General features: G+C 43.9%; 1 non-coding gene and 1 pseudogene across 1 annotated transcript; both read left to right on the top strand.

The window, feature by feature from the left end:
• Window positions 1-12100: 12100 nt before the first annotated feature.
• On the top strand, window positions 12101-27445 carry LOC100997567. Its single transcript, XR_004183860.1, has 3 exons — window positions 12101-12480; window positions 23843-24013; window positions 27306-27445. It is a non-coding gene; the product is annotated as an uncharacterized LOC100997567 (transcript).
• A 44423-nt stretch (window positions 27446-71868) lies between these two features.
• LOC116275196 overlaps window positions 71869-71908 on the top strand; it is a 72-nt pseudogene continuing 32 nt past the window's right edge.

Genomic DNA, 71908 nt, shown 5'->3' with positions numbered 1-71908 from the left:
ATACAAAAAAAAACTAGCCGGGCGAGGTGGCGGGCGCCTGTAGTTCCCGCTACTCGGGAGGCTGAGGCCGGAGAATGGCGTGAACCCGGGAGGCAGAGCTTGCAGTGAGGTGAGATCCGGCCACTGCACTCCAGCCTGGGCGACAGAGCCAGACTCCGTCTCAAAAAAAAAAAAAAAAGAATTTTCAAGAGCTTATCAATCAGTCAGCCCTTGTTCATCCCTGAGCAGATGTGTGGTGGTATTGTGGTGGACCTTTACTGGGCACTCTGCTGAATAACTGTAGTGGCACTTGTGCTTTAGTCCAAGTGGCTATCCCTTTCACCCTGGCATTTCATCAACCAGAAGAAAAAAATAATAATAAGACATCATAAAGCGAGGGAAGCCCCTTATGGGTCTTTCGACTCTCATGTCATTTAGATGCAACTGGAGTCCCACGAGGAATACCAGATCAATTTAAAGCTTGAAATCAAATAGCTGCAGGATTTGAGTCAATATTTTAGTAGGTGACAGTTAATAAAAATGTAGATTAGATAAACTACATCTATTTACAACCAACAGCAATGAGCTTTTCATGAGTTAAAAGAAAAACTCATGTCGGCCCCAGCCCTGAGACTACCTGACCCGACAAAACTCTTTACACTCTGTGTGTCAGAAAAAGAAAAAATGGCAGTTGGAGTTTTAACCCAGACTGTGGGGTCCTGGCCAAGGCCAGTGGCCTATCTTTCAAAAACAACTAGACAAGGTTTCCAAAGGCTGGCCTAGCAGCAAAGGCCCTGTTAGCACAAGAAGCAGATAAACTAACCCTTAGGCAAAACCTGAATATAAAGACCTCCCTCCCATGCTGTGGTAACTTTAATAAACACCAAAGGACATCATTGGTTAACAAATGCTAGATTAACCAAGTACCAAAGCTTGCTATGTGAAAATTCCCACATAACCACTGAAGTTTGCAACACCCTAAACCCCACCACCTTGCTCCCAGTATCAGAGAGCCCAGTTGAACATAACTGTGTAGAGGGGTTGGGCTCAGTTTATTCTAGCAGGCCCAACCTCCGACACCATCCTTAAACATCAGTAGACTGTGAGCGGTATGTGGACGGGAGCAGCTTCGCCAACCCCTGCAAAGTGACTCTGAAGAAGACGACAAGCCCTGCTTCAGTCACACGCGGAAGCTGACTGGTCCACGCACAGCCAAAGCATGAGGAAACTCATCACAGGTCTCATTTTCCTTAAAATTTGAACTTGTACAGTAAGGACTTCAACTGACCTTCCTCAGACTGAGGGCTGTTCCCTGTGTATATGTCAAGTCACTGAGGGTAGGACAAAAGGTTGCTATGGTCCTATTATTTTACGGTTATAAGTGTACTGGAACTCTAAAAAGAACTTGTTTGTATAATATTATTCTATACAAGGTATGTAACCCAGGAACTGACCAACCTGATGTGTGTTATGACCCATCTGAGCCTCCCATGACCACAGTTTTTAAAATAAGATTAAGAACTGAAGACTGGTAGGGGCTCATAAACGATATGAGTACAGTGTTAGCCAAAACAGGAAAAAAAAAAAAGAGGGGGTGCCCAAACAAGTCACCTGAAAATTTGATGCCTGTGCTGTCATTAATAGTAATAAGTTAGGAATAAGGTGTGGTTCTCTTAATTAGAAAAGAGGCTATATGGCAGAAAATAAGTACATCTGTCATAAATTAGGACTGTGTGGAAATAAATGTAAATACTGGTCTTGTGTCATTTAGGCCACTTGGATTTAAAAAAAAAGATGAAAAGGATCCAGTCCACCTTCAGAAAGGAAAAAAATGACCCTTCCTGTACTAAGGGTCAATGTAACCCCTTAGAGCTAGTAATAACCAATCCCCTTGATCCTCACTGGAAAAAAAAGAGGAGCGTGTGACCTTAGGAATTGACGGGGCCAGACAGGGTCCTCCAGTAAATATCTTGGTTCAAGGAGAAGTTTACAAATGCTCTCTTGAGCCAGTGTTTCAAACTTTCTATGATGAACTAAATGTGCCAGTACCAGAAATTCCAGGAAAAACAAGAAATTTGTTTTTGCAATTAGCCAAGCATGTAGCACAGTCTCTCAATGTCACTTCATGTTATGCATGTGGAGGAACTGTAATAAGAGATCAATGGCCATAGGAAGTCCGAGAATTACTACCTACAGACCCAGTTCCTGATGAATTCCCAGCTCAAAAGAATCACCCTGATAATTTCTGGGTCCTAAAATCCTCAATTATAGGACAATATTGCATAGCTAGAGAAGAAAAAGAATTAACTCACCCTGTAGGATGACTTAGTTGTCCAAGACAGAAACCGTATAATGGTACCACAAAAACAGTCACTTGGTGGAGTTAAAAATCACACAGAGAGAAGTCAATTTAGTAAATTCCCAAAGTTGCAAACCGTGTGGACCCACCCGGAGTCCCATCGAGACTGGATAGTCCCCACTGGATTATACTGGGTCTGTGGGCATAGAGCTCATGCCAAATTACCTGACCAGTGGGCAGGTAGTTGTGTTATTGGCACTATTAAACCATCTTTCTTCCTATTGCCCATAAAAACAGGCAAACTCCTGGGCTTCCCTGTCTAGCTTCCCACAAAAAGAGAAGCATAGCTATAAGAAATTGAAAAAAATAAATAAATAAATGGCCCCCTGAGAGAATCATACAATATTATAGGCCTGCTACTTAGGCACAAGATGGCTCGTGGGGATACTGGACCCCCATTTACATGATTAACTGAATCATACGGTTACAAGCTATCTTAAAAATAATCACTAATAAAACTGGCAGAACCTTGACTATTCTGGTCCAGCAAGAAACTCAGATGAGAAATGCTGTCTATCAAAATAGATTAGCTCTCGACTACTTGCTAGCAGCTGAAGGAGAGATCTGTAGGAAATTTAACCTTACTAATTGCTGCCTACACATAGATAATCAAGGGCAAGTAGTTGAAAACATAGTTAGAGATATGACAAAACTGGCACATGTGCCCATGCAAGTGTGGCATAGATTTGATCCTGAGGCCATGTTTAGAAAATGACTCCCAGCGCTAGGAGGATTTAAAACCCTTATAATAAGAGTTATAATAGTAATAGGAACCTACTTACTGTTCCCTTGTTTGCTACCTGTACTTCTTCGAATGATAAAAAGCTTCATCGCTACCTTAGTTCACTATAATGCACAAGTGTGCTATATGAATCACTATCAATCTGTCTTGCAAGAAGACATGGGTAGTGAAAATGAAAGTGAGAACTCCCACTAATAAAATGAATGAGAGTCTCAAAAGGGAGGATTAAGGGAGGAGACTACCCCTCATATCATCTTATGCCCAATTTCTGCCTCCAAAGAAAGAAGAATTAAAAACCAAAAGGCAGAAATAAAATCCACAGGCAGACAGCCAGGCACTGCACCCTGGGCCTGGTAGTTAAAGATCGACCCCCTGACCTAATTGGTTCTGTTATCTATAGATTACAGACATTGTATAGGAATACACTGTGAAAATCCCTATCTTGTTTTGTTCCCATCTAATTACTGGTGCATGCAGCCCCTAGTCACATACCCCCTGCTTGCTCAATCACAACCCTCTCATGTGCACCCCCTTAGAGTTGTGAGCCCTTAAAAGGGACAGGAATTGCTCACTCGGGAAGCTCGGCTCTTGAGACAGAAGTCTTGCCAATGCCCCCAGCCAAATAAACCCCTTCTTTAACTTGGTGTCTGAGGAGTTTTGTCTGCTGCTCTTCTTGCTACAGGATTACAGGCACGTGCCACCAGGCCCGGCTAATTTTTTTGTATTTTTAGTAGAGACGGGGTTTCACTATGTTGGCCAGGCTGGTCTTGAACTCCTGATCTCAGGTGATCCGCCTGCCTCGACCTTGCAAAGTGCTGAGATTAACAGGTGTGAGCCACCGCGCCCAGCAGCAATTTAAAGATCTAATAAAATTGTGTATATCCCCCAAAACAATAATGTCACTTCTTGGTTGATAGCCATGTTTGGTTACAAAGGCATGTGCCAAGATTTTCACTGCAGGTTTGTCAGCATTGCTGGAATATTTAAAACCCGAACGCTTAATGTTCATCAACTGATAAGATGCTTAACAGTGATATACACGTAATACAGAATGTTATGCAGCATGCCGGATGTGGTGGCTCACGCCTGTAATCCCAGCATTTTGGGAGGCCGAGGTGGGTGGATCACCTGAGGTCAGGAGTTTGCGCGACCAGCCTGAGCAACATGCGAAACCCCATCTCTACAAAAAAAATTCAAAAACTAGCCGGACGTGGTGGTACACGCCTGTGATCCCAGCACTTTGGGAAGCTGAGGTGGGAAAATCACTTGAGCTCAGAAGGCAGAGGTTGCAGCGAGTGGAGATCTGCACTCCAGCTTGGGCACCAAAGTAAGACTGTCTCAAAAAAAGGAAAACGAAAAGAATTTCTTCTTAAAAAAAAATACTCTGCAAACCAAGAGTTACTAATAGTCATTGCAGAATTGTTTGTAGTAGAAAGAGGCAGAAAACAACCGAAATATCTGGCTGTATGATACTGGCTACAGTACTACAAAACAGTATACTTACAGTAGACTGTCATGCAGCCATACAGAAAATGGGGTAGATCTACTTGTATAATTACAGAGCAGTCATCAAGAGATATCAGTAAATGAAGGAAGCAAAGTGCAGAATAATGGGAAGAGTATGCTTGGGTTGGTATAATAAAGGAAGAGGGATAGCATGGGGTGATTATGTCCATTAAGACATACGTATTGCTTTAGTTATCTGCACTACACATTTGTTCCCATATGTTTTTGCTGTTATACATGCACAGGTTATGTCTGGAAGGAGTCACAAGAAAATGTTAATGAATATTAATGATTGCTAAGGGAGACGAACTTTGTCTAGGGCAGCAGAGAGTCTTAGTTTTCTCTGTGTACCCTATAGTACTGTGTGATTTTTTTTTTTTTTTTTTTTTTTTTGAGACAGGGTCTCACTCCATCACGCAGCAGGAGTTCAGTGGCACAATCATAGCTCACTGTGACCCCGAACTGCTGGGCTCAAGCAATTCTCTCGCTTCAGCCTCCCCAGTAGCTACAGGTATGCATCATTGTACACAGCTAATTTTTTTTGTAGAGACAGGGTCTCAGTTTGTTGCCCAGGTTGATGTCAAACTCCTGGCCTCAAGTAGTGCTCCTGCCTCAGCCTCCCAAAGTGCTGGGATTACAGGTGTGAGCCACCATGCCTGGCTGTGTGATTTTTAAAAAAAAAAAAAAAATGCCTGTATTATTATTTTAATTAGTGTTAGGTGTAGATTTTAATAGTGATATGAGGAACTATAATACAGAAATTTTGATCTTTAAAACAAAAGGGATGTAATACATTAGCCGTTGTAGGTAGGTATATGAGAGGGGTGTTTTTGGCAGGGAGGTTCTTGTTTTTGAGACAAGGTCTCGCTCTGTCACCCAGGCTGAAGTGCACTAGCAAGATCACAGCTTACTTCAGTCTCAACCTCCTGGGTGCAAGTGATCCTCCTACCTCAGCTTCCCAAGTAGCCAGGACCACAGGTATGTATCACCAAGCCCAGCTAATTTTTTTAAATTTTTGTAGAGATAAGGTATCACTGTGTTGCCCAGACTGGTCTTAAACTCCTGGGCTCAAGCAATCCTCCCACCTCAACCTCCCAAAGTGCTGGGATTACAGGCGTGAGCCACTTCACCCAGCCTTACAAGAGGTTTTGAAAATGAGGCATCCACGTTTTAATTCACCTCCCCAAAAACTGCTAACCTCTTTGCCTTTTGCTCCTTACCATGCAAAGATCATACAAAGATCCAGGCCAGGTGTGTTGGCTCATGCCTGTAATCCCATCACTTTGGGAGGCTGATGCGGATGGATCACTTGAGGCCAGGAGTTCGAGACCAGCCTGCCCAACATGGTGAAACCCCACCTCTACTAAAAATACAAAAATTAGCCAGGTGCCTGTAATCACAGCTATTCGGGAGGCTGAGGCAGGAGAAGCGCTGAAACCCGGGAGGCAGAGGTTGCAGTGAGCCAAGATCATGCCACTGCACTCCAGCCTGGGTGACAGAGCAAGACTCCGGATCAAAAAAATAAAAAAAAAAAAAGATCATACAGAGATCCAAAGAGGCCCTTTACTGGCTTAGAAAGACATGCCTAATTGCATTCCTCCCTTCTTTGACATTCTATCTTGAAAAGTATCTCACCTCCTCAGACTCTGTGGAGCACTGACCATGCGCCAGGTAACTTGCTAATATTCTTTCCAAGAACGATCTCATTTAATATTCACAACATCCCTATTTCCTGTTTCTCAACTACGAAAACAGGCTCAGAGAGGTAAACAACTTGCCCTTGGTCACATAGCTAGGGCTAGAAGCTAGGACTCTGACTTCAAGTCCATATTCTTTTACCCACTGTCGATACTGCCCAGAGAAGGAAGATACAGTTATGAATACAGAAAACAGGCATAGTCTTCTCAGAAACCCCTGAAAGGCTGGGGCTTTTTCTTCAATACCTCAGGCATGACACCAGATAATGCTGCATAGACAAATTTCCAAGTGATTTGAGAGTTCTGGAGTCCATGGCAAATCCTGATCATCTGCAGCCAGAGCTCTTTGCAAAAGGTTCTTTGCTGCACACTCTGGTACCACATACTAGAAGTCCTCACCTCCTCTGGCTTAGAAGAGGAATAACTAACATAGCATATATATCAAGCACCTATTATGTGACAGTCACAGTGCTAGTTACAGTTTTTCAAGACATCCTTACAAAAACTCTATGAAGTATCAACTCTTTTACAGATGTAGAAACTATGACTCGGAAAGGCTAAATGACTGGCCCATAGCTGGAAAGGGGCAGAGCTCAGAATCAGACTCAGGTTTATATCACTTGAAATTCAAAGCCCAATAAGGAAAAAAGAAACAAGAATAAAATATACATAAGACCTAATCGAAGGCCAGGCCCAGTGGCTCAGGCCTGTAATCCCAGCATTTTGGGAGGCTGAGTTGGGCAGATCACTTGAGGCCAGGAGTTCGACAACAGCCTGTCCAACATGGTAAAACCCCGTCCCTACTAAAAATACAAAAAATAGCCGGATGCAGTGATGCATGCCTGTAATCCCAGCTACTCAGGAGGCTGAGGCAGGAGAATCGCTTGAACCCAAGGGGTGAAAGTTACAGTGAGCTGAGATTGTGCCACTGCACTCCAGCCTGGGTGACAGAGTGAATAAGACTCTGTCTTTAAAAAATACCACACAAACAAAAACAAAAACAAAAAAACTCATCTCATCTTCAAACGGCTCATTTCAACAGATAGGGATACCTCTGAGCTGAATATTTTGAGTGTTGTCTTATTGCTCACCACAGCACAATGAGCTACATCTAATTATTATCTTTATTTTACAAGAGAAGAGACAGGGTCAGAGAGATTAAATGCCTGAAACAGCGAGGAACTGAACACAGGTTTGTCTGGGTTGTCTCATTAAACACATCTTTAGAAACCTGAAGCCCCAGGGGTACAGAGAACAAAGGAGGAAGAGGACAGCATGGCAAATGTTCCCTGACCATTGGCTACTATTTTGGGAGTCCATAAAGAGTGCTGGGGACTATGATGGCTTCTATAATGATCACTGTCCCCTCACATGGCAGAAGGGCAAAAAGGGCTTACAGTACTCCGTTCAACATCTTTTATAAATTCTCTAATCCCATCCATGAGGGTTCTTCCCCCATTACTTAATCACTTCCAAAAGGCCCCACTTCTTAATACTATCACATGGGCAGTTAGGTTTCAACATATGAATTTTGGCGGGACACTTTCAGATCAGTGCCATTCTATACGGTGACTCTCTCTCAAACCAGGTCCTTGAGCAAAAGCAGTTTGCACAGAGCCACTCCTCCAACTTCAACCCACTCAGCCAGTTATGGGCGTATCACATGAGAAATAAATCTTTGTTGTTTTAAGCCATTGAGGTTTTGGGATTGTTTGTTACTACACTATTACTTGGCCTATCCTGCCAGTTATAGACATGTTTCCAGATCTTTCAGTTTTTCAGGAGATATTAAAAATCTAGGTTATGTGACTCAGTGTTCTTTTTTAAAAAATATTTACTAATAGTACAAAAACTTTTTGGTCTCACTTAAAAAATACAATGTAAATATTCTGAGGACTTTAGTTGAATAGGTTTCACCCTTTTTATTAATATCATTATTATTGAGATGGAGTCTCCCTCTGTTGCCCAGGCTTGAATGCAGTGGTGCGATCTCAGCTCACTGCAACCTCCACCTCCAGGGTTTAAGTGATTCTCCTGCCTCAGCCTCCCAAGTAGCTGGGATTACAGGTGCCCACCACAACTCCCAGCTAATTTTTGTACTTTTACTAGAGACGGGGTTTTGCCATGTTGGCCAGGCTGGTCTTGAACTCCTGACCTCAAGTGATCTGCCTGCCTCTGCCTCTCAAAGTCCTGGGATTACAGGTGTGAGCCACCCACCGCACCTGGCCATCACCCTTTTTAAAAACTTCTTTAGGCCAGGTGCAGTGGCTCACGCCTGTAATCCCAACACTTAAGGAAGGCCAAGGCAGGAGGATTGCTTATGAGACCAACCTGGTCAACATGCCAAGACCCCCCATCTCTACAAAATACAAAAAAAAAAAAAAAAAAAAAAAAATTAGCTGGGTGTGGTGGCATGCACCTGTGGTCCCAGCTACTCAGGAGGCTGAGGTCGGGGGATCGCTTGAGCCTAGGAGGTCACAGCTGCAGTGTGCCATGTTCACGCTACCACACTCCAGCCTAGGTGACAGAGCAAGACCCTGTCTCAAAAAATAAAGATTAAAAACTAGAATTTTTATTTTTAAAAATGCTTTTCCTAGGCTTGTAATAAGAAAGCAACTAATTTTACATGTCAGTCTAGAAGTAAATTTATTTTTATATTGAGACAGGGTCTTGCTCTGTTGCATAGACTAGAGTATAGTGGCATGATCACAGCTCAGTGCAGCCTTGACCTCCTGGGCTCAAGTGATCCTCCCACCTCAGCCTCCCAAGTAGCTGGGACTACAGGCACACAACACCATGTCCAGCTAAATTTTAAATTTTTCGTGGAGATGGAGTCTCACCATGCTGCCGGGCTGCTCTTGAACCCCTGGACTCAAGCAATTCTCCTGCCTGGGACTCTCAAAGTGTTGGGATTACAAGCGTGAGCCACCATGCCCTATTAGTTTTTTGGGTTTTTTTAGTAGAGATGGGGTTTCATCGTGTTAGCCAGGATGGTCTTGATCTCCTGACCTTGTGATCCGCCCGTCTCGGCCTCCCAAAGTGCTGGGATTACAGGCTTGAGCCACCGCGCCCGGCCCCTATTTTTTAATTGTGGTAAAACATACAGAACATAAAATTCCTCTATAATTCAGTGGCATTAAGTATATTCACAATGTTGTACAAGCATACTCAGGGTTCTTAACTGTTGTCAACTAATCAAAAAATACTTTGAATACTTTAGGAACTGAATGAAATGTGTCTGTAGACCCAGTTCTGCCAGCATGCGGCTCTGCAGGACACCATGCTGCCTCTCCCAAGCCTGCAGTCCATGCTCCCTCAGCTTCCACTTCATAGCCCTTCTCTTCTCATGCATGACTTGGCTGCTCTGAGGGCCCTTTCAGCTCAGAATCTTTGGTCCTAGATAAAGGGGTTCCTTGATGGATAAAGCAGTGAGGCAAATAGTGTATATCTGCGTTATCATACAACAAACACACACTTGGTTTCCTGCGGTGGGGATAGCAGGGAGCAGACAAGCAGCTATAAAACCTTTCTTTGCAAAGAATTAAACTCCCCAGCATCTGTCAAAGAAAGAGTCATCCCAGGAGGCTGGGTCTAGAGGTAGATGATACCAGGAGGAACCCACCATCTATACATGCCTACAGTGCATACATTCCTATCCTCACAACAACACTGTCAGCCAGAAAGGGCAGGGATTCTATACGCCCATTTCCCAGGCTCACTGGCTTGGAGATGGCTCATTGCCTATAATCCCAGCACTTTGGGAGGCCAAGGTGGGCGGATCACAAGGTCTGGCCAACAAGGTCAGGCTGGTTTGAGACCAGCCTGGCCAACATGGTGAAACCTTGTCTCTACTAAAAATACAAAAATTAGCTGGGCAGGGTGGTACACACCTATCATCCCAGCTACTTGGGAGGCTGAAGCAGGAGAATTGCTTGAACCCAGGAGGCAGACGTTTCAGTGAGCAAAGATTGTGTCACTGCACTCCAGCCTGGGCGACAGAACAAGACTCCATCTCGAAGAGGAAAAAAAAAAAAAGGAAAGAAAGAAAAGGATTGATATGTACTATTAAGGAATAATCTTTTTTTTTCTTTTTCTTTTCTTTTCTTTTTTTAAAATACAGGGTCACATTCTGTCACCCAGGCTGGAGTGCAGTGGTGTAATTATAGCTCAGTGCAGCCTTGACCTCCTAAGCTCAAGTGATGCTCCCACCTCAGTCTCCTGAGTAGCTGGGACCACAGGCATATGCCACCACACCTGGCTAATTTTTGTGTTTTTTGTAGAGCTGGGGTTTCACCATGTTGCTAGTCTGGTCTTAAACTCCTGGGGTTAAGTGGTCCTCCCACCTGGGCCTCTTAAAGCAATGGGATTAGAAGTATGAGCCACTGACCTGGCCCAGGAATAACCTCTAAGATATTTTATAAAGTGAGAAAAGCAGGGTGCAAAACTGCATATAGTATGCCTTTTGTTTAAGAAGGAGAGGTCAGGGTAGGAGGGAGACCTACTTTTCACTGTATGCTACTTTGTGTTATTTGAAAATTAAACAGTAGGTACATTGGGATTCCACCTGCAAATCCTACTTATCCAAGATAACTTCTAGTAACATTGGCTGTAGTTGATTTCAGGCTTATTTTTATGTAAATACACGGAATGTACGTATATATTTATGCAGGAACTACAGTCTGGCATATTTTCTTCTCTTTAATAGGCCTTTATTTGCGATCTTTAACAGATCTTCATAAAGCTGTCTTCTCTTTAAATTGCTGTCTCTAGGCTTAGCCATACCCCCAACTCCTACCCCTAATTCTCTAAAACATGCCGTGGGTGGCTCGCCCTGTGCACTGTTGCCTTTGGGAAGGATTTCGTTCCCTCATGGCCACCCTCCACCTTCCCTTATGGCAATCTAGCTATCCCTAGCCCCAGTGCAAAGTTGCACCCAGGACTACCAAGATGCTAAGCCTTGCCTCTACAGGACCTAATGTGCCAGCACCCTCCTTCCCTCTCCTCTTCGCCCCCTTCCCTTCCATCTTTAGGGAATTCCTGGCAGGTTGGGTAGGGGATGAATGGTTAAGGGGTATTTTGTGAGCAGGGGAAGACCCAGTGCCAGGGAGGCCAACCGAGGGCCTAGCAATTAGAGAATACTTATATATTTTGGTGCCTACCATGTGCCAAGCAATGTGCTTAGAAGTCTGCATACATTACATGTATTCCAACAATACCACAAAGTAGGTTTCCTGGAGGGAACCATGTGTCCTTGTTTGCCTGAAACAGTCATGGTGTTTGCCTGTTGTCCTGGCAAAATTATTAATAGCATCTCCTTTCTCTAGCAAAAGGTTTAGATAAAAAACTGTATAGTCACCTTAACTGTCCCCATCTTATACGTGAGGATATTGAGGCTTAGAGAGGTAAGTTCATCTGCCCAGGGTCACACGGCTGGTAAATGATAGAGCTGAGATTAAAACTCTAGTCAGTATGGCTCTGTTAGGGACTGAACTCTGACATGGACATGAATGGTGTCCCCCAAAATTCCTATGTTGATACCCTAACCCCCAATGCGACTGCATTTAGAGACAGAGCCTGTAATAGGGCGATAAAGGCTAACTGAGGTCCAGATTATTGCCTCCTCCCCAGGCCGCCTCTCTTCCACAACCACCCCCACCCCACTCCAGTCAGGGCCCTTCCTCCTCTGCCACGACAGCTCTGCTAACCCGGCACTATCACTGCTTGCGTCCTTCGCAGCCTCCTGCTACATCTTTTCCACCGCTGCGTCCTCGTTGGCTGGCGCTCAATAGACATTGACTCGGTGAATAAATGAGTGAAACTGTCCTTTTAGGGATGGATGAATCTGTCCTATTCAAGGCGGTGCCCTTTTCTGGTATTCCCTAACACAAGCTTGACCCGAAGTAGGCGTTCTGAAAAAGGCCGACAGTCGATGGAGGCCAACGCAGCGCTCCTCTCACCTCCTCTCTCCGTCCAGGCCGGGTGACCATAAGCGCGGTCAGCGGAAAGGAGGCGGTGCGGCCCGCAGGGTTGAGGCCCGGAGGGGGCGGGGCCTCCCTCGCGACCTGGCCCGGAGAGGGTGGGGCTTCCGGGAAGGGGCCTCTAGCGCGCACTCTCGGAAGCGCAGCCGAACCAGCCCTCCGAGCCCAGAGAGGCGCTGCTGCCACCGCCGCCCCGCCGCCGCTGCCTTAGTTATGCCGGTGAGTGGTTGCGCCGTCCCCGCCACGCACACTTGCAGTCCCCGGGTTCCTCCTTGGCTGCACAACAGCTTGACCGGATGCTTCTCTTGAAGGGCTCAGCTTACCCCACCCAGCCCCCAGCTTTTGCGACCCTTCAGAAAATGGGATCCGAAGGGAGTTTAATCTAGGAGCCAGGCTTCAAAACGTCGGAGCTGGAAGGCCTCCAGGGGCGACAAGCCCACACCTTTCCTGCGTACACGGAGAAACAGACCCAGAGAGGGGGCAGGGGGTCGCTCAGCAGGACGCGGGGAGTTGGTGGCCAGCGGGAACTGAGACGCCTAGTCCCTGAGCCTTCCTCTTGGCTGCCCCGCCCGCTTAGCTGGCCTGAAGGAGGGCGGTGGGGAGGCTCTGGGCATGGGGATGGACCCGGTTATTCCGTCACGGACCGGGCAGGTTTTCAGAGGTTCATGATTTTTTCTTAATTTTCCTGCCCACTATGGCTTACTTTTCAAATCAGCTCTGGGCGACTCTGAATGGAGACACTTTGTCAGCCTGAACCCATAAGCCCCAGAGAGGTTCAGGAACCCCCCCTCAAAGTCACCAGTTGCTCAGTGGCAGAGTCTGGGAAGTCAGTCTGAGCCTGCCTTTGCAGATCACTCAGTATATTGTTGCTCGTGGCCTCGTTTTTTATATAAAAAAGAATTGAGGGCTTTGACAGATAAAAATATAAAAAACCCAGTAACTTATTCCAGGTCGTGTTGAAGTTGGCAGAGCCAGGATTCAGCTCCTTATCCTTAGGCTCCCCATCTCTCCAGGCCTGACCACATCGGAGGTGCCTGGCAAAAGCAGTCATACCGGCTTGGGAAGATGCTCTGATCTCAGTTGCATCTTGGTTAGGGTCATGTGGTGTTTAGCATTTTCTTCGAGGTGCGTAATTCATGGCTCTGGGCCAGGTGGATATCAAGAAGTATCCCACAGATGCCATGTGTCTTAGCAGCCTGTCCTTTGGGAGCTGACAGGTGAGCCTGACGCCCCCTGGGCAGAGCCACTAACATCTCAGGTGTCATTTCCCTTGGACCTTGCCAGGTGCCTTGAGACAAATCCTCCAACAACAAAGTATGGATAAGGAATCTGACAGAATCAGCCCTACCAGTTGAGCAAGTCAGCCTGTGGCAATGGTAGAAGACAGTATTAATCTCCCTGGGACTTAGAGAGTGAAGGTTACCAGGATTTTTTGTGGGGGGTAGCAGTGAGGAAAAGGCCAGCTTGATCATCAGTGTATTCTGTATCTTCTGGGGATTTTGACAAAAGACCCTCTGGAGCAAATGATGGGAATGAGGAGGGCGCTTGGCACCATGTACCACAAGATGAGCAGCTGAAGGAAGGAGGATGTTAGTCAAGGGACTGCCTTAAAACTGGAAAGGGAAGAAAAAAACATATATATATGTTAATATATATATATACTGGGAGACAATGCGAGACTCCGTCTCAAAAAAAGAAAAAAAAATCGTCCCACTTACTTCGCCCAGGCTGGAGTGCAGTGGCCTGATCTTGGCTCACTGCAAGCTCCGCCTCCCGGGTTCACATCATGCTGCCTCAGCCTCCTGAGTAGCTGGGACTACAGGCACCCGCCACCACGCCCAGCTAATTTTTTTTTGTATTTTTGGTACAGACAGGTTTCACCATGTTAGCCAGGATGGTCTTGATCTCCTGACCTTGTGATCTGCCTGCCTCGGCCTCCCAAGATGCTGGGATTACAGGCATGAGCCACTGTGCCTGGCCCCCACTTACTGACTTTTAAAACCTACTTTAAAATCTACCCATTTTATAAGTCTTTATGAAAGACCCCAGAGGCCATGAGGAACCAGAACTACCCAGTTATGCATCCTGTGGTAGAGCCAATCTTGAGCTTCTCCTATAAAGAAGTGATTACTCTGTCCATGAAATAGTTTTTCCATCACCCTCAAATTTATTTTTGCCCCTCAGAGGTGGAGGAGGAGAGCACTGAACTGTACTGTTTATACCCAGAAGCTGATTTCTGACTTCTGACCTTTATACTGTAGGGGATGGGACCTACTCCCTATAATCAGCAACTGAAAGTTTCAGGTATTTGTTGACTTCAGGTCCTTGGGCAGCAAAAAACTGTGCTCCCTAAAAATGTATTTCTAGTTTCGGAGCTTCTGCTGAGAGTCACGGTTATGAGAGCTGGTGGTGTACTTTGCTATTCCAGAACGAGCAGGATTTCCCTGGAGCGAAGAAAGCCTAGGTTCATATTCCATACTCAGTAGGTATTTGCCACATGACTGCAGGCCACTTAGTGAACTCTTGGGAACTTCACTTTCCTCCTGAGTGAAATAAGATAAATAGCTTTCTTTCCAGGCTCAGTGAGGACTAGCTTAGATACTGTATAAAGACAATTTGACATATAATAGACAATCAGTAGATTTAGCTCTTAGGTTGATCTTGCAAACCCTTCCAAACTTTGGCTCAGTATATAAGTGCAAACCATTGATTAATCAATTTTCTGCTGGTTATCCTAGAGCAAGACTCAGCAAACTTTTTTTTACAAGGCCCAGATAGTAAACATTTTAGTCTTCACAAACCACAGGGTCACTGGTACAACTACTCAACCCTGCCATTCTAGTGCAAAAGTAAACAAGTGAGTTTGGCTATGGTTTTTTGTTTTTGATTCTTTTTTTTTTTTTTTTTTTTTTGAGACAGAGTGTTGCTCTCTCGCCAGGCTGGAGTGCAATGGCATGATCTCGGCTCACTGTAACCTCCGCCTCCCAGGTCAAGTGATTCTCCTGCCTCAGCCTCCTGAGTAGCTGAGATTACAGGCGCACGCCACCGCTACCAGCTAATTTTTGTATTTTTAGTAGAGACGGGGTTTCACCATGTTGGCCAGAATGGTCTCGATCTCTTGACCTCATGATCCTCCTGCCTCTGCCTCCCAAAGTGCTGGGATTACAGGCATGAGCCACCACACCTGGCCCCAGTTTGGCTATGTTTTAACAAAACCTTTTACCTTGTAAAACAGGTAGCTTGTATTGTGCCAATCCATGTTCTAGAGCATCATCATTTTTTTTTTTTTTGCGAAACATTTTTTTTTGTTTTAAATTAAATGGAGCCATGATCTCACTGTATTGCCCAGGCTAGTCTCAAAATCCTGGGTTCAAGTGATCCTCCCATTTCAGCCTCCCAAAGTGTTGGGATTACAGGTGCAAGCCACTGCACCCAGCCTTTAGATTTTTATTTATTTATTTTTTTGAGACAGAGTCCTGCTCTGTTGCCCAGGCTGGAGTGCAGTGGCATGATCTTGGCTCACTGCAGCCTCCGCCTTCTGGGTTCCAGCTATTCTCCTGCCTCAGCCTCCCAAGTAGCTGGGATTACAGGCACCTGCCACTATGCCTGGCTAATTTTTTTCTATTTTTAGTAGAGAGACAGGTTTTACCATGTTGGCCAGACTGGTCTCGAACTCCTGACCTCAGGTGATCTGCCTGCCTCAGCTTCCCAAAGTATTGAGATTATAGGCATGAGCCACATTGCCCTGCCTAAAAAATTTTTTAATAGAGGAGAGCATCATCTCAGACTGTAATGTGGGCAGGAATGACTTGGGTGTCTTGTTAAAATGAGGATTCTGATTCCGGACTTCTGGGAAGGGACCTGAGATTGTGCATTTCTGGCAGGCTCTCAGGTGATGATCGTATTGTTCGGTTGAGGACCACATTTTAAACACAAGATTTTGTAATACCTACTACAAATCATTCTTTCCAGAATTTGTTATTGTTGCTGTCTTTGAATAGTCGTGAAACGATGAAAAAATCAGAGATGTTTAGAAGAAAGGAAAGACTGACCATTTTCTTTAAGGCAGACTTTGCAGATTTGGCCTTAATAAAAGTAGTAGTTTACTAGTCACAAAGGTCATACAGTCTACACTGGAAAATCGAGCTGCTTAACTCTTGGTCTTGGTTTCCTCTGTAGAGCACAATGACAATCCAGACTCAGAGGTGTTTAGAGACTTAGAAAGAGTTTGAGAAGCCACTTAGTCACTTTATTTTCAGATTTGTAGTTTTGCCTCCCTGTCTCTCCCCAGTAGGTTAAAAATGGGGAGTGGCAGGGCCTGCTCCACATCCACAGAGCCAGTTGAGGCAGGTGTCTGGGAGCTGCACTTTACACAAGGTCCCCAGATTCTTCCTATGCATGCTGAAGTTGAAAAAAAACTGAGTTAGCTAATACCCTTTTGGTATAGATTAGGGAACTAGAGCCCTTCTGGAGCAGAGATTTTGCCTGTGATTTTCTAGCAAGATATATCGCTACACCCAGAATTCCAATTGAGGTAATAGACTTGAAATATTTTGAAGTGCTCCATGAAAAATGTAGCCATTGATTTTTGAAGGGAAACAGGAGAGACAAATGGAAGAAATTAATAATAACCCAATAGCTAATTTTTTACCCAATGGAACCTAGTACTAGGCTCTAATTTCCTTAATGTATTAGTTATCTATTGCTCCTTAGTAATTATCCCAAAACTTTGTAGTAAACAACAAATATATTTATAGTAATTCACACAGTTTCTGAGACTCAGGAATTTGGGAACAGCTTGGCCTAGTGGCTCCAGCTCAGAGGCTCTCATAAAGTTGGAGTGAGATGTTAGCTGGAGCTGCATTCATCTGAAGACTTGACTGGAGCTGCAGAATCCAGTTTCGAGATGGCTCACTCACATGCTTGTTAGCTTGAGGGTTGGGTCTCTCACTTTGTGGACCTCTCCTTATGGTTACTTGAATATCTTTATGATTTGGTAGCTGACTTCCTCTAGTGCAAATGACCCCTGAAAGAGAGCAAGACAGAAGTCACAGTGTCTTTTATGACATTGTGATATCTTCAGAAGGCACATAACCTCACTTCAAGCCATATTCTATAAGACACACAGACCAACCCGAGACATTTGGAATGGGATTACTCAAGGGCATAAATACCAGAGGCAGAGATCATTGAGGCCATCTTGGATGCTGGCTACCACACTTAAAATCCTGTGTTCATCCCATTCACAAATCTAGAGAGGGACTCTTACCCCCAATGTTGTGGAAACTAAGGCACAGAGAAGTAACTTATTGATGATCATGCAATAAGTAGTGTCAGAACTGGTATCTGAAGCCAGATTTATCTAATTTCAGATTGTCTCATTTCCAGAGATTTTAAAATATTGGTTTATGTAATCTTTGTGTGAAAGCAAAGGAAAAGACCCAGAAGTTCAAACCAGCCATGTCAATTATCCATTGACTCAAAAATATGTTTTAAGCACCTACTCTGTCCAGGCACTGTTCCAAGTATTAGGAATCCAGCAGTGAACTGAACAAAACGTCTGTCTTCTGGGTGCTTACCTTCAGACCCTTGATCTGTTAGATATCCTGGAGACTGTAGAATGTAGAGCTTACATGAAGACTAGGAGCCGGGGATCCCTTCCTGCCTGGCCTCCAACCCACTGGGGAACCCAGGCAATCCTTTCTCTTCCCTGGACCCAGATGCTGCCTCTGAGAATGCGGCCCTTGGATGAAAGCAGAATCACCTGGGATAATGACTAGACATAACAGATTCCCCAGCCCAGACCTGCTGACCAGAACCTGTAGTTTTTGCAAGCTGCAGGTGACTCTAGTGCAGAAAATAATTTTCTAGTTCATAAGTGGGCCCACCAGAACAGCATTGTTAGAAGTATGGGGGCCCATCCCTGTGAGAGTTATTGGTGGCCCTGAGACAAAGCTCATAGCTCAAGAATCAGTGCTTTGAAGGTAGGACTGGGAAAAAGCATTTTAAACTAGATCTCCAGGTGATTCTATTCACTGTGTGCCAGACACTGCTAAAGGATTTATGGGGATGATTCCATTGAATACCACCTATGAGGTAGAAACTCTTAGCTGCTCTATAGTTGAAGAGACTGGGGCTCAGAAACACGCTCCTGATGAGTCTGATGCCAACCAGGTCCTACCCAGTCTCTCTGCCTTCTCTTTTGACCCTGAGTGGGCCTGTCTGCTGGCACTGTGTGTGGGTCACTCTGCAGGGCTCGGGTCATGCTCCCCCTTTGTTTCAGAAGCACGTGTTCTCTGTGGACATGACCTGTGGAAGCTGTGCTGAAGCTGTCTCTCGGGTCCTTGATAAGTTTGGAGGTGAGTGAGTGGCCCTCAGTTGGGGGTGGGATAGAGGAGACAGATGCACTTATGCCATGTTCAGATGCATGCAGATGTTGCAGGAGAGGCTTAGGGTTAAGCTGATCATAACAGTAAAACTAAAATGTATTGAGTACTTAGCACGTACCAACTACTCTTGTTAGTTTCTTATGTGGATCACATCATTTAATCCTCACCACAGCCATTTCAGATAGCTTGTTTGACTAGCTCCATGTTAAACAGGAGACAGCTGAAATTCAAAGACGTTAACTTATCTGGGATCACATGGTCAGTAAATGGTGGAGCTGGGATTTAGCCAAATTAACTAGAACTGCCAGGACTAGCTCTGGAACCATGGCAGTACTAGTGAATATGTTGGTCATCTCCAGTGTATACTGCATGACACATCTGAGTGTCATTTTCTGTTAAAAAAAAATTTTTTTTTGAGATGGAGTTTTGCTCTTCTTGCTCAGCCTGGAGTGCAGTGGTGCGATCTTGGCTCATCGCAACCTCTGCCTCCTAGGTTCAAGCAATTCTCTTGCCAGAGTCTCCCGAGTAGCTGGGATTACAGGCATGCGCCACCATTCCCGGCTTATTTTGTATTTTTAGTATAGACGGGGTTTCTCCATATTGGTTGGCTGGTCTTGAACCCCTGACCTCAGGTGATCTGCCTGCCTCGGCCCCCCAGAGTGCTGGGATTACAGGTGTGAGCCACCCTGCCCAGCCTCTATTAAGATTTTTTAAATGGGGCTGGGCACGGTGGCTCACACCTGTGTTCCCAGCATTTTGGAAGGCTGAGGTGGGCGGATTGCCTGAGCTCAGGAGTTCTTGAGACCAGCCTGGGCGACATGGTAAAACCCTATTTCTACAAAAAATACCAAAAAAATTAGCCAGACATGGTGGCACATGCCTGTACTCCCAGCTACTTTGGGGGGCTGAGGTGGGAAGATCGTTTGAGCCCAGGAGGTTGAGGCTGCAGTGAGCCTAGATCATGCCACTGCACTGCAGTGGGGGCAACAGAGCAACACCCTGTCTCAAAAAAAATAAATAAATAAATAAGAAAAAAAAAAAGAAAGATTTTTAAAAAGTAACAATTTTTTAAAATTTTGTCTTTTTCTATTTCTTTGCTTCAAAAAAATTTTTTAAGTAATTTTGAATCGCTCACATGCAGGGTTTTTTTTTGTTTGTTTTGTTTTTTGAGATGGAGTCTCGCTCTGTTGCTCAGGCTGGAGTGCAGGGGCACATGATCTCAGCTCGCTGCAACCTCTGCCTCCTGGGTTCAAGCAATTTTTGTCAAATTTTTTGTATTTTTCATAAAGATGGGGTTTCACCATGTTGGCCAGGCTGGTCTTGAACGCCTGACCTCAAGTAGTCTGCCCACTTTGGCCTCCCAACGTGATAGGGTTACAGGCATGAGCCACTGCACCTGGCCACACGTAGATATCCTTAAAGCACCTCTTTTCAACAATCAGTCTCATCCAGCCTTGTCATTTCACAGCTGGGGAAACTGAGGCCCAGAGAGGGCTGGGATCTGGTCCTGGGACTGAATGAGGTAATAACTGAGTTGTGATCAGAGTTTTGGCAATGCCAGTCAGCCTTCTAAGACTTTTTCTTTTCTTGTTCCCCTACATGAACTGTCACACAATCTTCTAAAATTTTCTGTTTTAAAACCCTAAATAATAATGACATTAAGTTTTCAAATGGCTTCCACATGGACGTGATCTCATTAGCAGTCCTCTGAGCTGTACTTTTCATCTTTGGAATGAGGATGTTGATGCCAGTACCCAGGAGGTTAAGTGACTTGCCCAGAGTCCCGCAGCAAGTCAGTGGCTGACCTCTGGCCCTGTAAACTGGGATCTTAATCTGAGAGAAACTGAAACAGTGGAAAGAACCTGGCTGCTGACTTTCCATATGACTGTGGGCCCTTGTTTCTCAGGCCTGGGTTTCCCCAGCTGTGGTATAGGAATGTATATCTTGTGTATCTGTATCAACTTCTACTGTTGATGCTTTTTTTTTTTTTTTTTTTTTGAGATAGGGTTTCCCTGTTTTGCTCAGGCTGGAGTGAAGTGGCATGATCTCTGCTCACTACAACCTGCTTCACCTGCCCTCCGCTGGATTCAAGTGATTCTCCTGCCTTAGCCTCCCGAGTAGCTGGGATTATAGGTGCCTGCCACCTCGCCTGGCTAGTTTTTGTATTTTTCAGTAGAGGTGGGGTTTCACCGTGTTAGCCAGGATGCTCTCAATCTCCTGACCTCGTGATCCGCCCGTCTCGGCCTCCCAATGTGCTGGGATTACAGGCTTGAGCCACCGCGCCCAGCCTGTTTTTGTTTTTGAGGAGGAGTCTCACTCTGTCTCCCAGGCTGGAGTGCAGTGGTGTGATCTCGGCTCTCTGCAACCTCTGCCTCCCAGGTTCAAGCACTTCTCCTGCCACCAGCACTGAGCTAATTTTTATATTTTTATATATTTTATTAAAATATAAAATTATTTTTTTATATTTTTTATATATGGAGTTTCACTATGTTAGCCAGGCTGGTCTCGAACTCCTGACCTCAAGTGATCCACTCGCCTCAGCCTCCCAAAGTGCTGGGATTACAGGCACATGCCACCACACTGAGCTAATTTTTATATTTTTATATATTTTATTAAAATATAAAATTATTTTTTTATATTTTTTATATATGGAGTTTCACTATGTTAGCCAGGCTGGCCTTGAACTCCTGACCTCAAGTGATCCACTCGCCTCAGCCTCCCAAAGTGCTGGGATTACAGGCATGAGCCACCACGCCCAGCCAACCATATGATTTTTAAGGCCCCTTGCTGGAGGATCTGCCTTTGAGCTTCGGCAGGTTTCTCCCTATCTTTTCCTACTGTCCCTGCTTGGATGGCCTCTTGAGAAAGTCAGGAGGGTTTTTTGAGTTGCTTAGGGCCCTAAAAGAAGAGTGCGAGGGCTGAGGAATCACAGATTAATAGCATTCTTGAGCTGGAAAGACCACAGGAGCTGGCCAGCCCTGAATCCTTCATGTACAGATGAGGTAACTGAGGCCTGTGAGAAGCAGGACCCCACCCCTGCCATCCATGGTCACCCAGCAAGTCAATGGTGAGGCCAGGCCTAGAACCTCTCAAGACTTTTCCTTTCTTTCTGTGTGCTCTTTTGTCAGAGTAAAACTCTGGGTCCTCTCATGTGCTGCTGGGGAGCTATAAATTGGCATAGTCATTTAGGAGGGCAATTTTGCAATGTCTATTAAACATTCAAAATGTGTCAAACATCTGTCGCCCCACAATTTCCATTCTGTGAATTCACTGTATAAAAATATTTTTATAAGTTTTTTTAAGACAAGTTCAAATATGTTTGCTATAACATTGTGATAGTGGTGAAAAATTAGAAGCATCCTCAATGACCTTTAACATGGATTAATTAAGTGGATGTGTGGTACGTTCACACTATGGAAGATTGTAGCTTTTAAAAAAAGAATAGGGCCAGGCACTGTGGCTCAAGTGTAATCCTAAGACTTTGGGAGACTGAGGCAGGTGGATCACCTGAGGTCAGGAATTCTTTTTTTTTTTTTGAGACGGAGTCTCGCTCTGTCGCCCAGGCTGGAGTGCAGTGGCGCGATCTCGGCTCACTGCAAGCTCCGCCTCCCGGGTTCATGCCATTCTCCTGCCTCAGCCTCCTGAGTAGCTGGGACTACAGGCGCCTGCCACCGCGCCCGGCTAATTTTTTGTATTTTTAGTAGAGACAGGGTTTCACCGTGGTCTCGATCTCCTGACCTTGTGATCCGCCCACCTCGGCCTCCCAAAGTGCTGGGATTACAGGCGTGAGCCACCGCGCCCGGCCTGAGGTCAGGAATTCAAGACCAACCTGGCCAACACGGCAAGACCCCATCTCTACTAAAAATACAAAAATTAGCCAGGCATGGTGGCTTATGCCTGTAATCCCAGCTACTCGGGAGGCTGAGGCAGAAGAATCGCTTGAACCCAGGAGGCAGAGGCTACAGTGAGCTGAGATCACATCACTGCACTCCAGCCTGGGAGACAGAGCGAGACTCTGTCTCAAAAAAAAAAAAAAAAAAAAAAAGGGCTGGGTGCAGTGGCTCACACCTGTAGTCCTAGCACTTTGGGAAGCCAAGGCAGGCAGATCGCTTGAGCCCAGAAGTTCAAGACCAGCCTGGGCAATATGCAAAAGCCTATCTCTACATAAAATACAAAACTTAACCAGGCATGGTGGCATGTGCCTGCAGTCACAGCAACATGGGAGGCTGAGATGGGAGGATCACCTGAGCCTGGGTGTTCAAGGATACAGTGATTTGTGATTGTGCCACTGCACTCCAGCCTGGATAACACAATGAGACCGTGTCTCTAAATAAATAAATAAATAAAAGTAATAAATAAAGAAAAAAGTAAAATATTAGCAAGACCTGTTTATGTAGTGTGATGCCATTTGGAGAAATTATTTTTCATTTGTCTATCTGGGACAAAGTCTGGATAGAAGCCGGACTGTTCACAGTGATCTCAAGGGGTAGGATCAATAGGGGGCCTTACCGCTTCTACTTTTATTTAGAAATGTTTGCTTTTTTGGGGAAAAAAAAATGTCTATATTACCTTTGCAATTAAAAAAAAAAAAAAAAACGTGGCTGGGCGCAGTGCCTCATGCCTGTAATCCCAGCTCTTTGGGAGGCCAACGCGGGCAGATCACTTGAGATTAGGAGTTTGAGACCAACCTGGCCAACATGACAAAACCCTGTCTCTACTAAAAATACAAAAATTAGCCAGATGTGGTGGCGTATGGCTGTAATCCCAGCTATTCTGGAGGCTGAGGCATGAGAATCACTTGAACCCCGGAGGTGGAGGTTGCAGTGAGCTGAGATTGTGCCACTGCACTCCAGCCTGGGCAACAGAGTGAGTCTCTGTCTCAAAAAGCCCTAGTATAGAGCAGGGATCAGCACACTACAGCCCATGGACCAAATCCTGCTCACAGCCTATTTTTGTATGTTCAAGAATAGAGTTATAAAAAAATACGCAGAATATACAACAGAGTCCATATGTGGCCCACAGTGCCTAAAACATTTACTTTCTGGCCCATTACAGAAGAAGTTCGCCAATCCCTGCTCTACAGGAAAGGGCAAGGGTGGTTGTGAGTAGTAATTTAGAGCCTGAACTCTTTCTTGCTATAACTGGGAGGGTCTGTGCTTCCTTTCCCCATACCCCATTTCCTCTTCCTGCAGGAGTTAAGTATGACATTGACCTGCCCAACAAGAAGATCTGCATTGAATCTGAGCACAGCGTGGACACTCTGCTTGCAACCCTGAAGAAAACAGGAAAGACTGTTTCCTACCTTGGCCTCGAGTAGTAGGGACCTGGTCCCCACAGCCCACAGGATGGACCAAAGCGGGCAGGTGAGTAATGCCCCATCACTTGCTGAACAAACCTGCTGCTCACACCTCTCATCAGAGCTAACACCTTGGCCTTTTTGAGAGCTTGAGTGGAGCAGAAGAGCCCCCTGGGTTCTTTTCAATCCACTGTCTACCTTCTTTGAAGTGGTTACAAATATTTTATTATTGTCTAATGCAAATCACAAGTTCAGGGAATTCTTACAGCCCCTGTGAGTGGACAGAGCACTGTAAAGTCTCCCAGAGTCCTCTTTTGGACTTGGGGGTTGCAGTTCATGGATAGCCGGGTTTAAGTTTACAGTCTGTGACCCTAAGCAGTGCATTTTGGCTCCTTTGTTCGTCTGTTTGAGACGGTGTTTCATGTGGCCCAGGCTGGAGGGTAGTAACTCTTCATAGGTGTGATCATAGTGCACTATAGCCTTTAACTCCGGGGCTCAAGTGATCCTCCTGCCTCAGCCTTCTAAGTAGCTGGAGCTGTAGGCACATATCACCACACGTGGCTCTGGCTTTGATAAACTGTCTCATCAGAGTTGACACTTATGCCTTGGGCCTTATTCTCCTGTGCCCTGACCAAGTGAGTTAATTCAGACTGTGCCGCCCTCTCTACTTGAAACTGTTAGCTTCCTGAGCATGCCCTCTGTCCAGACTGGTACAAAAACAATAGCATGTTTGAGCTAGATGTTCCCTTCACTTTTATGTAATCCAGTGAGGCAGTAAGGGGCACTGTGCCACCAGTCTTCACTCTGGAACCAGGCAGACCTTACTCATTGATCCAGCCAGTCTCAGCAGGGCACTTCTGGCTGCCATTGCCCATGTAGCACATTTGACTCGTGAATTACAATGATCACCACATCTCTGATGTGGTTTGGTGCCCTGACTGTGACTGAGAAAAATGAGGCCAAGAGAGGGGAAGCGATTCAACCAAAGTCCCACCCAGGTGAGTGGCAGAGGCAGGAAGAAAGTCAGATATCCTGAATCGGGGTTCTGTAACTGTTACTGGTGGCATTGTCCCTGTGAATGGGCCCATGGAGACCCCGCAGACAGAGGCCAGCCACAGCTGACTGGTAGGTCCTCTTTAAGGATAGCCTCCTTCCCAAAGGCGTACATTTGGAACCTGAGCCATGGCAGTGTTCTGTGTATGTGGTAACATCACATGCAAGTCACAAGATGTCAGATGCATCTGTTTTCATCATGCACTTTCCATCCATAGATAGAATGCATATTCAGGAATGAGCCCAGGATGAATAACGAGGAATCTGGGATTCTGATTCCAACTCTGTCCTCATTTCACACTGACTTTGGGGACTTTTTACATTACAGAGATTTGGTCTTCCCATCGGTAAAATGGGGCTAACACCTCCAACCTGCTTTCCTGCCTTGTGGGGAATGGTGTGCAATCTCTCCACATATGAAGGCTTATCCTCTAGGGAAGTAAAACATCAGCTGTTTCCAGCATGTTGAAGAACAGTGTTTCTTACATCATTCCTCTACCCCTAGGGTTTCGTAGGGAGGGTGAGTGGATGGGGCTCTGGACCCTCCATAGCTCCCAAACAGCCCTGTGTCATATTGGGCTTCCTGTAAGATTGTATTTTATGAAAATGCTCTGTAACAAGAAGGAATGGAGGGAGAGAAGAAAAAAAAAAACTCTTCCTGAACTAGCTATATACATGGGGGAGCCCTAATGCACACATTTTGGATTAGAAACTCCAGGCCTGGGCATATGAATTTTTTTAACTAAAAAAGTAATGTCTGTTGGATGTAAACCATGTGTAGCTTAATGTGTTTTTCTCATAGAAAACATGTTTTCTCATGTTATTTTATTGAGATGAAATTCACAAGACATAATAATTAACTATGTTAACCCATTTATGCTGAATATTGCAAAGTTTTTTATGTGAAAAATCAAACCTTGGTGATGACCTTGAGCAGTAGGATATAAATAACTCCCACAAGCTTAGCATTCCAATAATGGAACACTAGGCATAAATGGGCTAAAGTCTATCATTTAGTGGCATTTGTTGCATTCACAATGTATGACCACCACCTCTCTCTAGTTTCAAAACTTTTTCATCATGTCAGAAACACACCCTATATCCATTAAGAAGTCACTCCCCACTACCCATTTCTCCATCCCCTGGCAGCCACTAATTTGCTTTCTACTACTCTGGATTTGCCTACCCTGGACAGATCATATAAAAGGAATTACATTATATGTGACCTTTTTGTGTCTGCCTTTTTCCATGTAGCATAATGTTTTCAAGATTCATTCAGGTCATATCACGTATCTGTAAATCATTCCTTCCTATGGCTTAGTAATTTTCATGGCACTTTTTATTTATTTTAGATTTTTTATGATAGGAAGTTTCAAACACATGTAAGTAGAGTGATAGAATGAATCCCCAAGTACCCATCACCCAGATCCAACAATTTGTTTATTTCACCAAGGCCTGTTATTTTTTGATAAAAGCACTCTGTGACAAGAAGGAATGAAGGGAGACAAGGAAAAAAACTCTTCCGGAGCTATCTATATCCATGTGGGGGAGCCCTAATGCACACATCTTGAATTAGAAACTCCACTGTCCTCATTGTTTCATCTGGGTAACGAAACACCCAGATTATTTTGAAGCAAATTCTAGACATCATGCCCACTCCCTCCTGCCCAGATTGTTTTGAAGCAACTTCTAGACATCATACAATCTTATCTGTACATATTTCAGTAACCATGTATTGTATGGAAAGGCTCCTGGAAATTCAGATGCACAGTACTCTGTAAGAATCACCCAAATAAGCCAGCTTTAGTCCACGTGCTCAGGCAACATGTCTTTGAAGTCTGCTCTAAGAGGCTCCTCAGTGACCCACTTGAAGCCAGGCTTGGGAACCTCAAAGATAGAGTGTTTATTGGTTTTGAAGTCACCTTAATCATCTGACTCTTGGCAGATTTATTTGCTCATGCTTTTGTTCATTGCCTTTCCAACATAAACTGTAACAGGACAGGGAGTGCTGTTGACTGAGTATCCTGGCAGCCCTGGAAATTCCCCAGAAGAGGGCTTTGGCAGTGATTGGCTTAGCAAGGTTAATGCGTTCCAGCCAACCTGAGTATAACAGGTTCATGGGAGTATAACAGACTTCATGGGAGCAGTGTGCAGGTCTGGACATTGGGGTTCTAGTCCTGCCCCTGCATCTGCACCCTAGGTTTTCCACCTCACCCCTGCCTCTTTGTGCATTTATTGCCTTTGCAATATTGCTATGTCCACAGCAGATGGCGCCTTTGTTCCACCTAACTTTCCGTCTTTCCTAGGATGCTGATCCTCCTCCCCTGGCTTCCAGACAGACCTGGGACTTGGCAGTCATGCTGGGCAATGGTGTTCCTGTGGAGACCCTCAGTTGTCCTATTCCTTCCTAGCTTCCCCGCAATAAAATCAAGCTGCTTTTGTTGGAGATGTTGTCTTGCCTAGTCTTGGTGTTGCTTGCTCACATGTAGGTGGTTACGCTTACTCGGGTTGGAGTTTTGAGAGTTCCCACCTGGGAGTCAGACACCCTGTAGATTCTGATTCTTTGCTGTGTGATCTTTAGCAAATCACTTCCCCTCTCTGGGCCTCATTTTTTCCTCACCTATAAAGTAAAGGCATTGACCCAGAACAGTGATCCCCTTTCTTTTCACCGGTTTCGTAGATTTCATATTTTGAAAAACTTTTGTCTATCAGGTGAATTGCACAAAAGGTTATCAAATGTTAAGGAAAGTGGAATAGTGGGAAGAGGCTGTGGAGACAAACTGCCTGGGATAGAGTTCAAGCTCCAGTACCTCCCAGCTGGGCCACTTAACCTCTCAGTGTCCACAGACATAAAATGTGATGATAGCATCTACTGCAAATGGTGGTTGTGGGGAGTAAATGAAGTGATACGTGTAAATCAATTAGAGCAGTGATTGCTGGTTAAAAATCACTCAGAAAATATTAGTGATTCATTTTTGGCTTTTTGTTTGTTTTGAGATGGGATTTCTCTCTGTCACCCAGGCTGGAGTGCAGTGGTGCAATCAGGGCTCACTGCAGCTTTGACCTCCCGGGCTCAAGCAATACTCCCACTCTTGCCTCCCAAGTAGCTGGGACTACAGGCACATGTCATCATGCCCAGTTCACCTTTTTTTTTTTTTTTTAGTTTTTTTCTAGAAATGGGGTCTTGCTATGTTGCCCAGGTTGATCTTGAACTCCTGAGCTCAAGCAATCCTCCTGCCTTGGCCTCCCAAAGTGCCTTGAACTCCTGCCCTCAGGTGATACACCCTCCTCAGCCTCCCGTAGTGCTGGGATTATGGGTATGAACCACTGCACCTGGCTGCCACTCATTTTTAAAATATTTCATTAGTCAAAAATCTGTCACAATGGCAATTTGAATTCCAGTCAGGCTGAGTGAGGTTGAAACTAGTCAGGTTGGAGTGCAGTAGCATGATCATAGCTCCCTGTAACCTCTAACTTCTGGGGTCAAGCAATCCTCCTGCTACAGCCTCCTGAGTAGATCTTATATACTCTTAAAAATTATTGAGGATCTTGGCCGGGTGCAGTGGCTCACACCTGTAATCCTAGCACTTTGGGAGACTGAGGCGGGTGGATCACTTGAGGTCAAGAGTTTGGGACCAGCCTGGCCAATATGGTGAAACCCCGTCTCTACTAAAAATACAAAAATTAGTCGGGCGTGGTGGCACATGCCTGTAATCCCATGTACTCTGGAGGCTGAGGCAGGAGAATCACTTGAACCCAGGGGGCGGAGGTTGCAGTGAACTGATATTGCATCACTTCACTCCAGCCTGGGCGAAAGAGTGAAACTCTGTCTCAAAAAAAAAATTAAAAATTTATCAAACAGTTTTGGTTTTCTACATTAGAAATTACAACAGGAATTTTTAAAACAAAAATACCCAGGCATACATCCCATTAGCCATTGGGACTAGATGAAGTCACTGCAGTCATTTAGACTCTGGAAAACTTTACCATACAATTGTTAAGGAGGAAAAGGCATCTTACAGAAGCTTTTAAATTTAACCTCATGTGCCTTCTGAAAGGCTTTTGGGGGTCACATGTTGAGAATCACCACTTCAACCATTTATTGGGCACTTACTGGGGACCCAGGGCTGCTGGAGACTGGAATAAGACGGCTCTGCACTTGAGCAGCTCAGACATGGGACCAGCCACCTCATCTATCTCATGGGCGGTTTCCTCATCTGCGCAATGCATAATGCCTGCACCTCGGGGAACTTAGTAACCAGAAATAACACTTTATTTCAACTCTAGACTGATTGCAAGCATAATTTCCATCCCATTATGAAAGTACTAAACAAATCTCAGGGCCATTTCTGCCTTTGTGGCCCCTGGGGTTCAGGGACTCCTTCCCAGCCCACAAGGTAAATGTGTTTCTTGACCACCAGATGGCAGTGTCTCCTGGACTTGACCATCCACAGAGAAGTTTAAGACAGTTTCTTTTTAAAGAAAAGTTTCTCTGGGCTCTGAGAGAACAAACTTGATTTTTTCCATTTTCAGTTGCCCTGGAGGTCTGGTGCAGACTGGCTGGCCCATTGGGAACGCCCAAGAGTTGAGACACTGGTGCTTCTTAGAATGAGTGCTTCTCAGAGGGGTTCATTTCCTTTGAGTTCTCTCTACACCACCACCCCCAGCTGAAATCCAAGTTTCTAGCTGAGGCACTTGGCTCTGTTCTTCCAAGGCCACAGAGGCATTAGGGAAGCTCCCACACCTGCCAGCAGCCCAGCTGGCTGTCCACGGAATGAATGAATCACACAGCGGAGCTCAGGCTTCTGCAGGAGTGGGGGTGGGGAGCAGATGTGTCCACATATTTCTCTGGGGCTTCCCCGAGCACTTGGCCCTAGCCCACCCTTCTAGGCTTTCTCACTCCTCACTGCAGCCAGCCAGCCCGCTTCTCAGGTGCCTTGCTTTTGTTCATGCTGCCCCCTGTAAGTAGAATGATCTCTACTAGCCTCCCTTGTCCCCATATACAAATTCCTTTCCCTCCCTTACATACCACAGCCTCCATGAAACCTCTCCACAGCTGGAAGTAATTTATTTCTCCTCTTGGCCCTCAAAGCATTTATCTCTCAAACTTCGGTGTTGTGGCAAAGCTTTCTGTCCACGTATCTTTCCTGGCCTCGAGCCCAAGCATCTGTTCCCTCTGCACCCAGAGCAAGTACTTAGGGAATATTTGATGAGTCATGGCTACCATTTGGGGGATGCCTATTTAGTGTGTCATGCCCTTGCATTGATCTCATCCCATCCTTACCTAGATTCCATAAGAGAGCGAGCTAAGGCAGACCCTCACACGTGGTAGGTGCTCAGTAGGTGTTGGCCCAGGTAATTTGACGGAGGAAGAGATTGTCTCTTCTAATCCTTCTAGCAGGTTTCTATTTTTGTCAAAGATCCCTGGTTGTGAGTACAGCCTCCCCTAGGGTGTTCCCAGTAACCAACCCTTGTTTCTGGGCTTGATGGGGTGAAGCTCCCACCAACTTTGCTTTGTTGACCTACCCATTTGCCTGGTGACCAGAGCCTTGGCTTGTCCAGTACCCACGTTACCATGACTGGAGAGAAACTACTCTGGCCCTCAGTATGGGGTGAAGCCTGGGGGCTGTATTTGGGGGAGGCTCCCTTCCTCACATAGGTGTGAGCCACAGGGGGAGCTCTGGCCTGGCCTGGCTCCCCCTCAGCATGCTGAGTGAGCTTGAGCAAGTCTTTTGAATTTTGAAGTGGTGTGTGTGTGTGTATGTGTGTGTGTGTGTGTGTGTGTGTGTGTATGTGTGTGTGTGTGTGTGTGTGTGTGTGTGTGTGTCGTCGTTTTTCTTTTTCTGAGACAGGATCTCTGTTACTCAGGCTGGAGTGCAGTGGCACACTCTCCGCTCACTGCAACCTCCATCTCCCAGGCTCAAGCAATCCTCCCACCTTAGCCTCCCAAGTAACTGGGACCACAGGCACACACCACCATGCCCAACTAATTTTTACATATATATTTTTTTAGAGACAAGGTTTCACCATGTTGCCAGGCTGGTCTCGAACTCCTGGGCTCAAGCAATCTGCCCGCCTCAGCCTCCCAAAGTGTTGGGATTACAGGCATGAGCCACCACACCCAGCTGAAGTTTTTTTTAACTGCTTTTTTGAGGTATAATTTCATTCAATAAACTGCACATATTTAAAGTGTAAACTTTTTTTGCTATCTCCTACCTAAGGAATAAAGTGTATAATTAAGATACATATATATCTAACACATACACATACATACACACACACTCATGAAACCATCACCACAATCAAGATAGTGACCATATTAATCACCTAAAAAGTTTCCTGGCACCTCTTGGTAATCCCTCCCACCCTCTCCTTGCCCCCAAGTAACCACTGATCTGCTTACTGTCACTATTGATTAGTTTGCATTTTCTAGAGTTATATAAATGCAATCACACAGTATGTTCTCATTTTTGTCTAGCTTTTTCATTCAGCATAATTATTTTGAAATGATATCTTTTTATCACTGAGTAGTAGGTATTCCACTGAATGAATATACCAGAAGGTGTGATTCATTCCTCTGTTGAAGGACATTTGTTTCCAGTTTTTTTTTAACTGCTTTTGTGCTATCAAGGTTTCCAAGGGTCCCACAGGGCACAAGGGAAAGTCTCAGTGAGCTGGCCTCTTCCAACCCAACACACCCAAACTCAAACCAGAGCAGCTCAACTCATAATTTTATTTGTATCTTTTAATTTATTTTTATTGTTTAGAGATGGAGCCTTGCTGTGTGGCCCAGGCTGGAATGCAGCAGTGCAATTACGGCTCACTGCAGCCTTGAACTCCTGGGTTCAAGTGATCATCCCATGTTGGCCTCCCAAAGTGCTGGGATTACAGACATGAGCCACTGTGCCTGCCCCAACTCACAATTTTATTTACTGGGCTTCCGCCTACAGCCCCAGTGGTACTAAGCCATGTTCTGGACTTCAGCAGATCCAGCTTTAAATTTCTTCACCACTTAAAAACTGTGTGACCTTGGGAAAGTTCCTGATTCTTTTGTGCAACTCAGTTTCCTATTCTGGAAAACGGGGGTCATAACTACTCTGACCATTGTGAGAATTAAAGATCTTCATGTGCCTCATTCTTGATAATGGCATTCCACACATAAAACTTTCTGTCTGGCCAAAAAGTTTCACAATTATACGACTTGAAGTTTGAAAACTGAAGTCTGAAAAATTTCAGATCTAGATTATTTCAACTTCGACAGATTATGAAAAGTAAAATGGAACCTCAAGATTGTGCCGTGTGGGAGGTGAATGGTTGTTCAGGTCACCGCCCTCTCCATGACATTCGCCTTTAATTAGTGCCAGTCTCTAAAAGACTCAAGTCTGTAATTTCTTGGGAGTGTCCATCGGAGCTTCTTTTAGATTTCCATGGCTTTGAGGGCTGTGGCCGCTTAGTTTAAGAAGACAAGTTTTCTAATCTGCTTCCTCAGAGAAGGAAAGTCTTCATGTCCTTAGGTAAATCTCATGACTACTGACTAGGGCCTTGCAATAAAATCAAAGCCTCTAAAAATAAGGATGTTACCTCCCATTGGTCTGTTTGTCATGGGCTCCAAGGATCTTAATCCTTTTAGAATCATAAATCCCTTGATGCCTAGAAGTAAGCTGTATCTTGGATAAGAATGCTGGCTCTGCAGATAAACAGACTGTTTACCAGATGTGTAAGCTTGAGCAAATAGTTTAACTGTCCAGGACAAATGAGCTGGGCACGGTGGTAAGTGCCTCTAGTCTCAGCTGCTTGGGAGGCTGAGGCAGGAGGATCACTTGAGCCCAGGAGGTCATAGCTGCAGTGAACTACGATCACGCCACTGCATTCCAGCCTGTGTGACAGAACAAGACACCATCTCTGAAAAATAAATAAATAGAACTGTCCAGGACCTCCGTTTTCACACCTGTAAGGTGAGAGTAATACCTTCTTAGGGTGAAGTGAGAGGACACGTGTACATAGAAGGAGCTCAGTTTTGCTGTTGTTATTATCATTGTAGGATCTTAGGAACAGATGTCCACATGCCCTCCTTCTGATGGGTGGTCCATGAGCCCTCCTTCACCTGCACGGCAGCCCTGCCCCTGAAAGGGAGCACTGTGAGCTGCTGGCTCTGCTCTGGACAGCTCTGCCAAGGGAAGTTCTGATGTTGAACCCACCCTTATCTATATCCCTGGCAGTTCTCTGGACTGGAACTGGGTTTGTCTTGATATGTGGGGCATCAGCCTAGCCCTTCCCTGTGGTTATTCCTCAGAAGCAGGTCTTTCCTTTGTCCTCCCTACTACTCCCTTTCTGCTCCACCTCCCAAGGCAGATCCCAAATTCCCTCCTCAGCCATTCCTTGGAGAAAGAGTTTTGAATGAGCATGACCGCCTGGTCACTAGTCCCTTTGTTGATGCCTTTTTGAGAGTAGAAGCTGAGAAAACATGGAAAAGCCAAACCATTCTGGGCCTCCGCTGATCCTCTGCCAACTCACAGGGTTCCTGACTCCTAAGGAGAGAGCTTACTGGGGGAAGTTACTGAAGGATGGCTGGAGGTGAAAGGTTAAGGCTGGGAGCACAGCCTGGAATCACACAGAAGGAACCCAGGTGGGCTACTCCCTCTGTTCTTATCTGGGGAATGTGGCTCTGGATAGTACCTACATTGGAAATAACGCATATAAAGCACCCAGCATGGTAGGGGCTCATCGAAGCCTGGCTTCTCTGTTGTGTTTTTGTTTTGAGACAGGGTCCCACCCTGTCACCCAGGCTGGAGTACAGTGGTGTGATCATGGCTCACTCATTACATGCTTGACCTCCTGGGCTCAAGTGATCTTCCTATCTCAACCTCCCAAATAGCTGGGACCATAGGTGCATGCCATCACACCTAGCTAATTTTAAAATTTGTTTATAGATATGGAGTCTTACTTATGTTATCTAGGCTGGTCTCAGACTCCTGGGCTCAAGCAATCCTCCCACCTCAGCTTCTCAAAGTGCTAGGATTACAGGCGTCAGCCACCGCACCTGGCCTGGCTTCTCCATTTTACACCTTTGAAAACGTGTCCCTGGATCTTACAACTTTGTAAAAGGACTGAGCCTGCTAGGTCAGCCTACTTCCAACATCAAGCCTGGCCCCTACACTTTCCTCAGACCCCTTCCAGAGTCCAATTTCGTGACAACCCTCACTGAAGCACTGGTTTGTGGGTATATGACTTCTTTTTTTACCAAAACAGAAGCTGTGCTTCTCCCTGTGTTCCTAGTAATTAGAGAGGCCACTAAAGCTGTTGAGATGGCAAGGAGGGCTGGAGGTGGAAGGTTAAGGCTAGAAGCACAGCCCAGAGTCTCCAAAAGCTCAAATTCACCACACCCCACCACCCACCACCCTGAGAGCTGAGAAATTCCCCTACTGCCATCTCAAGCCTCTGCCTCTGCCTCAGACCAAACCTCCAGAGATGTCAGGGGCCTTGGATATTCTAAAGTGTTAGAACTGGACAGTCCTTTTGAAATCAAAAGTCCTACTGCCTCATTTTTTGTTGTTATTAATGCAAATACCTACTATGATATTACAGGATAACTGTAAAAAACTAAAATAATTTTATTTATGTGACACCCTCCCCCATAGTCTCCATATGACAAAGAAAATTCTCTCTTACAGTTTGGAGTATATCCTTTTTAGGCTTCTGTAAATATATACAATACAAGTAAAGCTAAATGGTGATATATGGTAGTGTTTCATATAACTCAGGTTCCAGAGTTAGACTAACACCATATTTTATTGACAAGTTATGTAAACCATCTAGCCCATTGTTTCCCTAACAGTAAATTGAGGATAATAGCATTGACCTCATAGGGTGGTTCTCAGAATTAAATGAGATAATCCACAGAAATCGTTTTGCACAGAGGGTGGCACACTGTAAGCACTCAATAAGTGCTAACTAACCATTTTATTAGTATTTATGGTTTATTACCTGCTTCTTTCACTAACTGAATAGTTAATGGACGCATTTTCATATCAAGTTTTATTTTCATTTCAGAGCGACATTGATCTCCTTTTCTTAACAAAATAACTTTTAATAATTTTTTTTTTTTTTTTTTTTTTTGGTAGCGATAAGGGGTCTCTCACCATGTTGCCCAGGCCAGTCTTGAGCTCCTGGGCTCAGGCAATCCTCCCACCGTGTCCTCCCAAAGTGCTGAGATTACAGGTGTGAGCCACTGCACCCAGCAAATTTTATTTTGGAATAATTTTAGATTTATAGAAAACTTGGAAAGATAGTACAGAGAGTTTCCATATATCCTTCACTTAGCTTCCTGTGATGTTAATGTCTTACATAACTATGACACATTTGTCAAAACTAAGATCTAATTGGTACATTGGTACCAAAGCTCCGTGGCACATTGTTTTTTGAGATGGAGTCTCACTCTGTTGCCCAGCCAGGCTGGGGTGCAGTACAGTGATCATGGCCCACTGCAACCTCTGCCTCCCAGGTTCAAGCAATTCTCCTGCCTCAGCCTGCCTGGCTAATTTTTTTTTTTTTTTTTTTTTTTTTGAGACTGGGTCTTGCTTTGTCGCCAGGCTGGAGTGCAGTGGTGCCATCTCGGCTCACTACAACCTCCGCCCCCCGGGTTCAGGCTATTCTCCTGCCTCAGCCTCCCGAGTAGATGGGATTATAGGCACGCACCACCACGCTCAGCTGATTTTTGTATTTTTAGTAGAGACAAGGTTTCACCATGTTGGTCAGGATGGTCTTGGTCTCCTGACCTCGTGATCCGCTCACTTCGGCCTCCCAAAGTGCTGGGATTACAGGCGTGAGCCACCGCGCCCGACCTAATTTTTGAATTTTTAGTAGAGATGGGGCTTTGCCATGTTTGCCAGGCTTGTCTCAAACTCCTGACCTCAGGTGATCCGCCCATCTCGGCCTCCCAAAGTGCTGGGATGACAGGTATGAGCCACTGTTTGGCTGGTACAGTGTTAACTGGACTCCAGATGTTATTTGGATTTCACCAGCTTTCTCATAAGTGCTCTCTTTCTGGACACAGATCCAATCCAGTGTACCACATTGCCTTTAGTCATCAGGTCTCCTTCATCTCCTCTGATCTTTAAGAGTTTAGCAATCATTTCTTGTTTTTCATGACTTTAATGGTTGTGAAGACTATTGGCCAAGTATGATATAGCCTGTCCCTCTCATTTGGTTTGTCTGGGATTTTTCTCATGATTAAACTGCGGTTGGGGGAAGAATATACACAGAGGTAAAGTCTCCATCTTATTTCATTATCTCAGGGGGTGCATAGATATTGACATGATCTATTACTGATGATGTTCGGGTTCCTGGCAAACTCCTGGCCGTGAGGTTCCTGGAAAACTCTCAAAGATCAGAGAAGATTAAGAAGACCTGATGACTAAACCTGATGTGGTACACTGGATTGGATCTGTGTCCAGAAAGTTACGATTTTGACCTTCTCATTCTCTATTCTCAGGAAGTAAGTCCAGCCACATTCAAGGGTGCATATGGAAATAAACTCCACTCCCTGAAGGGACAAATATGTTGTCTGGAATTCTAAGATTTGTCCCTTCTTGCCCATTTAAGTGACTGGAAAGTATTTATTGGCTAAAAAAAATACTGATTTTCATGGCTGGAAAGCATTCCACTGTGCGAATGCACCTTAATTTGTTTAGCTAAGTTATACAGAGTGGTGCATGCATATAGTTCACCGGCACTACACGTCAGTTCCAACCTCTTTCCTGTGTGCTTTCCCACATGTGAGGCTGGAAGGCCAAGCCCCACGTGAACCTAACTTCCTGGTAGTTACGTTTCTCATTGAAAATTAGGTTTCATTGGCCGGGTGCGGTGACTGACGCCTGTAATCCTAGCACTTTGGGAGGCCGAGGAGGGTGGATTGCTTGAGTTCAGGAGTTCGAGACCAGCCTGGGCAACATGGTGAAACCCATCTCTACTAAAATACGAAAAATTAGCTGGGCATGGGGGCATGAGCCTGTAATCCCAGCTACTTGGGAGGCTGAGACAGGAGAATCACTTGAACCCAGGAGACAGAGGTTGCAGCGAGCCGAGATCGTGCCACTGCACTCCAGCCTGGCATGCAGAGCGGAACTCCATCTCAAAAAAAAAAAAAAAAAAAAAAAAATTAGGTTTCATTGATTAGGTTCACTCCTGCTCCATTTGGAAGGTGGAAATCAGGAAGAGCCATTGTCCCACAGATTTTGGCTATTCCCGCCCAGCATGGAGACATTGGGTTATTTGGCAGCAGTGTTCCTGTGTCTAGTCACTAGTTTCATAGGTGTTGAGAGGCACTGGTGGCTGTGGCTTCCTGACCCCTTGGATCATAGCCATGGCAGTACATACTTTAACTTCATAGTCCAGCAGCCACCCTCTGCTTCCCTGCCCTCCTGATGGGGCAATGTGGCTCCCCCTCTGGTAGCCAGTTCACCTGCACTGTTCTGAGAGTCATAATGCTGGAAGCTCAGCCTCAGCCCCTTCCTCCAGCCCTTCCAATCCTTTTGTAAGCACCTGATGAAGTCCCTTTCTGAGCTCGGGTGGTGGCTGTGCCCCACAACTGAACTCAGATGGATAGAATGATCTATTAATAGGTTGTTTCCAGAACTTATTAAAGTGTATATTGTCTGGTATCAGGTAACTCAGTATTTCCTAGGAATAAAATCCTACAAGTGGAACTGTTAGAGTCCTTTCACTGTGCATATGGCTAAAGTGAAGCAACAAAGAAGTGCAGGTACTTGTCTGAGTTCACATAGGGAAATGGGAGCAGCTTGGGGTGCTCTTTCCATTAATTCAGGCTGCTTTGTCATGGTCATTGAACACCCCGGGCCTGGAGTTTTTCAGGTGAAAAGGAGCAACTCACATCTATTCAAATAACTTGTGACAGAGACTGCCAATTTTCTATTCAAAAGTCTTTTGGCCAGGCACAGTGGCTCATGCCTGTAATCCTAGCACTTTGGGAAGCTGAGGTGGGCAGATCACCTGAGGTTGGGAGTTCGAGACCAGCCTGACCAACATGGAGAAACCCCGTCTCTACTAAAAATACAAAATTAGCTGGGTGTGGTGGTGCATGCCTATAATCCCCGCTACTTGGGAGGTGAGGCAGGAGAATTGCTTGAACCTGGGAGGCGGAAGTTGTGGTGAACCGTGATTGCGCCATTGCACTCCAGCCTGGGCAACAAGAGCGAGACTCCATCTCAAAAAAAAAAAAAAAAAGCCTTTCATCCCCTTTTCCTTAGTAATAGAACCCAATTTATGGCTGGGCACGTTGCAACCTAAAATAAAGATGACATTCCCTAGGTTCCTTTGCCGCTAAGTGTGACATATAACTAAGTTCTGGCTAATTGAGATGCAAGGAAATTCCAGAAAGACTCTTTAAAATGAGCTGATGCAATTAGAAGGCCCTCACCATTCTTTATTCTTCCTCCTGCCTGAAAGAAGGATGTAATCTAGTAGACATATCGGGCCATGATGTCACTTTCCTTAGCGCTTGAAGCCATGAGCTAAGGATAGTACCTGAGTCTCCAAAGATTATTATTATTATTAATTTATTATTATTAGAGGTGGGGGTCTCACTCTGTTGTCCAGGCCAAAGTGCAGTGCCTCAAACTCTTGGGCTCAAGCGATCCTCCTGCCTCAGCCTTTAGGGTAGCTGAGACTACAGGCATGCACCATGGTGCTTAGCTAGAAGATGATGGATTCTATACATGAGCCTTAAACTGTCTATTTCCAGACTTTGTTTCTATGTGAGAATGAAATAACCTTCATTTTTGTTACAGCTACTGTTATTTTGAGCTTACTGGTATATACATACAGCTGAAACTAACACTAACTGATACATAAGCTTGTGCTTCCCTGATTTCTTCTGCCCACCCGCCATATGCTTGCTTTCATTTGCCCATAATACCAAGATATGCAGGCCTAAAGTCAAGACTGGGATCTGCAGCAGTTGCTCTCACAAGGTCCTGGTTTTTTTTTTTTTTGGTCTGTGGGTGTGTGTGTGTGTGTGTGTGCGATCTTGAGCCACTCTAACCCTCTGGGTCTCAGTTTCCACAACTTTAAAAGGAAAGGGTTAGGCTGGACATGATGGCTGATACCTGTAATCCCAACACTTTGCAAGGCCAAGGCAGAAGGATTGCTTGAGGCCAGGAGTTCAAGATCAGCCTGGGCAACATAGTGGGACCCCCCCCAACTCTAAAAAAATTTTTTAAATTAGCCAGGTGGTAGCACTTGCCTGTAGTCCTAGCTACTCAGGAGGCTGAGGTGAGAGGATTGCTTGAACCCAGGAGATTGAGGCTGCAGGAAGCTATGATCGCACCACTGCACTCAGCCTGGGTGACAGGGTGAGATCTTTTCTTAATAACAATAACAATAATAATAATAAAACAAATAAAAAGAAGGGGTTGGTCTACATGAAAGATTGGCACACAACAGCCTCCTGGCCAAATCAAGCCACCATCTGTTTTTGTAAATAAAATTTTATTGAAACACAGTCATACTCATTTATGTATTATCTATGGCTGCTTCCACACTGTAACAGCTGAGTTGGAGAATGGCAGCGAAGACCATATGGCCCACTTAGCCTAGAATGTTTACTATTTTGCCCTTTTCAGAAGAAAATTGTCTATCCATTGTTGTGGGAAGTCAGGGAGCCTGAACGGAGAGATCGGCTGAAGCTACAGCAGAAGAACATAAATTATGAAGATTTAATGGGCATTTATCAGTTCCCAAAATTAATACTTTTATAATTTCTTACGCCTGTCTTTATTGCAATCTCTGAACATAAGTTTTGAAGATTTCGTGGACATTTATCACTTCCCCAATCAATACTCTCATAATGTCTTATGCCTGTCTTTAATCTCTTAATCCTGTCATCTTCGTAAGCTGAGAATGTACGTCACCTCAGGACCCTGTGATGATTGCGTTAACTGTACAAATTGTTTGTAAAACATGTGTGTTTGAACAATATGAAATCAGTGCACCCTGAAAAAGAACAGAATAACAGTGATTTTCAGGGAACAAGGGAGATAACCATAAGGTCTGACTGCCTGCAGGGTCGGGCAGAATAGAGCCATATTTTTCTTCTCACAGAAAGCCTACAGACGGATGTGCGAGTAGAAGAAATATGGCTGAATTCTTTCCCCAGCAAGGAATATTAATAATTAATAGCCCTGGGGAAGGAATGCATTCCTAGGGGGAGGTCTATGAACAGCTGCTCTGGGAGTGTCTGTCTTATGCGGTTGAGATAAGGACTGAAATATGCTCTGGTCTCCTGCAGTGCCCTTAGGCTTCCTAGGATTGGGAAATTCTAGCCTGGTGAATTCTAGTCAGACCGGTTGTCTGCTCTCAAACCCTGTTTCCTGTTAAGATGTTTATCAAGACAATGTGTGCACAGCAGGACACGGACCCTCATCAATAATTCTAATTTTGCCCTTGCCTTGTGATCTTTTATTGCCCTTTGAAGCACGTGATCCTTGTGACCTACTCCTTGTTTGTACATCCCCTCCCCTTCTAAAATCTCTAATAAAAACTTGCTGGTTTTGCGGCTCGGGGTCGCCGTCACAGTCCTACCAATATGTGATGGCACCCCCAGAGGCCCAGCTGTAAAATTTCTCTCTTTGTACTCTTTTTATTTCTCAGACCGGCCGACCCTTAGAGAAAATAGAAAAAACCTATGTTGAAATATTGGGGGCTGGTTCCCCCAGTAATCCATGGTCTAGATCAGTGATTTCAAACTGTTCTACAGAGACCTAAGGTTCTGTGAATGTACCTCAGGGAAAAGGGAGGAACTGAGAGTGGGGCTCCAACCCCTGGCATCTTCCTACCAAGACTACACATCTTATTTGTCAAAATTAACTAGTTGAGGCCAGGCGTGGTGGCCCACGCCTGTAATCCCAGCACTTTGGGAGGCCAAGGCGGCAGATCACCTGAGGTCAAGAGTTCAAGACCAGCCTGGCCAACATGATGAAACCCCGTCTCTACTAAAAATACAAAAATTAGCCAGATGTGGTGGCATGCGCCTGTAATCCCAGCTACTCCAGAGGCTGAGACAGGAGAATAACTTGAACCCGGGAGGGCAGAGGATGCAGTGAGCCAAGATCGCACCACTGCACTCTGGCCTGGGCAACAAAGAGTGAAACTCCATCTCAAAAAAAAAAAAAAAAAAGAAATTACCTAGCTGCATTTTATTTAAACATTTTATTATGGAAGTTTCCAAAAATATCTGAAAGTAAAGTGAATAATATCATGAACCCCATACACTCATCTCCCAGCTTCAAGAATTACCAACTCATAGCCGGTTTTGGTGCATCTTCCACTGCCTGCCTCCATCCCCCACAGGGTTATTCTGAAACAAACACCAGCATCATTTCATTTTATTATTGTACTTCTTTTTTCTTTTCTTTTCTTTTTTTTTGAGATGGAGTCTCGCTCTGTTGCTCATACTGGAGTGCAGTGGTGTGATCTTGGCTCACTGCAACCTCTGCCTCCCAGGTTCAAGCAATTCTCCTGCCTCAACCTCCTGAGTAGCTGGGGCTACTGGTGTGCACCACCACACCTGGTTAATTTTTGTATTATTGTATTTCTTCTAAGAGATAGGATTAAAGAAAACAAAAAAACTAAAAAACTATTCATCATGACACCTAAAAGTTAATACAAATCTCTTAATATCATAAAATATCCAAGTGTTCAAATTTCCTCTATTGTTATTTATTTATTCTTTTCTTAAGCCCTTGGTTTGTTCAAATCAGAATGCAAACAAAGTCCATACATTGCCTTTGGTGGATATTTCTTAAGTCTTTTAGTCTGTAGCAACCCTACTCCTGCCCTTTTTTGTTTTTCTCCTTGCAAATTATCTGTTGAGGAAGTTGGGTCTTCTGTGCAGGAGGGTCTTCTGTAATTCTAGATTTTACTGAGTGCACCCCATAGTGCAATGTGTTCCTCACTCCCCTGAAGTTCCTGTAAAATGGTGGTTAGGTTTATGCTTCATCAGAACCACCTTTGATTTTTGCCAACAATCTTTCATAGATAGTGCTGTGAAATCCTTTTATATCACATCAGGCAGCACATAACATCTGCTTGTCTTTCTGTGTGTAATATCAAGATGGATGGATGGATTCAGATGTTGTCAGCCTAGTCCATCCATTATAAACTCCCCGTCAGCTTTCAACTCATGGTTTTAGCAGACATTGATGATTATTATTGCACCCATTATTTTTTTAATCACAAAAGTCATACATGTAGGCCGAGCATGGTGGCTCACACCTTTAATCCCAGCACTTTGGGAGGCTGAGATGGGTGGATCACTTGAGGCCAGGAGTTCGAGACCAGCCTGGTCAACATGGTGAAACCCCATCTCTACTAAAAATACAAATATTAGCTGGGTGTAGTGGCACACGCCTGTAATCCCAGCTACTCGAGAGGCTGAGGCACAAGGATCTCTTGAACCTGAGAGGGAGAGGCTGCAGTGAGCCAAGACTGTGCCATTGCACTCCAGCCTGGGTGACACAGCAAGCCTCTGTCTCAAAAAAAAAAAAAAAAAAAAAAAAAAAAAAAAAAAAAAAATTTAAAAAAAAAAAAAAAACACCTAAATATCCATCCAAAGGAGACTGAAAAGATAAAAGCAGTAATTATATCACACTATATTTATACATCAGGCAATATAGCAGTCAGAATCTAAAATCTAAATATATCATTTATCATTTAGGGGAGGCATACATATGTGTTAAAAGTACAAAAATATGTATAGGAATGATAAACTCCAAACGTAAGTTATTGTTTACTTCTTTTTGTATGGGAGAATGAGGAATAGGACTGGGTTTCAATTATATATATAATTCAATTATATATATATATACACAATTCAGTTATATATATATACACACACACATTTTGTTTATTAACAGAGAGAGGTCTGTCTGAACTATTTATTGCAAAATGTTAAGATTTGTCAAAGGCAGGAGGTATTAACTTTGTTCTCTCTATAGTTTCTTTGTATGTTTAAAATATTTTATAATTTTTTAAAAAAGGACTTGATATATAAACATGGAAAATATTGCTAACTCAAAAGGATGCATAATAAAAAATACATTCTCTTCATCTCAGACCCGTGGTCCTCGTCCTCAGAGACACTGATTATTACCCATTTCATATGCATCTTTTGGGAATTGTCTATGCAAATGAAAGACTTAATACCCAAAAGAGCTGCTTCTCTCAGAAGAACCACTTTAAAACATTTTTTATTTTTTGGGACTTGCTTCATTGCCTAGGTGCAGTGATATGATCATAGCTCACTGCAGCCTCAAACTCCTGGGCTCAAGTGATCCTCCCATCTCAGCCTCCTGTGTATATGGGACTACATGTACATACCATGCCCAGCTAATTCAGAAAAACCATGAGCCATCTTTACACACATGGACATCTGACTGCACCCACCCATGTGGGAGGCAGCCTATAAACTGAGGCCTTCCATTTGGAGAGTCCACTTTGTGAGCTTTTATTTTGGAGACTCACTGGAAACCAGTCTTTGTTTTCCCTGTCAATGGACCTGAAGCTATCTGGTTAGTCTTTTCTTTTCTTGTTTAAGATGGAGTCTCGTTCTGTCACTCAGGCTGGAGTGCAGTGGTGCGATCTCGGCTCACTGCAATCTCCACCTCCTGGGTTCAAGCCTCCCAAACAGCTGGGATTACAGGTGCCTGCCACCATGCTTGGCTAATTTTTGTATTTTTGTATTTTTATTTTTATTTTTTTAGTAGAGACGGGGTTTCACCATGTTAGCCAGACTGGTCTCAAACTCCTGACCGCAGGTGATCTGCCCACCTCGGCCTCTCAAAGTACTAGGATTATAAGCATGAGCCACCACGTCCGGCCTGGTTAGTCTTTTCTGATTGGTGATCTCATAGGCCTCGTCTGTTAAACTAGTGTCAGCTTTGAGGAGTGGCTGCTTATCTCTTCAAGTTTCCTCTCCAGAAGGAAGGGTTACTGGGATCAATTTTCGTATGCCAAACAATCTGTATTTAAGTCAGACCACCCCAAACATATCCTCAAAGTTTGGTGAAAATCAGCCCAGCCATTTTCTTATGATGGAGTACATAAATAGACAAGTCATAAATGTCATTTTATTATATGGACAAATCCCCCCTGCTCCCCTGCTCTGACCTTTGGGGGTGGGGGAAAGAGAGAGAAAATAACTTAAAAAATGAGAGTATACTCAGTTCACTGTTCTGTACTTGCCTTTTCCCCCTGCTTTTTACTGCACCTTGAGATAGTTTCATGTTTCATATCAGTTCATATGGTTTTGCCCTTGTATTTAAAGTACAAATACCGGCCGGATGCGGTGGCTCACACCCATAATCCCAGCACTTTGGGAGGCCGAGGCAGGTGGATCATGAGGTCAGGAGTTCGAGACCATCCTGGCCAACATGGTGAAACCCCATGTCAACTAAAAATACAAAAATTAGCCGGGCGTGGCGGCGGGCACCTGTAATCCCAGCTACTCAGGAGGCTGAGGCAGGAGAATCGCTTGAACCCGGGAGGCAGAGGTTGCAGTGAGTCGAGATCGCACCATTGCACTCCAGCCCGGGCAACAGAGTGAGACTCTGTCTCAAAAATAAATAAATAAATAAAAATAAATAAATAAAGTACAAATACTGGTTCAGTTTTATTTGTGAATATATTGGCTTATTAACATGGGCTAAAATTAGTAATAATAATCTACCTATTCTTTCTAAAGTAACGTGTTGACTTCTGTTAAGTATAGGGTGACCAACTCATTCCTTTGCCTGGAATTTTCTGTTTTAGTACTTAAAGTCCTATATCCCAGGAAACCCTTCAGTTCTAAGCAAACTGGGATATTTGGTCACCATATTTAAGTTCCAAATAAACATTAGACAAGTTTGAACAGGAGGTGGTAAATTTTAACAAAACAAGTAGTAATCTTGGTCTTTGCCCTAAAATGGAACTGTTAACCAAATACTGTCCATATAAAGTAAAGATTTTCTCTGAACTTGTGCTATTATTGTTGGGAGGTGCCTCATGCTTTTAGGTGGCAGAATAGTATTCCATTGTATGACTTCACCATAATCTTATTAAATCTGTTCCTTACTGATGGACTTTTCGTGTCTTTCCAGTGTTGTGCTACAATAAACAAGTCTGACATAAATGTCTTTATTCATCTGTTCTGTAAACTGGCAAATTCTGCGTAACAATTTGTTTTGAAAATAAGGTCTTCCTGCTAAAAACAAAACTCAAAAAGCCACAGGATTAAAGAGTCTTTCATCTTGGGCCTTCTGTGAGTCTCCTTTTCTTCAGGTGACTGACTGGGCTTCGTATGGGTGTAAAATGGGTTGGGAGCCAAGGCCCTGGGAAGAAAGCCCAGGCAAAGAGGAGAGGCTTCCTGGGGTGTATGGGGGAGAAAAACAGTCCACTGCTGTGGTTCCCAGCATGGAGGGGGTTGTTTATCAAGGTGCTGGAAGAGGAGTTGGCCAGACTTTGAGAGGTCCAGTGTTGGCCAGGAGCAGTACTAAGAGACTGGAACCATTCAGCTGTGTTCTAAAAGGAGGAGGGAAAGGAAGGAAAAACAAGTCAAGACACACACTGGGTGGCTGCCGGCTGGCCAGGGCTCTTGGTACAATAAGTCTGGTGCCAGGCAGTGGGGCTCAGCCAGCTCTCCCTGGGGAACCCCCCCCAGACGGGTTTAGATCATTTCTGCAGTGGCTTCTTGGGGCTATTAGAAATGGATTTTTACAGAAACGGAGATAATGCAGTACTTTTCCAGAGGGATGGCTACCTGGGCCAGAAGGGTGATTTTCCAGCCATGTTGTCTCTCCTGTGTGTATGAATACATCCTTTATCCATCAAAGAGGTGGCAGTATCATTTGCCAAACTGTTTCGTGCAGAATGCTATTAGTGAAACATGAGGTCCCAAAGCCAAAAATGTTTGAAAAATGCCAGGCCCATCAAAATCAAGCAAAATAGTTTACCATGGAAATTTGTAGATCCTTCAACATACTAATACTGTACTTGAGACTTTTCAAGAAGGAGATAAAGTATGCACCTGTTTCCCAAATTTTTAGTCCTGGAACAGCTTTTTCTCCCCCACAGAACACATAGTCACATCTTTGCTAATGTTGTCTGCTAATTCTAACCTATAGGAAAAGGAAGAAGCCAATAGGCCTGACCCAAAAACCTCCAAGAATCAGAGGCAAAGAAGGCTATGGAATCTGGCCAGTGAGCCATCTTGGACACTGCCATGTCCTGCACAAAAGCATGATGCACATCTGTCATAATATAAAATAATTGACTTTTGGCCAGGCGCGGTGGCTCACACCTGTTATCCCAGCACTTTGGGAGGCCGAGGCTGGTGAATCACTTGAGGTCAGGAGTTTGAGACCAGCCTAGCCAGTATGGCCAAACCCCATCTCTACTAAAAATACAAAAAAATTAGCTGGGCATGGTGGCGGGCATCAATAGTCCCAGCTACTCAGAGGCTACGGTGGGAGAATGGCTTGAACCTGGGAGGTGGAGGTTGCAGTGAGCCGAGATTGTGCCACTGGACTCCAGCCTGGGCAATAGAGCGAGACTCTGTCTTAAAAATAAATAAATAATTGGCTTTCATGAGCAGGAAGGATTCTCCAGAAATTGAGTTAGAAGCAGCTATATGCTGGTCAGAACAGTCTAGCAAAGACGGCAAGGAGAGCTGGGGCTTGCCTGCATCTCTGCATTTCACACCTCTGCTTGAGACTCAGCATCACCCTAGGCCCCAGTGATCTCCAAGGGCCCCTGTGTGTCAGGTTCAGTGCACACAGTACCTATGGGGGAGATGCCCTGGTGCTGGGTTCTGAGGAGGCCTGCGAAGATCACTTCATCCAATCAGCATCCCCACTGCGTCACTCTGTATCTGATCGCATCTTTGCCGATGTGTTTGTGTTAAAATGCAGAGCCATCTGGGAAGAACCATTGTCAGAGTCCTTGGTAGCATCTTTCCCCTGAGATTTGGGTAGAAAGAGGTAGGTTTTGTGTTTGTTGAAGATAAAATGTCCTGTACTAGAGACTGTATTTGCAAGTCTTTCCCATCCTTGAGTCATTGCACAAAGCTGGTACCTTGTATCTAGGATTGCTTCCCTGGAAATGGATTGGAAAATAAAATGTTAAAAAGTCAGAGAGAACGTGAGTTCTAGTCCACTCTAACTCTTATTTGCTGGTTGACATTAGAAAGTCCTTTTGCATATATGCATACATATATACATACATCAAAACATCATGTTGTATACCATAAATATGTTCAGTTTTTATTTGTCAGTTTTAAAACAAGAAAGTTCTTTCCCCTCTCTGACTTCATGTTCTTCCTCTGTGAAATGAAGGGGTCAGACTATTTCAGTTATTGGCCAACTTTTTTATTAGAAGAAGCCTTCTGTCAAGCAAAGTCTTAAGGAGTATCTCAAATAAAACAGATAAAAGTAGTCTCTGACCAAAATGTTTTTAAGGAAATGTTGTGTCATTACTGTATAACAGGATATGTTTACTATACAAATTGGGACAGAGATTGCTTTTAGAAGCAAGGAGGTAGTTGTGATTGGGACAGGGCACACAGAGGGCTTGTGGGGTGGCTGCAAAATGTTATTTTTTGACCTTAGTGGTTTCCTTGACCTGAGTGGTTTTCCTTAGGGTTATTCAGTAAGCTATTTTTATATTTATATTATGAATGCATTATAAAATCAATTACTGAGAACACCAATGTGTCAATTAGATTTAGCTGCAAAAGGCAAAAAACTCCAAATAGAAGTGGCCTCAATAAGACAGAATTGTATGTCTCTTTTATGTAAATGAAATCTGGAGGTGAGCAGGCCAGGGCACTCACTGTAAGAAAGTGAGTCAGCAAGTGACTCAGTGATCATCAGGACCAAGCCTCCTTCTCTCTGTCAATTCAAAGTCCAAGATGACTGATTGAGTTCCACCATCATGTCCATATTAGAGCTAGTCAGAAGAGGAATGAGAAGAGCATCCCATTCACTTGAAGAAAACTCCCAGAAGTCACACTCACAACTTTTGCTTACATCCCACTGACTAAAGCTTAATTGCACTGCCTTACCTATCTGTAAGGAAGGCTGGGAGATGTAGTTTAATCAGGGCAGTATGGCCCCACTCAAGTATAGTTTCTACAACAAAGGAAAAGGGGACCACTAGCAGAATCTGCCACAATGTATAAATGAATTTTGGTCTCTGATGTGTTCACATCTGACAGACGACTGATTTAGGCGTCTTTGTTGTTTTTCAGCCACGATTTTAAATGCAGTTTCTGGTATACAAAATAAGGTGAATATTAATAGTTTGTGGAACTGCAGAAGTACAGAAAGTGACTTAAAAACCCCTAACTAGAAACTCCCTAAGAGCTTTTCCAGCTTTGACATTGTAGAATTCTGTGGAAGTCCTGCCCGCATATATGAGCTTACAGAGGGTTTTCTCTCTGGAGACTGGCAGGGTGTTCTTGTTACCCTCAGGACTGAGAACTGTGCTCATTGTTTAGGTTAGCACAGCCTGAGCCAAGTATCATGAAAAGTGCTCTGTCATTCAGCAGTCTTCCCCCTTGGGCTGGGAGTTCCCCAGAGGTGGTATAGTTTACTGAGGCACTGAAAACTCAGGCATCCATGCAGTAACAGCTTCTTAGTGGGGAGTGGCTCAGACTTTCCCTCCACAGGGATTTCAGAGATTGTCATAGTAGAAGAGTCTACCCTTGATTCAACCTTTTTCATTTTTCAGAGGAGAAAGCATGGATCCAGAGAGGCTGAGAGATTTAATTGATGTGACCAGCAACTTATAGCAGGAACAAGTACTAACTTGTTCTGATACTTTCTTTTTTGTCATTTTACAGATGAAACTGCAACCTGGAAGGGTAGCTTGCCCAGAGCCACACTGTTACTCAGAATGGATCAGAATTTGAATGCAGACAATGCACTGCAGAGACTACACTTTAGCCTCTATGCTAAGAACCACTGCCTCCCACTGTGTGAGGACAGACTTTACTATGGGAGCAGGAACACTTCATCACACCACTTAGATGTCACATCCCTTCAGATCACCCTTTGCTCCAATTCTGTACTCCTTCGTCAACCTCTCGATGTCTAATTCACACCTTGGCATAGGGAATAATATGCCTCTAGGTGTAGAAACAAACTTTCTGCTCGTGCAAAAGTTCGTGCTCCAGATGAGGGGGATGGAACATGTTGGTATTTTCCAGGAGCATCTGTCTTTCTTTGTGCAGCAATCCCCCAACACTGCAAACTGATCAGATGGAGTTCAAAACCTGCAAAGGTTGTGACCCTAGGTAGTGGGGACTACAACCTGTGGAGTCCTAATTAGGGAAAAGGAGTCAGGCTGGTGGGAGCAGGAGAAAGAAGAAAGAAAAGCAGGTAAACTATACGTCTGCCTTTCTTCATGGTCCAGGACACACAATCCTCCTGTGCAAATAACTCACAGTCTTCCTGTGCCCAACTATCACCAGACACCTCAGCTGATAGAATAATGTACATTAGCTCACTGCAACCTTGGCGTTATCTGTACTGTACAAAGCCCTCTTCAGCACACAGCACAAGCACCACCCTAAAAAATCCCCAGCAAGACTTTGTCTCCTTGCAGTCAGCTCCTTTCTTGCTAACTTGCCCATTGCACCCTTGCAACATACTTTCATACTTCCTCTAACAAATCTGCTTTGCTGACCTACAACTGGTAAATTCTTTTTACCACCTGCATAGCACCGGCCCCAGATAGTCACTACCTGAGACACAACTTCCCTGAAAAGCAGTGCCATCTGCGGGAGCTGCCCAAGCAACTTACAAGTCTCCATTTACTGCAACTTTCTAGGTTGTGCATGGTGGCACGACAGCAGCAGGGCCTTCCTGACTGCTATCACTTACTTTTTCATAGGCAAAGGGGCTGGGAAAACCATCCATTGGGCCTCATGGACAACAGGAAAGTCTCAGGATGAGAGGCACGTTGGAGAATCACTGGAGCATCTCTAGCAGTTCAGCTAACTGAATCCTCTTCAGGATTCTCCTTGTCCTCCAGCACAGAAGGGTTTTAATCCAGCCAGAGGTGGAGGGAGGGTGGGATGAGCTAATGGGGCTGAGAGGAGACTTTGTATGTTAGAAGACACTCCAGAAGGACCTAGAAACAGAGGGTGTTGTTTTTGTCCTTATCCCAACAACTCTTCTGAGAGGATAGTTGGGGCTGGAGGATCTGTGCAGCCTGTTTAGAGGGCAGAGAAGTTGGAACAGTGTGAGGGAACCGGTGGAGTTGACCTCCTGCCTCTGTGAAGAGCATGACCCTGGGGAATCCCAAAGCTTCACATGGCCCAGTCTGTGAAGAGCCACATTGAAGAAAACAAAGTGTTACAGTTACAAATCATTTAAAAGTGCTACAATCTTCATTTTTATATCTCTAAGAGTATTAAAAGGGATCTAATTAAAAATTCATAGAAAACTCTATTTCAGGCTGGGCTTAGTGGTTCATGCCTATAATCCCAGCACTTTGGGAGGCCAAGGCAGGAGGACTGCTTGAGCCCAGGAGTTAAAGAGACCAGCCTGGGCAACAGGCTCTATTTTAAAAAATTTAAAAATTAGCTGGCATGGTGGTGCACGCCTATAGTCCCAGCTACTAGGGGGAGCTGAGGTGGAAGAATCACTTGACCCTGGGAGGTTGAGGCTGCAGCGAGCCATGTTCATGCCACTGCACTTCAGCCTGGGCAACAGAACAAGACCCCTGTCTCAACAACAAAACAAAAATCTCCATTTTGACCAGACACTGGTTCATGCCCGTAATCTCAGCACTGTGGGAGGCCAAGGCAGGAGGATGGCTTGTGCCCAGGAGTTCAAAACGAGCCCTGGCAAGATAATGAGACCCTGTCTCTAGAAAAAATTTAAAAATTAGCTGAGCGTGGTGACATGTGCCTGTAGTCCCACCTACTTGGGAGGCTGAGGCAGGACGATCACATAAGCTCAGGAGTTCAAAGTTATAGTGAGCTATGATTGTGCCACTGCATTCCAGCCTGGGTGATAGGGCAAGACTCTGTCTCAAAAAACAAAAAGGCTGAAATCTTACTGACTCCAGAGTTTGCTCATGCTCACACTGATCCTTAATCTTTCCCCCACTTGCCTCCCTGGCCCTCTCCAGGAAAGAGAAAGAGTCTTGAAGAGGCCCAGCCCCCAGAAGAATGTAGTTCTTCACATGCCTCAAAAGAGTAAGGGCCAACTACACTTTGCTGAAAGTTGGAGGAGCTTCCCCTACATAGCTTGGCTATAGAGTCATCAAAATTATTTTTGTGACCCAGACAGCAGCCCCAGACACTGCATCAGCTCCGTTCTGAAGCCAGAAGAAACTTTCTGCTCCCCATAAGGCTCCTCTTCACCCCCATTACATTCCTTTCCTCTCTCCACCTCCTGCTTTGATGTTCCCCCACAGCCATACGTAAGGAATATCATCTTCTTTCTCTTAAAGGGACAATTATTGTTCACCTTCTCTCATAGATGTGAGACATTTACCTGTTGAGTAAACAGGATGTCTTCTCCGAGTCAAAAATGGATTTTTTCTGTTGAAAGTGATAAAAAACCCAACCCAAACCAGTATAAGCAAAAAGGGGAGTTATTGGCTCATGGAAAGGAAAATTCCAGGAACAGGGCTGTATATCACATACGACTACACTCTGCTGTGTGTCAGAGAAACCTGATTCCAGCAGCTTTTATGTGTGTCAGAGAAACCTGATTCCAGCAGCTTTTATCCCATTTTGCAAGCAATCTGGCCATCTGAGGATGATGCTGGGTCCATGCCATCACCAGGCTGCAGTTAGCCTTTCCTTGTGGATTCCATTCTCCGTGGCTCCACTTTGTCTTACATATGCCATCCAAGAAGGAAGAAGAGGGACAAAAAGCAAAGTCTCCCTCTTTCACAAGCTTCCCCAGAAGCTCCATGCACTGATTTCTGCTTATAAGTTCACTGGTGAGAAGCATGTCCCATGGCATCTCTGCACTGCAAAGGAATCTAGAAAGATTAGTGTTTTGAGGTGGACACAGAGTTCCATAAGCAGAATTGAGGGTCTGTTGATTAGGCAGAAGAGGAGAATGGATGCTGAGCAGACAAATAACAGTGTCTGCCCCAGGTTAGCTTAGGGACTTGAACCAGTGTTCCATGAGTATCTTTCTGTGTCTCTGTCTCTGTCTTTGTCTTTCTTTCAATCTCTCTCTCTCTCTTTGTCTCTCTTTCTCTGTCTCTCTTTGTCTGTCTGCCCTTTTCTGTCTGGCTCTGTTTCTCTGTCTCTTTCTCTCTCTCTTTTTCTGTTTCTCTGTTGTCTCTGTTTCTGTCTGTCTGTCTGTCTCTCTCTCCACTCTACTGTCTTTCCTGTTGGCTTCATGTTCATGCAGCCCCCCACTGTGGTCTCAGGGAGGCTCCTGCTACTCAGGATCTCACGTGCATTTCTAGTCAAGCCAAGGAGAAGGCCAGATTCTCTGTTGCGGCCCTATATCCCACCTCATGTCCGTCCCTGAAAGAGTTACTGTGGCCCTGGGAAAGGCATGGCGTAGCCTAGTCACATGCCCTTTCTCTAAGTGGGGCTAAGAGTGTAGGAGAGGGTATTGCCCAAGAGGAAAATCAAGGCATAGTTCCCGAGAAGGGGAAATGGATGCTGGTGGCCCCAAATCAAACCCAATAAATCATAAACATCTGCTACAGAATCTTAGACATCATCCTATTAAGAGACGTTTAAATCGCTGAAAGTGTGTCAGAGCTTCCCTAAACATTTGATTAAAATAAGTTTTTTTGTTTTGTTTTGTTTTTTGAGACACAGTTTCACTCTTATTGCCCAGGCTGGAATGCAATGGCACGATCTTGCCCCAATGCAACCTCCGCCTCCCCGGGTTCCAGCAATTCTCGTGCCTCAGCCTCCCAAGTAGCTGGGATTACAGGCGCCTGCCACCATGCCCAGCTAATTTTTTTGTATTTTTAGTAGAGACGGGGTTTCACCATGTTGGCCAGGCAGGTCTTGAACACCCAACCTCAGGTGATCCACCCGCCTCGGCCTCCCGAAGTGCGGGGATTACAGGTGTGAGCCACCATGCCCAGACTTGTTTTTGTTTTGAGACGGAGTCTCACTCTGTCGCCCAGGCTGAAATGCAGTGGCACGATCTCGACTCACTACAACCTCCACCTCCCAGGTTCAAGCGTTTCTCCTGCCTCAGTTTCCCAAGTGGCTGGGGCTACAGGCATGCACCACCATGCCTGGCTAATTTTTGTATTTTTAGTAGACATAGGGTTTCACTGTGTTGGCCAGGATGGTCTCGATCTCCTGACCTCGTGATTCTCCTGCCTTGGCCTCCTAAAGTGCTGGGATTACAAATGTGAGCCACTGCGCCTGGCCTTATTCTCTGTTTAATTGCCAATGCATTAAATATTGACAGATAAAAACTACTAAATAAAAGTTTATCGGAATTAATAATAATTTTTAAGGAAATAAAGGGACCCTGAGACCAAAAGTTTAAGAACTACTGTTTTAGATATGAGGTTTGCTTGGAAATTTTAAATAAGGAGAAACAGACACACTTATAAATGTTACATATCAAATTTTAACATACTTGGCTAGACAAGGTGGCTCATGCCTGTAATCTCAGCGCTTTGGGAGGCCAAGGTGGGAGGATTGCTTCATGCCAGAAGTTCAAGACCAGTCTTGTCAAAACAGTGGGAGCCTGTCTCCAAAAAAATAAGAAATAGTAGGTGTGGTGACACAAGCCCGTAGTCCCAGCTACTCAGGAGGGTGAAGCAAGAGGATCGCTTGAGCACAGAGGTTTGAGGCTGCAGTGAGCTATGATCACCACTGCACTCCAGCGTGGGCAACAGAGAGACTCTTAAAAAAAAAAAGTATCTGGAAGCTTCATCAGGTTAGCTTTTCTGTCAGTCAGGTTCAGCAGTAAGTGACAGAAAACAAAACAGCAACGTCTTCAACAATACAGAAATTTGTTTTGGCCTCACACAAATAAAATTTGGATGCAAATAATCAAGGGCTGAGATTGTGGTTCTGGGTTCATGAGAGACCTAGACTGATTATATTTTGTGACTTTGCCACATTCAACATGAGGTTTAAACCTCATGTTACAAATGGCTATTCAAACTCCAACCATCTCAGTTGCATTCTGTCAGCAGGACATTTCCCAAAAATTGCATATAACACTACAGCTTATATTCTTTTGGCCAGACTTAGTTAAATGACCACACCTAACTGCAAAGCAGATTGGGGAATGCTATTTTAAAATTATGTTTTTCATGCACCCAATTAAAAATCAGGATTTCTATTGCTGGGAAAGAAACGTGTATAAAATATGAGAGGTTAGGGGTCAACGACTCTGTCATCTTTGTGCTGTCAGGTTAACACATGTTTGTGCAGATCTTGGAATAAACTTTTTCTTTTATTCTCTGTTTAAATGCAAAACATGCTGTGTTGCAAGGTGAGCTATTTGTAAATAGTGACCATTTACAACTGCATATCTATAAGTTGGTGTTTTGTCAGTATCATCTAAGAAAATAATTCTTGTGCAATAAATCAGCTGCCGAGGCTGATTCAATCTATAATTGTCATCCAAACTCTGGTTTCAATTCAAGTTTTTGTGATCATTCTTCTTATTGACTGGTTTTAAATATATATATAAAATCATGTGTTTTTGGCCAGGTGCAGTGGCTCACATCTATAATCTAAGCATGTTGGGATGCCAAGGTGGGAGGATCACTTGAGGCGAGGAGTTTGAGACCAGGCTGGCCAACATGGCAAAACCCCATCTCTACTAAAAAATACAAAAATTAGCCAGGTATGGTAGCGCACCCCTGTAATCCCAGCTACTCGAGAGGCTGAGGCAGGAGAATCACTTGAACCTGGGAGGCAGAGGTTGCAGTGAGCAGAGATCACACCACTGCACTCTAGTCTGGGTGACAGAGTGAGACTTTGCCTCAAAAACAAAAACAAAAACAAAAAACTAGAAAAGCAAGAGCCAACCAAATCCAAAATTAGTAGAAGAAGAGAAATAATAAAGATCAGAACATAAGTAAATAAAATTGAAATGAAGAAAACAATACAAACGAACAAAAAAACCAAAAAGTTGGCTTTTCGAAAAGATAAACAAAATTGATAAACCTTCAGCCAGACTAAGAAAAGAAAAGAGAAGACCCAAATAAATAAAATCAAAGATGAAAAAGGTTACATTACAGCTATTACTGCAGAAATTCAAAGGATCATTAGTGGTTACTATGAACAACAATTCACCAATAAATTGGAAAATCTAGAAGAAATGGATAAATTCATAGATACATACAACTTACCAAGATTGAAACATGAAGAAATCCAAAACCTGAATAGACCAATAACAAGTAACGAGATCAAAGCCATAATAAAATGTCTCCCAACAAAGAAAAGCCCAAGATCTGAAGACTTCACTGCTGAATTCTACCAACCATTTAAAGAACTAATAACAATCCTACTCAAACTATTCCAAAAAATAGGGGAGGAGGGAATACTTCCAAACTCATTCTGAGGCCAGCATGATCCTGAGAGAAAAACCAGACAAAGACATAGCAAAAAAGGAAAGTAGGGCCCAATATTCCTGATGAATATTAATGCAAAAACCCTCAACAAAATACTAGCAAACTAAATTCAACAACATATTAAAAAGATCATTCATTATGACCAAATGAAATTTATCCCAGGAATGCAAGGATGGTTCAACATATGCAAATCAATCAATGTGATACATTATATCAACAAAATGAAGGGCAAAAACAATATAATCATTTTATAAATTTCAACATTTCTTTGTGATGAACACCCTCAAAAAATTGGGCATAGAAGGAACAAACCTCAAAATAACAAAAACCATATTTGATAGATCCACAACTAATATACTGAATGGGGAAAAACTGAAAGCTTTTTCTGCAAGATTTGGAACACGACAAGGATGCCCACTGTCACTACTGTTATTCAACATAGTACCAGAAGTCCTAGCTAGACCAATCGGACAAAAGAAAGAAAGGGTATCCAAATTGGAAAGGAAGAAGTCAAATTATCCTTGTTTGCAGATGACATGATCTTGTATTTGGAAAAACATAAAGATTCCACAAAAAAACTATTAAAACTGATAAATTCAATAAAGATGCAGGACACAAAATCAACACACAAAAGTCAACAGCATTTCTAAATGCCAGCAGTGAACAATCTGAAAAGAAATCAATACAGTAATCCCATTTACAGTAGCTACAAATAAAATAAGATACCTAGGAATTAACCAATAAAGTGAAAAATCTCTACAATGAAAACTATAAAACACTGATCCAAGAAATTGAAGAGGACACCAAAATAATTGAAAGATATTCCATGTTCGTGCATTAGGAGAATCAATATTGTTAAGATGTTCATACTATGCAAAGCAATCTAGAGATTTAATGCAATTCCTATCAAAATACCAATGACATTCTTCACAGAAATAGAAAAAAAAAAAAAATCCTAAAACTTATATGGAACTACAAAAGACCCAGAATAGCCAAAGCTATCTTAAGAAAAAGAACAAAACTGGAGCTCTACAGTATTATTATAATTATAGCTCTATAGTATACTTCAAACTAACTTTAAATTATACTATAGAGCTATAGTTACCAAAATGGCATGGTAATGGCATCAAAACAGACACATAGACCAATGGAATAAAACAGAGAATCCAGAAATAAATCCATACATCTACAGTAAATTCATTTTCAACAAAGGTACCAAAAACATACATTGGGGAAAGGACAGTCTCTTCAATAAATGGTGCTGGGAAAACTGGATATCCATATGCAGAAAAATGAAACTAGACCCCTATCTCCTACATTACACAAAATTCAAATCAAAATAGATTAAACACTTAAATTTAAGACCTCAAACTATGAAACTACTACAAGAAAATATTGGGGAAACTCTCCAGGTCATTGGAGTAGGCAAAGATTTCTTGAGTAATACTCAACAAGCACAGGCAACCAAAGCAAAAATGGACAAATGGGATACCATCAAAATTAAAACACTTCTGCACAGCAAAGGAAACAATCAACAGAGTGAAGAGAAAACCCACAGAATGGGGTAAAACACTTGCAAACTACCCATCTGACAAGGGATTAATAACCAGAATATATAAGGAGCTCAAACAACCCTATAGGAAAAAAATCTAACAATATGATTTAAAATTTTATAAAACAGGCTGGGCGCGGTGGCTCACGCCTATAATCCCAGCACTTTGGGAGGCCAAGGCGGGCAAATCACGAGGTCAGGAGTTTGAGACCAGCTTGATCAACATGGTGAAACCCCCGTCTCTACCAAAAATACAAAAAAATTAGCTGGGTGTGGTGGCAGGTGCCTTTAATCACAGCTACTCAGGAGGCTGAGGCAGGAGAATTGCTTGAACATGGGAGGCGGAGGTTGTGGTGAGCCAAGATCCTGCCACTGCACTCCAGCCTGGGCGACAGGGTGAGATTCCGTCTCAAAAAAGCAAAAAATAAAAAATAAAAAAATAAAAGATCTGAATAACCATTTCTCAAAAGATGACATACAAATGGCAAACAGGTACATGAAAAGGTGCTCAGCGTCATTGCTCATCAGAGAAATGCAAATCAAAACTACAATGAGATATCATCTCACCCCAGTTAAAATGACTTTCATCCAAAAGACAAACAATAGTAAATGCTGGTGAGGATGTGGAGAAAAGGGAACCCGCATATAGTGTTGAAGGAAACGTAAATTAATACAACCACTACGGAGAACAGTTTGGAGGTGCCTCAAAAAATGAAAACTAGAGCTACTATAAGGTCCAGCAATCCTACTCCTAGGTATATACCCAAAAGAAAGGACATTAGTATATGGAAGAGATATCTGCACTCCCATGTTTACTGCAACACTATTCACAATAGGCAAGATTTGGAAGCAACCTAAGTGTCCATCAACAGACATGTGGATATTAAAAAATGTGGTATATATACACAATGGAGTACTATTCATCTATAACCAAGAATGAGATCCTGTCATTTGCAGCAACACAGATGGAACTGAAGGTCATTATGTTACGTGAAACAAGTGAAGCATAGGAAGACAAACTTTGTATGTTATCACTTATTTGTGGGAGCTAAAAATTAAAACAATTGAACTCACTGAGATAGAGAAGGATGGTTACCAGAAGCTGGGAAGGGTAGTGAGGGAATTAGGGGGAAGTGGAGATGGTGAATGGGTTAAAAAAAAAAAGAAGTCAGAAAGAATGAATAAAATGTAATATCTGCTGGCACAACTGGTGACTATAGTAAAAAATAGTGTCATTGTACGTTTGAAAATGGCTAAAAGAGTATAATTGGATTGTTTGCAACACAAAGGATAAATGTTTAAGGTGATGGATACCCCAGGTACCCTGATGTGATTATTATGTATTGCATACCTATATCAAAGTATTTCATGTAACCCATAAATATATACACCTAATATGTACCCACAAAAGTTAACTATTAAACCTCTCCTTTCTACTATTTTGCTATCCTGGTGATCTTTTGGATGGCAATATAAACATATATACACTTACATACATTTTAAGTAAATTTTAAAACACATAAAATATTTTAGAAAGCATATAAACATAACAAAATAAATTTAAATTGATAAAATATGACTACCTTTAAAAATGGGAGTCTGTATAATTTCATTTGGAATTGGGGAACTATTATTAAAGAGTTTGATAGCTGTGATCCTCTTCAGGTCCCAGACTAACAGATGTGTTTTGTTTGGATGTCACTTTATTGTTAAACATTCTGAATTTGAATGTCTGTAGACAGGGCTGCTACTCTTCAGCTTACCACAGGCTCTACTTTACCCTTTTTTTTCCTTTCCCTTTTATTGATATATAATAATTTCCATATTTGTGAGGTACCTGTGGGTGTTTGTTACATGCAAAGAATGTGTAATGATCAACTCAGGGTAACTGGGGTCTCATCACCTTGTGTGTTTATCATTTTTATGTATTGGTATTATTTCAAGTCCTTTCTTCTAGTTCCTTTGAAATATACATAATATTGTTGCCAAGTATAGTCAACCCAGCCTGCTGTCAAACATTATAACTTGTCTCTTCCATCTAACTCTGTTTGTACCCAGAACCAACCTCAATTTATCCCCCACCCCCCGCCACCCCCACTCTTCCCAGTCTCTGGTATCTATCTTCTCCATCCTCTTGTGTTAAACTAGGTTACATTACCAAATCTTAATGAAGTGGCATCATTTTTCTGGGGTAAACACCTGAGGTTCAGCGTCTCACGCCAAGGAAATTGAGTACATGGACACACACAAGAAGCAGGTTTAGGAGCTGAGATGTAATAGGCAAAAGTAAGAGAAAGGAGAATAGCTCTCTCTCCTGTGAAGGAGAGAGGTGCCCCAGTGGAACTTTAGCTGCGTGGAGTGCACCAGATTTTATAGACTGGCTTAAGGAGGCAGTGCCTGATTTACATATTGCCCACAGATTGGTTGGATTCACCAGGAAGCTGTCCACCCGACCTTAATCTTGCTTATTATGCAAATGAGTTTGCCACTTGGTGAGCACCATGTTGTTTGCTCCTTACTGCATGCGTGGTTGGCAAGGAAAAGGAAAGATGGAGTTGTCATTTTGAACATGCCTAGTCCCCAGATAGACCTTTCCTGCTGACACAACTGCTGGCATTCACTCGCGCAAGCTTCTAGCTTGTCTTTGTATGTCTGCAGCTCGATTTTATAGGCTGCTCTCTGTTAGAAAAGAAAATGATTTGGGGGACTGCTTTTCATTAAAAGGGTGAGAGCGTGAGGAGGACTTCCATACCCTCGCTATCTGCCTAAAATAATTTATTCTTAACTCCTATATCATTAACATCTGCCTGATCCCTGGAGACACCTGAAATTTCTATCAAATTATACAGAGAGAAAAAAACTTGTCTAAAGCCCAAAAAGTATTTGTTAACTTGAAAAAAAATCAAGGTGGCTATGTGCTCTTATAGAGAATAATCTCTAAAGTGAGAATCAAGTACAGGCTGATCATGGTGGAAGTTGAGATCAGATGTTGGAGAGTCTTAGACGTGAGCTGATAATTCTGGCTTTGACCACATGGGGAATGGGAAACCACTGAATGTTGAATTGTAAAGGATTTAGAATTGTTGGGGAGGTTCTAGGAAGGGCCTCCTTAAAACCAAAGGTAAAATAATTTGTTCTAGATGAGATTAGGAGAACTAGGGCAGGTTGAAACAAGGCAGATAAGTATGCCCTATGGTTAGCATTAATGGAGAGAAGCACTGCGTGTGTCTGCCAAGGGAATTTGGGAAAGTCTTCAAGGAAAACTATGGGTTAGATCCATTCTAGCATGTTAACTGTGTTTTGTTGTTGTTGTTGTTGTTGTTGTTGCTGTTTGTTTTTTTAGTGGTCATTAGTATTCCAAAGAACATTCATAAGCAAGAATTTAACTGGTTTCTTGGGAGCCCCAAGCAAGCCCCAAGCATGGGCCATTCAACCCAGAGAATGACTCATAGGCCACAAGCTAAATGACCAGGGCCAAGGTTGGGTTTGCCGGGTTCCATGGGGAGGATAAAAGCAGGAGCCACAGAGCATCAACAGGAAGGTCACACTCCAGGATGCTTGGGCAAGTCAGGAAGTTGCTTAATTGGGTTGAGTGGACAAGAGCTAATAAAATCACTGGTATTTATTGAGGCTTTTTTATGTGCCAGGCATTGTGCTAAACCTTTCATAGGAATTTCTCTTCCTGAATCTTCTCACTACTGTATAAGTATAGGCACCATTGTGCCCATTCTAAGAAGGAGAAAACTGGGATAGAGAAGTTAAAACCATTTGTTCTTTGAACTGGTTCCTGTTGATGGGATGAATTGAAAAGTATAATTGGATTTTTAATGTTCTCTCTCCTCAGAGGAAATGAGGAAGTTTGGTGTCTTTATTCTCACTTTCAGTGAGATAATGAGATAAGAAAGGTAATGTGCTGGTGCCTTTTGTCCCTTGGCATCCATTGATCCTTCCTCCAGTAACAGCACCTGGGTTTCCCTCTGCAGGATCACTCCTCCCATGCTCAGGGTCTGTGTGTGTCTCGAATGACTCTACCCCCAGCTTCAGGGATAAGAATGTCCTGCACCCTGGACAGTTCGTGCACTGCATTCTCTGTCCCAGGGAGGCAACAGTTGTTCCTCCCAGCTGTTCTAAAACACAGATGGCCTGTGGAGGAAGAGTCAGGACATTTAAATAGGCACGAGATCTGGGAGAAAACAGCTCCTCATTTTTTCCAAAATGTGCTACTAGGCCAGTATCTATTTTTCTGAATAGCTAACATTCTCTTAGAAATGGTACATTTACTGTAATCCCAGCACTTTGGGAAGCCGAGGCGGGTGGATCACTTGAGGTCAGGAGTTCAAGACCATCCTGGCCAACGTGGTGAAACCCCATCTCTACTAAAAATACAAAAATTAGCTGGGTGTGGTGGCACATGCCTGTAGTCCCAGCTACTTGGGAGGCAGAGGCAGGAGAATAGCTTGGACCTGGGAAGTGAAGGTTGCAGTGAGCCAAGATCGCGCCACTGCACTCCAGCCTGGCAACAGAGTGAGACTCGGTCTCAAAAATAAATAAATAAATAAATAAATAAATAAATAAATAAAAAGAAATGGTACATTTATAGCTAGACCATAAGCTCTGTGCAGGCAGGGAGCATGTCCAGCTGCATCCCAGCACCCAGCACAGTAAATGGTAGGTGTTTCATAAACGATTGTTGGATAATTGAATGAGTCAAACACTTATTCATTATTTACTGAATCACAGCTTGAGAGGGAGGGACCTAGAGGTGTTTTAGCATAACTTCTCCCGCTTTACAGAAGAAGGAACCAGGGCGAGGTGACTCCTAGTGAGATCATAACTGAGTGAGAATTAAATTCCATGTCTCCCCTCCCCAATCCCTGGGTTGACTTTATGATGCCAGGCTTCCTAAGGTAGAATGCTTAGCATATTTTTGTTGTGAAGATTATTTCAGCATTAAATAACACTGAATCCACATAACAAGCAAATTGTTTTCTTTTAAAGTCTTTTTCTTTTCACAGTCACAGATTGAACTCCTTGTTCTACTCTTTCCACAGTTCTCACTACTGCACTAGTCTTTTTTTTTTTTGAGACGGAGTCTCGCTCTGTCGCCTAGGCTGGAGTGCAGTGGCATGATCTCGGCTCACGGCAACCTCCACCTCCCAGGTTCAAGCAATTCTCTGCCACAGCCTCCCAAGTAGCTGGGACTACAGGCGCCCACCACCATGCCCAGCTAATTTTTGTATTTTCAGTAGAGACGGGGTTTCACCATCTTAGTCAGGCTGGTCTTGAACTCCTGACCTTGTGATCCACCTCCCTCGGCCTCCCAAAGTGGTAGCATTACAGGCGTGAGCCACTGCGCCTGGCCAAGTCTTCTTTTTTTTTAGACAAGGTCTTGCTCTGTCACCTAGGCTAGAGTGCAGTGAATGGCTCGTCGCAGCCTCCAACTCCTGAGCTTAAGGGATTCTCCTACCAGAGCCTCCACAGTAGCTGGGACTACAAGCGTGCACCACCAGACTTGGGTAATTTTATTATTTTTTTGCAGAGACAGGGTCTCACTGTGTTGCCCAGGCTGGTCTTGAACTCCTGATATCAAACAATCCTCCTGCCTTGGCCTCCCAAAGTGCTAGGATGAGATGGGTGAGCCACCATGCCTGGCCTGCACTTGCACTTGACTAGTCAAAAAAAAAAAAAAAAAAGAAGAAGAAGAAAGAATAAAGTCTTTTCCAAGGCTTCTGATCATAACGAGGAGGAAGTCTTAGTTTGGAGCTAATATGTTGCTAACACCTTTCTAGCACTTGCTAATCTTTCCTAGAGTCCTCACAACTAACAGAATTAATTAATTTATTTTATTTTATTTTATTATTATATTTTGAGATGGAGTCTCTTTCTCTCGTCCAGGCTGGAGTGTGGTGGGTGTGATCTCAGCTCACTGCAACCTCCACCTTTCAGGTTCCAGGGATTCTCCTATCTCAGCCTCCCAAGTAGCCGGGATTACAGTTGCCTGCCACCACGCCCAGCTAATTTTTTGTATTTTTAGTGGAGACAGGGTTTTGCCATGTTGGCCAGGCATGTCTTAAACTCCTGACCTCAAGTGATCCGCCTGCCTCAAGCCTCCCAAAGTGCTAGGGTTATAGGCATAAGCCACCATGGCTGGCCCTAATAGCATTAATTTAATTTGATGTTGTTATATTGTTTTATGAATATTTTCAAGCACACTCCAAAGAGAATAATATAATTAAGCTTCCATGTACCATCAGCTAGCTTGAATTACTATCAACCTTCTCTCAGTTTATTTTACATACCCACCCCCATCACATACTTTTTCCCAGGAGTAATTCAAAACAATACATATAATATCATATATTATACATATCAATATATAATATATATTATACATATCAATATATAATATCATATATTATACATATCAATATATATCATATATTATACATATCAATATATAATATCATATATTATACATATCAATATATAATATCATATATTATATCATGATACCCATAAAAATTTCAGTATCTGTAAGCTAACAGATAAGGTCTTTCTTTTCAACGTAGCCACACCTCCCTCATCTCATCTAACTAAATTAAAGTAATTCCTTAATTAGCCATCTGCAGTGGTGCACACCTGTAGTCCTAGCCATGGAAGACTGAGACAGGAGGATTGCTTGAGCCCAGGAGTTTGAGGTCAGCCTGGGCAATATTACAAGGCAAGGTCTCTAAAAGAAAAAATAGGAGAAAAAAAGTAATTCCCTAATATCATTCAATACTCAGTCTGTGTTCAAATTTTCAGTTTTCTGAAAAATACTTATTTAATTAGTTGCTTTGAATCAGGCTACAAAGAAGCTCATGCTTTACACTTTATTCTTTTTTTTTTTTTTTTTTTTTAATTTGAGACAGAGTTTCACTCTTGTTGCCCAGGCTGGAGTGCAATGACACGATCTCAGCTCACTGCGACCTCCGCCTCCCGGGTTCAAGGGATTCTCCTGCCTCAGCCTCCTGAGTAGCTGGGATTACAGGCACCAGCCACCACACCCAGCTAATTTTTGTATTTTTTAGTAGAGGCAGGATTTCATCATGTTGGTCAGGATGGTCTCGAACTCCTGACCTCAGGTGATCCACCCGCCTCGGCCTCCCAAAGTGCTGGGATTACAGGCTTCAGCCACCGCACCTGGCCTACACTTTATTCTTGTGGCTCATTTAATCTATTAGAGTTCCTCCCTTCACTCCCCACCTTTTGTCATGCCATTCATTTATTGAATAAATCATGTTATTTGTCTTGCAAAATTTATCATACTTTGGTTTGGCTGATTTAATTCTTCTGTTTTTAGACACATTTCTCTATTCCTTTGTATTTCCCAGAAACTGGTAGTTATACTCAGTTTAATTTCTTTTGCCATAAGTACTTACTAGGTCATGGTATACACATTTTATTACATCACAAAATGAAGAACAAGATTTCTCTTTGTCCCACTCTTAGTGATGTTAAGATTATTGAATTCGGATGTGTGGACGATCTGGCTATGATATGTGTCACCTCATTGACTGCCAGGGTTGATTTGGCTGCTCTGGCTGGCTAGGCGGGTGTCCCCGTCCTTCCTCACCGCTCCATGCATGTCCCCGCTGAAGCAGAGTGCTAGGTCTGAGAGGATGACCATCCCAGACAGAGCAGGACCGGTCTTCAGTCAAGGGTGTACAAAACAGCTGCACTCCTCTGCTAGAACCTCCAAACAAGCTATCAAGATTATTGAACTGGTTCAAGTACTGTTGTCCTGGCCCAATCATTACATGGTTCCTCATCAACCTCTCATTCCTTAATCATTACTTTGACCCATTACTATTAGGGGCTGCAAAATGTTGATCTTCAATTTCTAACAATGCTTCCTCAATGTTTTAAGGAAGAACTTCCCCTTGAGAAAGAAAAGTAGCTCAGAGCTGTCCAAAGAATGTGAAGTATGCAAAATTTATCAGGCTCTGAGAGACATAAGTATGAGACAGTCTTGATACCCACCCCCTTCTACTCCCCTTTTCCAGGGACAATTGTTTAAAGGCATTTTTTTCTTTCTTTCCTTCACCAGAGCTTCCAGACTAGTTGATAAATTACCTAAACTGTTACCATAAGTTGCACTATGTGACCTTCACCCATTGGCTTTATGTTCCTGGAATTTGTGGTGCAAAAGAACATTGTATAGCCAATCAATAGTTTATGTTATTTTAATGTAAATTTAATTATATAAAACACTCAATAGTCCCAAAGTTAAAACCATATAACAAAGTAATCAAAGAACTCTTGCTTTTTATCAACAACATTTTCTCTCTCCCTAAGGTAACCGTCTCTATTAATTTTTAGTTTTACCTTTCAATTGCTTCTTTTTGGGTATGTGAGCAAATGCACATGTACATGTTTCTATTTTTCTCTCCCTTGCAGTCTAAACATTGCTCTGCACTTTGGTTTTTATGGTTTGTTCACTTTTTACTAATATGCTCTGAAGCTGATTCTATAGCATTATGTAAACATTATTCATCCCTTTTTACATTTGGTCAGAATTTAATAGCATAATTGCATTATCACTATCAATTACTTTCTCTTTATGACAAGTATATCAGCCAGATTCCTGGCAGAAAACAGATGGCACTTTCAAAATGGGTAATCTGAGAATTTCATCAAGGGACTATTTATAAAGATGTAGGCCCCGTGTATGTAAATCACAAGGACAGTGCAGTCCTCTAGGGACAGCTGCAGCAAGGTGCCTGAGGGGTAAGGGAGAGTGGGTACTAGAACCAGAGAGAGGGCCAAGGAACAGGAGCTCAACCTTTGGGTTGAAGAACACAGCCAGTCTGCTGTGATCCTCTAGTGAAGGGGGTGGGGAAAGAAAGCTTCTAACTTCGCTCTTGTTTCTCCCTCTTCCCAATCTCCCACTAGCCAATCCCAGATGGAAACAGAGGCCGTGGGAGCTCATGGGTGTGGGCCATAAGGTCAGCCCCTCTGCCCTAGAGCAGATGGGGAGGGGCAGAGAGTGGATCTGAGAGGATAAGGTGGACACACCTGGCAAATTATACTCTTTTTTCAGTATTGTGATGTAAAGTTTTCTTTAAGTTAAATTTATTTAGATTTTTTTAAAAAGTTGAAATAAAATAAGTAATTCTGTAGGTGTTATGAGGATATGGCAACAAAGGTGAAGATGGTACCGGATGACTGAAGTCTCAGAAGTCCTGCTCTGGGCCACTACTCCTTGTGTTTTAGATATTGGCCTCCTCTCCCCTCTGCCTCGTCCCTGGCTGCCTTTCCCGTGGCCCTCTGAGAGCCTCTGAGAAACATTAGGGAAATGATATTTTTAATTGGAAAGCACAGGAGAGGCCTAGAAGAGTCCCTGGGTGAAGAGGTTGGCGAGCCTCTGAAATGGATCTATATACTCCTGGGCATCCCACAGCACTGGGCCCCACACAGACCCACTCCCGTGGCTGCCCTCCCATGAGCACGAGGTGGCTTTCTTGTTTTTTGGCCAGCTGAGCAGCTGAGGGAAGCTGGATGCTGCCTGTCTTCGGGGCCAAAACTCTGGGCTGGAAACTGAAAAGGACCTTAAGGGGTAGAAAGTCCCAGGCCTGGATTCAGTCCAAGCTGCACTTGGCCCTCATAAGCCAGTCATAGCCTGAGGGGCTAAGAATGATCTCAGAGAGCCAAGCGCAGTGGCTCATGACTGTAATCCCAGCACTTTGGGATGCTGAGGCGGGTGGATCACGAGGTCAGGAGTTCAAGACCAGCCTGGTCAACATGGTGAAACCCTGTCTCCACTAAAAATACAACAACAACAAGAACAACAAAGTTAGCTGAGCGTGGTGGCGCTCGCCTGTAGTCCTGGCTACTCAGGAGGCTGAGGCAGGAGAATCGCTTGAACCCGGGAGGTGGAGGTTTTGGTGAGCCAAGATCGTGCCACTGGACTCCAGCCTGGGTGACAGAGCGAGACTCTGTCTGAGAGGAAAAAAAAAAAATTGTCTTGTGTGTTTGTTTATGGGCCTATTTTCTTATTGCCTTCTCCCCAGAATGTAAGTGCCATGAAAGCAGGGACCTAGTCTGTCTTTGTCACCACTGTAGCCCTTGTGCCTCACACAATGCCTACATTTGTTTCACAGTGATGATGTTTCCATTATCAAGAACTCATCATATGAATTTTATATTTATTTTACCATGATTTTAAAAATCAGCCTTAATAGTTACAAAAATTAGAAAGTTTAAGAAAAAACGTCACAGTTAATCTTCAAGAATTTTACTTACTCTCAAAGCGCTTGGATTAACAGATAACAGCTGGTGTACCTGTCCTTGCTTTTCTTGATGTTTTCTCTCTCTAGTGATTTTGCTTCTTTCACAGTCTCTCTTTGCCTTTCCCTCTATGCCTATTTTAAAAATGTAAAATGGGCTGAGCATGGTGGCTCACGCCTGTAATCCCAGCACTTTGTGGGATGGAGATGGGAGGATTGCTTGAGCCCAGGAGTTCAAGAGCAGCCTACGCAACATAGTGAGACCCCCTCCCCCGCATCTCTATAAAAGTAAAAAAATAGCTGGGCCTAGTGGCGTGCACCTGTAGTCCCAGCTACACTGGAGACTGAGGCAGGAGGATCACTTGAGCCTGGGAAGTCAAGGCTGCAGTGAGCCATGATCACACACCACAGATCTCTAGCCTGGGTGACAGAGTGAGACCCTGTCTTAAAAAGATAAAAATTAAAATAAAAGTATAAAATAACACATGATCATATTCTCATAAGAAATTAAAGTGCCTGCACAGTGGCCTGTAATCCCAGCACTTTGGGAGGTTGCAGCAAGAGGATCACTTGAGCCCAGGAGTTCAAGACCAGCCTGAGCAACATAGAGAGACTCTGTCTCTAATTAAAAAAAAAAAAGAAAAAAGAAAAAAGAAAAGAAAAGAAAGAAATTCAAGATAGAAGTATAAATAAATAAATAAATATACAAGTCCCTCCCCTTCAGCTCCATTTTCACTCCAATGTATCCCTTCCCCAGAGGCTAACATTACTTCTGGTGTTTTGTGCGTGCATGGCTGACCTTGATCTCTGCTGCTAGCCTTTTTTTTTTTTTCTCTCTCTCTGACTCTGTGCATGAATTCACTGGGTCTCAGTCCCTCTAACCTTTGTTTCTTCTGTTTGTCTGTGTATCTCTTTCTCTGGCCTCTCTCAGTGTTCCTATGTCTCTTTCCCTTTCTGTCTCTGCCTCTGCCTCTGCCTCTTGCTCTCTCTCTTTCTTCATCTCTGTCTCATTCAATATCTGCCTCTCTTATCAGAATATAGTTTTTAATAGTTAAAAACATGACTCTCATAAAAAATGAATAAAAATGAATTAAAAATGAGCACATGTTAATGATTTATTTAACCCATTAATGAGGGAATAAGCAGGATGGTAAAGCTGGTTCAAAGAGAATTCCAAAAGAGATTATACAGCTACTGCATTGAAAGCATGCTGGAAAAGGACTGCTGGGTAATATACAAAACTGGTTAATGCCCTATAAGGCAATTGCACTGTCAGCTCTGGGGTTCTTTTTTTTTTTTTTTTTTTTTTTTAATGGACAGAAAGCTGCAAGTTAGCATGTAACTTCAAAGTCAGAGCCCTCATCAATAGTAAGTAGCAAGCCAAATCAAGATATATCCCCTAGAGAAGATGATCCCTGGATGGACTTGTCAGACCGTGTTCCAGTCTAACATTGAGAGGACATGCAGTCGCCCTTTTGCTTTGTTGCTAAGTTGCAGGTAAGTTTTCTTCACATTTGTTTCTGTGTCTCTCTCATCTCTGTTTCTCTGTCTCCCACCTCTGTCTCTCTCTCTCTCTCTCTCTTTTTTTTTTTTTTTTTTTTTTTGAGACAGAGTCACTCCGTCGCCAGACTGGAGTGCAGTGGCGCAATCTTGACTCACTGTGATCTCCACCACCCGGGTTCAAGCGATTCTCCTGCCTCAGCCTCCTGAGTAGCTGGGGCTATGGGCGTGCTCCACCATGCCCAGCTAATTTTATTTTTTGTATTTTTAGTAAAGATGGGATTTCACCATGTTGACCAGGATGGTTTCAGTCTCTTGACCTCGTGATCTGCCCACCTCCACCTCCCAAAGTGCGTGAGCCACTGCGCCCGACCATTCTTTTTTTTTTGAGATGGAGTCTCGCTCTTTCACCCAGGTTGGAGTACAGTGGCGTGGTCTCGGCTCACTGAAACCTCTGGCCCTCAGGTTGAAGTGATTCTCATGCCTTAGCCTCCCAAGTAGCTGGGATTACAGGCACGTGCCACCACGCCCAGCTAAGTTTTGTATTTTCAGTAGAGACAGGGTTTTGACATGTTGGCCTGGCTTGTCTCAAACTCCTGACCTCAGGTGATCCACCCACCTTGGCCTCCCCAAGTGCTAGGATTACAGGCATGAGCCACCATGCGTGGCCTCTGTCTCTCTCTTGATCATGGCAGACTCTCAGTGTGTCTCTCCCTTCCACTGTCTGATTCTGTCTGTCTTCCTTTGTCTCCTTTCTCTGTCTTGATTTAACAAACTTACGTTAATCACCTTCCCTTAGGGGTTGATCCTGAGCCAGGACCTGCACCAGGAGCTACAGGGAGAGGACAGAGCTGAATCCAACATGCCCTTGACACTCTGTTTCTTTGCAGAATTGAAAGGAAATCAAATGGAAGTTCTGAGTGCTGGGAGGAGAGGAGCTGAGGGTGTGGGGACGTGGCAGGGAAAGGGAGGGCCAGCAAGCTGCAGTGGGCTGGAGTGAGCTCCCAGCTTCGGCTGACTGGGCGGAGATGATTTCACACCACAAAAATGTCTGAATCAGGAAAATAACCTAACTTGGGATGGGGCTGGGAAGCGAGCCGTTCAGTGGGAGACAGGGGAGCTGGAGAGCTCAGCATTGGACCAGATGGGGTGGCTGGCTCTGATTTGTCCTGACCCTTGGGTCTCCCTCATTGTTCTGCGATCTTAGGAAAGAAGCAATTCTTCTCCCATGGTGCAAGTGAGAGGGCAGAGTCCAGCCTCCAGAGAGACAGCAAGATAGACTTAGGGATGCAACCCTGAAGAATCGTGAAGTCTCTGCCAGCAAACTCAGGGATTTGAGTAAGGAATTCAGGGGAGGAAGAGAAGCAGGAGACAGAAAGAGGACAAAAACACTGAATTTAATGGTCAAAAGGCCTTTAAGTTACATGGCCTAGTGAGTTTCAAGCATTTTATTAGCTGCAGAATCCTTGTTTACAATTAACATAGCAAAACAACAGCTGCCTCTAAGAGGATCTGAACCCCATCATCTTGGTTCTCATCACCCACTGCCTGGAAACCATGATTTAACCCAATAGCCTCATTTTACAAGGGAGCAAAATGGCTGGGCACAGTGGCTCATGTCTGTAATCCAAGCACTTTCAGAGGCTGGGGCAGGTAGATCACTTGAGTTCAGGAGTTCGAGACCAGTCTGGCCAACATGGTGAAACCCCGTCTCTACTACAAATACAAAAATTAATGGGGTGTGGTAGCAGGTGCCTGTAATCCCAGCTACCCAGCAAGCTGAGACAGGAGACTCGCTTGAACCCGGGAGGCAGAGGTTGCAGTGAGCCAAGATCACACCATTGCACTCCAGCCTGGGCAACCAAGTGAGACTCCATCTCAAGAAAAAAAAAAAAAAATGAGCAAAGTAAGGGCCACAACGAGAAAAGGATTTGCCCATATCATTTAATGATTGGGTGAGGAGCCCAGGTCTCTCAAATCCTTGTCCAGTGCTCATTTTGTTTATTTATTTATTTTTGAGACAGGATCTTGCTCTGTTGCCCAGGCTAGAGTACAGTGGCATGATCTCAGCTCACTGCAACCTCCACCTCCCAGGTTCAAGTGATTCTCACGCCTCAGCCTCTTGAGTAGCTGGGATTACAGGCATGCATCACGACATCTGCGCTAATTTTGTATTTTTCCTAGAGACGGGGTTTCACCATGTTGGGCAGGCTGGTCTTGAACTCCTGACCTCAGGTGATCCCTCTGCCTTGGCCTCCCAAAGTGCTGGGATTACAGGTGTGAGCCACTGCGCCTGGCAGTTTTGTTTTCTGTTTTTGTTTTTGTTTTCAAATAGAGTTTCACTTTGTTGCTCAGGCTAGAGTGCAGTGGCAGGATCACAGCTCACTGTAGCCTTGACCTCCTTGGGCTCAAGTGATCCTGCCACCTCATTCTCTTGTCTAGCTGGGATCTCAGGCACACGCCATATCAGGCTAATTTTTGTATTTTTTGTACAGCCAGGCCTCCCTGTGTTGCCCAAGCTGGTCTTGAACTCCTGGGCTCAAGTAATCTGCCTGCTTTGGCCTCCCAAAGTGCTGGGATTACAGGCGTGAGCACCTGGCCTCTGGTTTTTTCTTTCAGGGAGATGCCAGGCTAATAGATGGAGTCTCTTCCTCCAGCTTCTGGGTGGACATAGGGACATAGGGACTACCAGCTGCCTGCCTGCCCAGAGTGACCAGACTGAAAGCTTCCAGCAGGCAGACTCTAGTCTTCCGTGGCTTCTGCTTGGATCTTAGAACTCTCCCCCTTCCCACAGAGCCCTGGAGAGCTTACGATGCACTGGGTCTTTGGATAGACCACCCTTCTCTCTAGGGTTCATTTTTTTCTCACCTGGAGAGCCAGTGGGCTGAAAATAAATCAGTGCATTCCAAAGTTTTTTTTAAATTACTGAAACCACTTTTGAAAATTAAATCTTACAAGACTATACTTTCAGGGATTATTTCTATAGTTCGTTACT

Source organism: Papio anubis, chromosome 5 (genome assembly GCF_008728515.1).
Source record: "Papio anubis isolate 15944 chromosome 5, Panubis1.0, whole genome shotgun sequence".
NCBI classification, from domain to species: domain Eukaryota; kingdom Metazoa; phylum Chordata; class Mammalia; order Primates; family Cercopithecidae; genus Papio; species Papio anubis.
The sequence above is the reverse complement of the archived record's forward strand: the minus strand, read 5'-3'. Positions and strand labels throughout refer to the sequence as shown.